This window comes from Wolffia australiana, chromosome 2 (genome assembly GCF_029677425.1).
Source record: "Wolffia australiana isolate 7733 chromosome 2, ASM2967742v1".
Classification (NCBI taxonomy): domain Eukaryota; kingdom Viridiplantae; phylum Streptophyta; class Magnoliopsida; order Alismatales; family Araceae; genus Wolffia; species Wolffia australiana.
This window is the reverse complement of record NC_135836.1, coordinates 10,372,726-10,444,814: the sequence shown is the minus strand read 5'-3', so window position 1 is coordinate 10,444,814 and position 72,089 is coordinate 10,372,726. Positions and strand designations below refer to the sequence as shown.

Here is a 72,089-nt window from a genome sequence, read left to right as displayed (position 1 = left end):
GGATGAATTCCTTCCCTCTTCTTCTCTTTCCTTCCCCTTTCCTTCCCTCCCTTCTCTTTCTTCCTCCCTCTTCCTCTACCTCTTCTTCTCGTTCAAGTCTTATCCTTCGTTCTTTCTCTCACGGTGAGACCAGCGGGAAAACAACAAATTCCTTAACAAAGTAAACAGTGGTCTTACTCTTCGTAAGGCGCCATCTCTTCCCTTATAAAGGGGAAGTCAAATGGTCCCTAGGGAAGGTCCACAAGGGTGGGGGGGGGGGGGGGGGGGGGCCATTAAGGGGGGGCCCTTATATAATGGCCCCCCATTAAATCAAATAAAACAAAATAAAACTTAAAGGGGTAGGGGAGGGGCCCAAAATAACTAAGGACCCCTTACAAAGTAAAATTAAAAACACACACATAAATGACGGATGAAATGGACACATCACGACGCGACGAAAGGCGACTAGATGAGACGGAAAACATAAACATGACTAAACAAAGAAGGCGAAAGAAACCAAACGTGATAAAAGATACAAGTGTAGTTGGCGCCTTGGCGTGCCGGTCGGACAGAACGCTAACCGGCAGGCCCTCGATGACAAGGATGACAGTGTTGAAGACGTCTCCGAGGGAGCAAGCTGGCATGCTCCATCAGGTGCTGTCAGATCATCCGGTTTGCGCAGACACACCTGCGCCCGCCATACCTCCTCACAATCACTAGGTGCCTCATCCCCTAGTGACAACGACGAGAAAGCGATGACAAGTCATCACCCACACCCCTAGATGAGCCCGCACCCCGAGCTCCCTTCGCACGTGGTCGAGGAGCAGGACGCGGTGGAGGGAGATCTCACCAGCACCATTGACCTCGGGAGGACTTGTCTGAAGAGAGAGAAGCGTATCTCCGCACCTTGACCATTGTCGCCAAATGCGTGGAGCAGTTGCTTGCATGCCTCACGGTGTCTTTGGTACCCATCGTTGCTCCCGTGCCCGTAGCTCCAAACTGAGCCCGCGGCCGGCCTTCGGTTGCGCAACACCTAGAGTGTCTGAGGAGCCCATTTGACGATGATGAGTACCTGGACGATGACAGATGGCAGGACGAGGAGCATAGGGATCGACGTCTCGACTGATACCCTGCACGCAACCCATAAGACATCCATGTCCTGGATAGACGATACCAGGACTACGACCGTGGGTTCGAGGCCGACGTACCAGCCCGCCAAGACAACTATGTCCGGCCCTATGACCGCCAGTATGACAACCCGAGAAGGTTCCTCGATGCCCGCCGCACATGATACCCGATATTCGTGGCCCCTACGATGGTCGACCCCGACGATGAAATGACCATGATCGCTAGATGGGCCCACCCCAACGACCTGCCAGACCGCGATATGGAGGATACCCGGTGCCCGAGCAGTGCCTGGACTACTACAAGCGCCGACGAAAGGAGCATCGCACTTGGATCCATAAAAGCGTACGAGTCTACATCACCATCTTCGAAGGGTCGAGGAAGCCGAAGGAATTCATGAACTGGGAGTCGAGCATGAACTCCTATTTCTGATGGTATCTCATGGGCGACGATTTGTGCGTCGAATATGCAGAGACAAGACTTGGCAGAAAAAGCCAAGATTTTCTGGGAGAACGAGCGAGTCGCAGCAGAGTGAAGAGGACGACCCATCGCACCATGGACAGAAATAGCCCAAAGTGTCCTTCAATTTATTTTCATGAATGTTTTATAAATATTAGATTTGAGATTTTCAAATTTAAATGTTAATCATTATACTTTGCCAAAATTTCTTAATGGTTATCGAAATGAAACCCTATTCAATATAAGTATCCACATAACAATATCGGTAATGGTTATTGTTATCCACTTACCAATGTTCGATAGTGTAATCTGATTAGAGAAAAACTACTGTTATCCACTTACCAATACCCGACAGTGAGAACAAATTTAATTTAATTTCATATTTCGTCCCTAAACTACAGTTAGAGACCAACTACCATTTTCCGTTGTAGATTTTTGTTATAGGTGTCAGATACATTTTTGGTTTTTCTAGATATTGGACAACGTTCTTTTCGGACATGGATAACAGAATTAGCACCCGGGTGACCTTCCAAGATTGAAGAGTGCATCAAAGAGAAATCCACCAGTAGGCGTAGTGAGCTTGAATGTGCGTAAATTAGAAAGAAAATGTGTATATAGCAAGAAGATGAGATAAAACCAAGGTTAGAGAGATAAACGTTAAGAAGACAAGCAATCAAACATTCAGAACAATATGACTGCAAAAACTCAGACATGTTCTTCTGCATTCATATTCCTGCATTGTTTTCAATCTGATGAAACTTTTCGATGTGACATAGTGGAAACCATAATCAAACACTCATCAGATCCTCGGGACAGGAGACGTGTTGAGATTGCTCGAGCTTTGTAAACGAGAAGAGAAAGAAGAAAGGAGAGAATGAAAGATTGCAAGAAGACAAGAAGCTAGTCTGTTAAGGTCGTTGTATTCTGCAAATTAAATCTATACATGTATGTTTGTATTTATAATATTAGATGTGATAACAATATAATTAAGTTTTTTTGTTTTAATCCTGGCCGTTATAACAATGTATAACGGCTTCATTGGATTAGATCCTAACCGCCTATCTTTACCTATCTATGTTTAATTCTATCCATCTATCTTTTCCAATATTTAATCCTAGCCACTAGATATCTCTAATAGAGTATAGGGTATTGTTCACTTATTACTACGCCTGGTGACTCCTGGCGAGTAAAACTCCTCCAACAACGTGGACTCTAAAAAGATGTCAAAAAAGAAAAAAACGAACGAATGAAGGATATGAAAAACGAATGAAGGAAAAGAAGAAAGTGTCAAAGCCACATCGGCATATCCACGATAAAGTTCTTCACTAGAGTATTGAAAATTTCATATCTTTAAATGGACCCACCATTCCTAAGAAACTGTTTGATTGACGTGACCCAATAAACCCGTGGAGCTTTCTCCTCGCCTGAAATTTGCACGAGCTATCTTATCTATCTTTCTATCTATCTATCTATCTATCTATCTCTCTATCTCTCTATCTATCTATCTATCTATCTATCTATCTATCTATCTATCTATCTATCTCCTATTCTATCTTTCTATCCATCCATCCATCTGTCCATCGAACTCTACATTAATACATTTATCCATCAGTCTCAAAATGTTGACGTCGGCAACCTGCCCAAGGAAAGGTCATATCTACTGTTTCTCTTGAAGAAAGAGACAAGAATGAAACGCCAACAAATTTCCCGGCGGCATCTTGAAGAATGGATAGATAACTTTTCGTCATACACAACACAGATATTCATAACAAAAGTTCAGAATTTTACGAGAATGAAAGTGGAGAACGATGGATATCCTCTCAATGTTCATCCACCAGAATGGGGAGTCTGCACCGCTACTGAGGAAGACGGCGGCCCTTTACATTTTTGCCGCTGTCGCGTTCAATCATGGCGAGCAAGATAGCCCGCGGCGCTTGCCTTCTCCGGTGATTTCAGCCTTTCAGACACCGGCACCGCCGTCCAAAACAGGAAGCAAATTCCCCGCTTACAACTATCGCAGTAACGGAGAACTCGCCGGAGCTCAATTCTGGAAAATTGAAAGAGACAGCTTGCTCGTTGTCCGATCCAATCAAATAAATGTCTAACACGCCATCTCATACCCATGTATGAGATACCTCTGTGAATCTCTGATGAGCCAATTCTTCCCAAAATATAAGCAAATTCGGTAGTTTCATTTCATTATACCAGTCATGCTGGATAATCTAATGTCTCGGAGCCCGACTCTCGCAACGACCCGGCGGGTCGACGAGGAAAAAACGGGCCTTTTCAGCGTGTAATAATAGATAGTCCGACGCCGGTGCCACTTGTGACTGCAGTCTTTTGAGCTCACAAAACGAACAGGCCTTCTCCGGTGTAACATAGGCAGATTTTGCCCTCTGTTACCCCCCTGTGTCTCCCTGGCTAGAGTACGACGCGAATCTGGCAGGCAAACCTTGCGAAAAGAGAAGAAAACTTCTGGGTTTTTAAGCGCGACTGACGGACGACAGATAGTGCAGAGGGAGGAAAATGAGAGGAAGAAGAAGCTGGAGAGAGAAAGAGAGAGAAAGAGGGATATTCATTCTGCAACCGGCGATAGCCGATTGTGTTTTTGGGTCACCGGTTGATGACCGGAAAGCAGCGACCAATATGTCTCGGTCAATACCTGCCCTCCCCCTCGGCCACATTTAAGGTTTCATGCTTTTAACTGTTCGTCGCGTGGGCGTCGCCGTCGGGGAACAGTTGCTGGGCCTGGCCAAACGAGGTAGAAGAGCCAAACCAATCAAGGGAGACCACTGTTGAGCAGAAACTCGAGCTATGGAGCAAAAAGAAGGCGCCGAAGGAGTGCAGGCGCTGACCCTCGTCGAGAAATCGCCGTTTCGGAGCGTCTGCGTGTTCTGCGGCAGCAGCACGGGGAGGAAGAAGAGCTACCAAGATGCCGCCCTCGCACTCGGCGCTGAGCTGGTAATTATATCATTATCTTTTTTTTGTGCGCCGTGCCCGGCAATTCTATCTTCTTCTTCATCATCATCTACCTTCTTTCATTATCTTCATCATCATCATCATCATCTTTCACCTCCTCATCATCATCGACGTCATCATCATCATCAACATCATCTTCTTCAACATCTTGTTGTCCTTCTAATTCTACATCAAGCCCTTCATCTATTTTCTACCATTAGCTCTTCTTCTATCTTTTTCTGTATCTCTATCTCCATCTCCATCTCCATCACCATCTCCATCTCCATCTCCATCTCCATCTCCATCTCCATCTCCATCTCCATCTCCATCTCCATCTCCATCTCCATCTCCATCTCCATCTCCATCTCCATCTCCATCTCCATCTCCATCTCCATCTCCATCTCCATCTCTATCTCCATCCCTATCTCTGTCTTGATCTATATCTCTATCTCTATCTTTATCTTAATCTATATCTCTATATCTATCTATATCTCTACCTCTATATCTATCTATATCTCTATCTCAATCTCTATCTCAATCTCTATATCTATCTATATATCTATCTCTATCTCTATCTCTATCTCTATCTCTATCTCTACCTCTACCTCTACCTCTACCTCTACCTCTACCTCTACCTCTACCTCTACCTCTACCTCTACCTCTACCTCTACCTCTACCTCTACCTCTACCTCTACCTCTACCTCTACCTCTACCTCTACCTCTACCTCTACCTCTACCTCTACCTCTACCTCTACCTCTACCTCTACCTCTATTTCTATCTCTATCTCTATCTCTATCTCTATCTCTATCTCTATCCGTAACTCTATCCCTATCTAACCCTATCCCTATCTCCATCTTTATTTCTAACTCTCCATCCCCATCTCTATCTCCATCTTTATTTCTAACTCTCCATCCCCATCTCTATCTTTATATTTATATCTATCCCTATCTCTATTTTTATTTCTATATCTCCGTCTCGCTCTCCAGTTCCAGCTCCATCTTTCTTCAATCTCCATTTATCATTATCTCGATCTTATTATGATTCTTTTTCTTCCACTTCCTCTTCTTATTCTTCTTTCTTACAAATTCGTTCGCATAGGTGACGAGGAAGATCAATTTGGTGTACGGAGGGGGAAGTGTGGGGCTGATGGGTCTCGTCTCTCAGGCCGTCCACAGCGGAGGTGGTCATGTTCTTGGGTGAGACTCTGGTTCCTTCTTCCTCTCTAACATCTCTTCTACGACGCTGCTCATCTGTGTTTCTCTCTGGCTCGTAGGATTATTCCCCGGACACTAATGCGCAAAGAGGTGCCCCCCTTTCCTTCATCGCTTTCTTCGCCTTCTGGTATTTTCTCTTTAGTATAATCTCTTTGTTTCGTCTCAGGTCACCGGAGAAACTGTGGGAGAGGTGAAGGTGGTCGAAGGGATGCACCAGAGGAAAGCAGAGATGTCTCGGCACTCTGACGCGTTTATAGCCCTTCCGGGTTCTCTCTCTCTCTCTCTCTCTCTCTCTCTCTCTCCCTCTCTCTCTCCCTCTCTATACCTCTCTACCTCTCGATCAATCGATCGATCGATCTCGATCTTGACATATCGTTCTATCCGTCTATCAACCCATCTATCTATCAATGTACCCGTTTTATATCTACCTATCAGTCTACCAATTCATCTGATACTGAATGAATCTACCTAGGAGTCTACGAATTTATCGACATACCAATCTATTTATATATCTATCTATCCATCCGTCCATCCATTTGTCATTTTATCTTTGTATGAATCTGTCTTATCAATTTATCGATATACATGTCTATCAACCCATCTATCTACCTATATATCTAGCCATCCATCTATCAATTTATAACCGACTCTAATCTATCTCTAGGCGGCTATGGAACTCTGGAGGAGCTTCTGGAGGTCATCTCCTGGGCACAGCTGGGCATCCACCGAAAACCGGTAAGTCAAAGCCGCAAGCTCTTCCCATTGTGAGAGGCGTCTCAGACAAAAGTTTAACTTTCAATAGGTGGGGCTGCTCAACGTCGACGGCTACTACGACGCGCTTCTGGCGCTAATAGATTGCGCGGTGGGCGAGGGCTTCATCGACCCATCCCAGCGACACATCTTCATCTCCGCCCCCACGGCTAAGGAGCTCCTCCGCAAGCTCGAGGTCCGGTTCGTCGCTTGAACCGATCTTCTCGCTTGCTTTCTAATACTCGCCGTATACGCAGGAGTACACGCCGACGGTGTACGGGGCGGTGGCGCTGCTGCGGTGGGAGATGGAGCAGGTGAGCTACCCTTCCATGGTCGCGGAGATAGCACGGTAGCTGCGAAGTCGGCCGGCGAAAGATCGTACTTTGACTTGTATTTCTTTCTTCTATGATTGCATTTTCTCTTTTTCTTTCTGGGTTTCGCGCGTTGCGCATGTACATGCAGCCCGGCCGTCGTGGCCTAGGATTTAGGTTTTCCAAGCAGCTGCTGAAAACAACGCGCCGTTCTCTTTGTCTGTTACTTTAGAGTTGGAGAAAGGGGGACAACAGGACGAGAACAGAGAAAGGGAGAGACAGTGGGGGAGAGAGAAAGAGGGAGGGGGACAGAGAGAGAGAGGGGGCGAAAACAGGACGAGAAGGGAGAGACAGAGGGCGAAAACAGGACGAGAAGAGAAAGGCAAAGGGCGAAAACAGGACGAGACGGGAGAGACAGAGGGCGAAAACAGGACGAGAAGAGAGACAGAGGGCGAAAACAAGACGAGACGGGAGAGACAGAGGGCGAAAACAGGACGAGACGGGAGAGACAGAGGGCGAAAACAGGACGAGACGGGAGAGACAGAGGGCGAAAACAGGACGAGAAGAGAGAAGAGGGCGAAAACAAGACGAGAAGAGAGAGAGACAGAGGGCGAAAACAGGACGAGAAGACAGAGAGACAGAGGGCGAAAACAGGACGAGAAGACAGAGAGACAGAGGGCGAAAACAGGACGAGAATAGAGAGAGAGAAAGGGCGAAAACATGACGAGAAGAAAGAGAGAGAAAGGGCGATAACAGGACGAGGAGAGAGAAAGAGAGAGACAAGAATAGGACGAGAAGAGAGAGGGACAGAGAGAGAGGGAGATAGAGGGAGAGAGGGCAAGACCAGGACGAGAAGAGAGAGGGACAGAGAGAGAGGGAGATAGAGGGAGAGAGGGCAAGACCAGGACGAGAAGAGAGAGGGACAGAGAGAGGGACAGAGAGAGAGGGAGATAGAGGGAGAGAGGGCAAGACCAGGACGAGAAGAGAGAGGGACAGAGAGAGAGGGAGATAGAGGGAGAGAGGGCAAGACCAGGACGAGAAGAGAGAGGGAGAGAGAGATAGAGAGGGAGAGACAGCGAGGGAGAGAGAGAGGGGAGAGATATAGAGACAGAGAGGGGGAGAGAGAGAGAGAGAGAGAGAGAGAGAGAGAGAGAGAGAGAGAGAGAGAGAGAGAGATACAGAAAGAGAAGAGACAGAGGGGAGAGAGAGAGAGAGGGAGAGAGAGAGGGGGAGAGAGATAGAGAGGGAGAGAAAGAGAAGGAGAGAGAGAAAGAGAGGGAGAGACAGAGGGGAGAGAGATACAGAGGGAGAGACAGAGGGGAGAGAGATAGAGAGGGACAGACAGAGAGGGAGAGATAGAGAGGGAGCGAGAGATAGGGAGAGACAGAGAGGGAGAGAGAGATAGAGAGGGAGAGACAGAGAGGGAGAGAGAGGGAGGGGAGAGAGGAGGGGAAAGACAGAGAGAGAGAGAGAGGGGAGAGAGAGAGAGAGGGAGAGAGAGGGGGAGAGAGCTAGAGAGGGAGAGACAGAGAGGGAGCGAGAGATAGGGGGGGAGAGACAGAGGGAGAGGGAGAGAGAGGGGGAGGGAGAGGGAGAGAGAGGGAGAGCGAGAGGGGAGAGGGGGGGAGAGAGAGGGGGGGGGAGAGGAGAGACAGAGAGTGAGAGGCAGAGAGGGAGAGCGAGAGAGGAGAGACAGAGAGGGAGAGGCAGAGAGGGAGAGAGAGGGAGAGGGAGAGGAGAGACAGAGAGTGAGAGGCAGAGAGGGAGATAGAGGGAGAGGGAGAGGAGAGACAGAGAGTGAGAGGCAGAGAGGGAGAGCGAGAGAGGAGAGAGAGAGAGGGAGAGGCAGAGAGGGAGAGCGAGAGAGGAGAGAGAGAGGGAGAGCGAGAGAGGAGAGAGAGAGAGGGAGAGCGAGCGAAGAGATAGAGGGAGATAGAGGGGAGAGAGAAAGGAGAGAGAGGGAGATAGAGGGAGAGAGAGGGAGATAGGGGGAGAGCGAGAGAGCAGAAAAAGGGAGAAGGAGAGGTAGAGAGAGACAGTATGTCGTGTCCTCTTTGCGAGGTCTATTGGTCTCTTGCAGTTACGCGGACTTCTAAGTGTGGGTCGCTCAACCTCCTCAGCCGCCTCTTCCTCTGCCCGTGGACGGCGTGATGAACAGAAGGATCCCCTCGAAAGGTGACATTTTTAACGTCGGCCTTTCGTTGTCACCGACCCTGTGCCTTCCGACTTTGCCACTATTTGGATGTACCTGTCAATACGTACAAAATTAAATCAACAACGAAGAATTGTTCCAGCTTTGTGAAATAGCTTGAAAACAGTGCAACATTTGAGAACTTAAAGTTACCATTGATCCTCGTCCCTTATCTCAGTCCTCTTCGCGTATACCATTGACCCTCTATGGCATGTCTTATCTAGCGTGACACTTCATCATCATGAGCATGGGGATCCTATCATGAGCGTCTCTTGAAGGAAAACAGACGCTCAAAGGTCGCTCTTGTCACACAAATGCAGTGGTTTTCAAGCATCAGTGTGGTGTTCATTATCCCCTTTCTTAGTGTCTTATTTATCCCTTATGTAGTTAGATAAGGTCTTGTTATATGATTCAAGAAACAACTGTGTTGCTAACCCAAGGATTGGAAGGGTGTAGGGGAAGCTCGTAGTGCTCGAATGGGGATCATTGTTGGAGAGGAGGGAAGAAGAGATGAAGGATGGGAAAGAGTGAAAAGAAAAGGACTGCAGCTAAAGATCTTGGAGAGGAAGAATGGAAGAAGGAAGAATCAAGATCAATTAAGGAGAGAAGAGAAGAAGAGAAAAAGATTCATTTTTCATGTTTTACCAAAAGCGTTCTCACGTACAATAAATAGGGTTTTCCCCCCCTTAGTGGGACCCACATTTGACTCTGAATTAACAACAAGGATGTTTCTGTCAAAGATACAAAACTGGGCGCAGGTATCGATGTCGGTGTACGGAAAAAAAATTGGACCTTATCCATTACGGGTCCATTATCCATCTCTGTTCAGCAAAATTATAGTTTCTCATGTTTCGTTATCCGATATTGCATACGGATATCGGATAACGGGAAAGATATTCGTAATGGGGCTGCGATTTCGTGCATCCATACAAGGGCTTCGATTTTGACTCAGAGTCTCAGATGGCCACGAATTCGATATTGCGTACGGATTCGATTTTGAGGGCCACGAATTTGCTTTGGGAGCTGGAGGTGGCTAAGGAGCTGAAGGTGGCTAAGGATTTAGCTTGCAATTTTGCTTCGATTAAGTGTACTTATTTTCACAGATTTTGCGTCCGGTTCATAAAACCTCTCTTTGCAAATTCTGTCATCCATCTCCTTCGAGCTGCCAAACCTAGAGCAAGCAAGGAAGAAGGTAGCTCCCAACGCTCAATCCCAGCTCTTAATCCCCCACCATCTCTCTCGTTCTTTAATTTTCTCGTTAAATCTTCATTTTTGATTTTGCATATGAATCAATCTGCATATATGATTTTTTTTCATTATTCATGAGTTGCATTGCATGCCACCACACATGCATCGATCTATTTCATTGTTTATATGCCGAGCAAGTGACACAGGTTTCTTTAGCCATTTTTTCATCGATCTATTGCATCGATCCATTGCATCAATCTATTTCATTGTTTATATGCATGTCGAGCAGGTGACACAGGTTTATTTAGCCATTTTTTCATCGATCTATTTCATTGTTTATATGCCGAGCAGGTGACGCAGGTATCTTTAGCTATTGTTTCATCTATCTATTACATCAATCCATTCCATCGATCTATTTGATTGTTTATATGCCGAGCAGGTGACACAGGTTTCTTTAGCCATTGTTTCATTGATCTATTGCATTGATCTATTTCATCAATCTATCGCATCGATCTATTTCATCAATCTATTGCATCGATCTATTTCATTGTTTATATGCCGTCACCAGCTCCATACAGAGTAATTTCAAGATCATCTTGAAATTACTCTTTATTTCATCCATTCACAAACTTGTTTATGCCGATATTTTAGTTTTCAAGTACAATTCAGGGTCATTTTTTAACATCCATACATTACAGTGTTACACACACACCTTACACTTCACCCAAGAAGCTGCCATGTTAATGGCAGAGATTGCTTTACCTCAAATAGATGAGGAGTCGGTATTTGAGGAATTACCAGCAGAGCATACTGCTGATGTGTCGGAGTCCCGTGGACGAGCAAAATGATCACACATTCTGAAGTACTTCACGGTTGTTGGGGATTCGGCATACGAGTGTGAAATTTGTCGCACAAAGAATGTGACAAAGGCGGTCCATCTTGAGCGCCCAATAGACGATAGTACAAGCATCTTTTGGCGTCATTTCAAATTTGTTCATCTGAAAAAACATGATGAGCTGAAGGGCAACACTAGTAAGCAACGATGTATAGATGACTTAGCATATGACGGGACATCAGGTCTTGACGTAGGACGACTACGGGTAGGCGAGGAAGGGCGGGACGACAGGACTAAGGGTAGGATGGGTGTGAGGGATAAAACAATCCACACAAATTCACGGTCGGCTTCGGACTTTAAAACCGATGAAAAATCTGGTGGTGCAGCTCCGACCCTTATCGAGGGCGGGAGTACTGTCTTCCCCCACCACGACGATGCCTAAGCACCGAAATCAATAAGTCGGATTCGCGTCGCAAGGAAACACTCGAGAGGGAGGTAGAAGAAGCAGAGAATCCAAACCAATTCAGATTCCGACGGCAGTGAAACTTCCCGAGAAAACACTGGACGGAGAACACTTCGACACCAAACAGTTCAAGCGTATCTTGGCACCGTAGTGCGTGAAGAGGTTGCGGGCAATTCTGATCGTGACGAAGTTGGGTGAATCCGGGCGTTGAACGGCCCACTGGACGAGGATGTGGCTGGACGTTCCGGGCGTTGAACGGCCCTGGCTGAGTGCGGTTGTCGTGGGCGAAGCGTCAAGCATGGGCGAACACCCGTGCGCGCGAAGCGCGCGAAGGGTGCGCGGAGCGCACAGAGTGCGCGGAGCAGCGCGCGCGGGCGCTGAGCACGCGAATCGCGCAGAGCGCCGGCGTGCGCGCGGAGTGCGGCGGAGCACACCCGAGCGCGCGTAGCGCGCGCGGCTCGAAGCGCGGACGGCGCTCGGATGGCTCGAAGCGCGGATGGCGGACAGGAGGCGCACGGATGGTGCACAGGCAGCGTGCGGCGCGCGGCGCGCGGTGGCGCGCGCTAGGCGGCGCGGCGCGCGTCTGAAGCGGCGCACGAGGCAGGCAGGCGGTGCTCGGATGCTTAGGCGGCGCATGGGGCACGCGTGCGCAGCGCGGCGGCGCCGCGTGCGCGCCGGCTGGCCTGCGTGGGCAGTGCGTGGGTGGCGCGTGGCGCGCGGCGGCGCACGGGCGGCGCACGGGCGTGCGCGGGCGGCGCGCGGGCGGCCTGAGTGTCTCCTTGGCGGGGCGACCCTTGCAGCCTTGGGCGAGAGAGGGAGAGGGTGAGAGAAAGAGAGAGAAAAGGGGAGGCTGACGTCGCAAGGCCGCGGCGGTGACGGCAGCGGCGGCGGCGACGGCGGCTGGGGTTTGAAGGTGGAAGAGAGGGGAGGTTGGGCAATCCTCCAAGAAGAGTTAAAAAAAACTCGATCCTTGAATTATGACTGCCTAAGAGTTTCTTGAAAACAATGGCCTTTATATAGGCCTTGGAGGAAAGAGAAAATGACGAGAAAATAAAGACGTGCGCCGTGTCACGCCAAAGGGCAATTGTGGATCTGCCTTTGGCATCGTGTCATGACGCGCGTGGGGACGTGTACGGGTGGAGACGTGGTGGTCGACGGTTGCGGCGTGTTGACTCTTGTGTTGACTCCCGTTGGCCGTGGTGGGTTGACTTCCGTTGACCGCGGTGACGTGTTTGACGCTGAAGTGTTGGCGTCCTCGCCATCAGGTCTCTTTGGTGGAAGGCGACCATTGAGGGGTCGAACATCGGAAAAGACCAAGGACGTCATTAGTCAGCTAGTTTGTCGCACAGACTTGCCATGGCGTTGGGTTGATACAGATGCTTGGAAGGAGACATGGTGGTTTGCGACAAAGAGTGAGGTACCCTCACCTAGTGCTTGAGTCATTAAGGCATGGACGATGAAGTTGTTTAAGAGGATGAAGGCGAAGATCATTCGAACATTAGTAGATGTCGAACGTGTGGCAGTGACAGCTGATGGTTGGATGCCAGAAAATGGTTGTGGACTTTTGGGCATAACAGTTCATTGGATAGACGATTGTTGGATGTATCGTGAACTTTTCCTTGCCATTCGCGAGCTTTGTGGGAATCATGACGGGGAGTCTATGGCAGAAATTCTTGCCAAGGTGCTTGAAGAGTATGGACTTGACTCAAAGGTGAGTAATGTTAGGACTATTGTATTTGATACTTTTCAATGCACGCTCTAATGTTTAATGTGTTTTCCATTGCAGTTATGTGCCATTACCATTGATAACGCATCAAGCAACAAGAGAATAATGGCCATATTAGGAAGAAGACTGCGTGGAAGGAGCATAGGGTTCAGTGCTAGGGGACATGTTCGATGCGTCGCACACATAGTGAACATTGTTGTTCAAGCTATATTGAAGAGCTTTTCTATACCCACTACGGCACCCATAGTCGAAGAGGAGAGTGACATCGGCATGACTGCCGATATATATGACAGTAAATCAGACGTGGAGGAGGGCGAAGAGGACATCTCATTGCAGTGGCGTAGTAGTTTGCTTGGGGACATCGTGACTAAAGTGAGAACAGTAGTTCGAGCTGTACATCGATCAACAAAGCAATGGATATATTATGTTGATTTATGCAGGACACATATATTAAAGCCAAAATTGCCCTCACTTGACTGCTTGACACGATGGAGTAGCACACACGAGATACTAGAAGAAGCTATTGCCAAAAGGGATGTGATTGATGCAGGGGCTGCATTCTTCACGACAAGGGGTAGCCAGACGAAGATCTCGCATGATGAATGGGAATTGCTTAAGGAGTTTGCCTTCTTATTGGACCTTTCGCGTACACAACTGATCATGTTAGCAGATCGAAGGAGTCTGTCATTGGGGATGTCCTCCTCCTCGTGCGAGCATTAGCACGACACATGGACGACATCATGAAACGGATTGCTGAGTCCACATTGTTCACAGGCAAGAGATTGCCACAAGATGAACGCGCGTCATTGTTGCATACAGTTGCTGCCATGCGAACATGCAAACTGGACAAATATGAAAATTTATTATGGAACAATGATGCCATCCTCATTGCCTCATTGCTTGACCCATTTCGCAAGGGGTCAATGTTTCGGAAGATGTCAATGTTTGACGAGGCATCATATTTGAAGGTCGTACCCTTTGTCCGTGGAATTCTCCCCACAACACCGGCATCTTCCCATGATCGACGCGACACAACCATGCCCCCACATCAACAACCATCAAAGGCTTGGGTGAATCATGCCCTTAGCTGTGAACCGTGTACAAGAACAACCTCACCAGCTTCCCCTTTGGAGGAAATGAAGACATTCTCACATACAACACACAAGGTAGGGGGAGACTTTGCACGTGCCTGGTGGGGAACTAAGGTTGTTCTTGTCTATCCAGCACTGTCAAAAATTGCACTTAAATTTGTAATAGTGCCTGCTACAAGTGCTCCATCAGAAGGGTTATTTTCCGCTGGTAGAGCAGTTGTCATTTATGAGAGATCGCATTTGGAGGGGATGAGTATTGAGGCACTTGTCTGTAAATGGTACGATGCTTGCCTTGACTGCGACATTGATGTTGACCCAGATACATCACGTATGATTCTAATTTATCTTTAGTTATATTATACATATGGATGTTAAATTGAGATTACTTTTTATTTCAGGTGTCGTGGTAGCTTCCGAGTGGGAGATCTTATGTGATGCTGCATTACATGGGATTTACGATGCAGTCAGCGGTTTGAAGATGAATCTCACCTTTTCCCAACACATGGAGAAACATTTTTTTTCAGAACTCTTCTCTTAGTACAAGTGCATTTTCTATAGCTTGTTTGACATACGATACTTTTTACTTTATATTTGAGCATTACAGCCAATATTACCTAAGCCATATAGACCATGATAGGTGCCATGACGTCAGATGATGAACCAGTAACAGAACATCGACACCTACCACATCGGAGTATGCGTCTACTCGTTCAACGCCTAGTGAAGAAACAACATGACTCAACTGTGCATGTCATCAGCTCGGACTCTAAAGATGACAGGGATAGTAATGGACGGTCTGGCAAAAATATCAAACACTACACTATCAAACACCGGAGAAAATAGAGTTGATTGATGCCTGTAAGATATGAATCCTTGGAAGCCTTCACTTGAACCCAACTAAGCCCATACGAGAGCCGCACATCCCAGTGAGTCGTGATCCGTTTTCTGAGCCATGGGCAAACCACACCTATTGGACCGACTACAATTTCACCCAACTAATGATTAACTTTGTCGAGTTTCAAGTCACCCATACTATCTACAGAAGGCAACATCCGTCACCGAAAGCGACGGCGGGGGAACCAGATGGCTTGTGGACTTAGAACCTATGATGTTTGTTATGTTTAGTTGTTTAAGGACCATCTTCACTTTTATAATGTATGTTTGGTTGACCTCCCCATCTTTACATTAATATGGAACATTAAGTTACCATTAATCTTTTATAATGCGCGTCAGTTGTTGTCCGTTGTGTAATCCATTACCCGCAACAAGTAGTCTACGACTTTCCAAAAATCGTCTCAAACTCGACAATGGCATCCATACTTCAACATTTAGTATGATTTTTCCTACACAGCTTTGTATAATTAATATGATTTTTTCCTAAACAGGTGAACCATCTTTGTAATCATTTATCTGTTCCGATATTGTAGTCGATATCGACACTAACAATATCGACATCAGATATTTTTATCACACTAACAATGTCCGAAACCGTTATCCGTTTAGTAAGCCATACCAATATCTGTTATCGATATCTAATACCGATGTCGTCCGTGTTCGACATTATTTTGCGTACGGATAACGCGTTATCTGATTACAGATAATGCATACGGATATCGTTAGCCGCACCCTATTTCTGTGGCTGGATACCTCTCTTGGTTCATTAGTATTAAGCTATTGTACTAGTTTCTATCATACATCTGAGGGCGATGCCAATTAGATATTAGTAATCTTATTTATAGGGTTCAACTTTCCAGTTTTACCTTCATTATGCAAGTCATAGTTTGAATCTTTTACGTATCAATCTAACATTAACCCAAAATTACCTTCATCTCAATAGTTTCTTTAATGGCACAAGCATTCAAGCAAAATTATATAGCACACCACACTTTTCTGAAGACATTTAGTCTTCCTTCACTCTGTTCAATATGTGTAGAAGTAGATACAGACTTCCTTCATCTTGTCTCAAAATATGGTCAACTTTTGATACTAAATGCTTCACATTTAAAAAAACCTTTGTGGTATCATTTATCCTTGTACTTTTTGCATGAGAGAATGAAATAGTGAGCCAAGAAAGCTTACAAGCAGTGGTGGTATATGAAATTCCTCCGAAATTTATTTTAAAATACCATCCCACAGCTGTGTTTCACTTAATGCTGAGGCCCTTGATTCCTTCTTGGACAGTAAGGTTACAAACATAAGCAATTTTAGATAGAACCTTTGAGAGCCGACGTTTCAATTTTAGATTAAGTGCCTCAATTTTTTTACCATTGTGATGTAATTTTAGGTCTATGAATGGTGATCACAGTAAACTATGATAGAATAAAGGGTGATCAGATTATGATAATAATAAGTAATGTGAATGTAAGGAAACAATATGTCATGAAAGTTTACCTTCTCTCCCAAGATGAAGTCCTTCAAAATATTTAACACAATAACTTCCACGCTGTTGCTATGGTGGGGCTCATTGCTTTCTTCTAGATTTCAACACACTCGAGTAATTATAAATCATTGTCGAATCCAATTTACCGCCATCCCTAGTTGTGGATTGTTATGGGTTGAGGTTTATACATGAATAGTCATGTGATTCTTCACACAGATGGGGGCATTCTACTCAGTTTTATCTTTCCCTTGTCAAACATCTAAAAGACATGCTCTCAAGTCATCAGTGATGATAACACCGTGATATCATACTGAATAAAATATGATATTGATATCTTCAAATTCGCTCAATCAATGATACTAAATGGTATATCTTTTCTTGTAATAAAGCAAATCATCCCATAGCTTGTGTCTTCAACTTTTACTCCAACATAACTCAATCTGTTTTCAAATAGTTTGGGGAGCATTATGACCATCATGTGCTGCATATATGTCTAGGGAAAGAACATCATGTGCTAATTAATGGAACTTCTTGACATGGGTCCATCAATTGGTTGTGCAACCATTTTGTTCTTTTGCCATTATTATTCCTCCCAGACATATTGAGAACGGTTGGACATTAAGGACTGAGGACCGATCGGATCAGACCAAATCGGGGCCCAAATCCTCCATTTTAGGGCGGACCAGTTGGTCTGGTAGGTTTAGGTGTAAGAGTCAAACCATACTGGAACGTGAAGTAAATAAGTAAAAAATGATTAAATAGTTTTTGTAAAGTTCTTAAAAAAATTAAATCCAACTTGCTAGAGAGGTTTCTATTGACCTCAACATAGCCGTATCAGACTTGGCTTGACTATTCACCCACTTGATGAAGAGGAGCTCTTCTTAGATGGTGGGCTGAAAGAAACCATCATAACCTTTTCTAGTATTGAATATTTCTTCCTGATATATTTACCGTGGCAGTTCTCCATCAAGAAACACAGGTGCAGAGGGAGAAAGACCAAGAGCGGGAGCTAGAGGGTGAGGGAGGAATAAGGGAAGCGAAGGGGCATCGGTTCCAGTCATTCTAAAGCTAATTATGTTGATAGTCAACATAACCATCAACATAAATTTTCTAGTTTGACTTTGATGTTGAATGGTCAACCTGACCAGACCGAGAGCGGATGGGGACCGAACAGGAATGGACCAGAACAAGATCAAACTTTAGGTAAGGTTTAGGTCTTTGTTAATAATTTGGACAAAGACCAGGATGGCAAATCCTAATATCAGTAATATCTGTTGACGCTTGCTAGTCTTCCTATAGAATTTACTCATCCATGTATGTCAAACAACAACACCTCGTATTAGATGGGTTTTATGACCTGGCGTATCACTATCTCCACTCACATCACATGGATAGTTAATTAACAAATTATCACCACAAATTATCAATAACCATCTCTAGTGCTAGCAGTTCACCAATAAGATCAGTTATAACATTCCTATTTAAGTTCTAATAAAGTCAAAATAATATTTAAAAGCTGATAATTCTTTACAATGAATGAAAATAAAAGTACTACATATAAAATGAGGCAAGGCATCAAACGCTGAGGATAGGTCACTAAGTAAAACAGAGGATGAATAAACTTTCATGATCACGTTGAATATGGTTAGTGTTGGGTTTGCATCCATAACTTTAGGAACCTCAAGGAGCTCATCTCGGAACTAACTTTTTTGTGGTTTGTTCGCCTTTTAGCATTAGAAAATAGATGCTTTGCTTCAGAAATAGCCAATATACTAACTTGGAATTCTTTTGAAGCATTATATCTCAATTTCTGTTCTGCGTCAGCTATAGATATTTGAGGCCATGATTAAAGGGATCAAGAGACAGTTCTAGTTTTTGCGAATGTGCGAATTCGTGCGAATGTGCGAATTTTGTTCGTTTTTGAAAAAAAATAACAGAACAAAGAACAAGGCCCTGTGTGGCTCTTTTGTGCGAATTTTTTGTTTGTTTTAAATGAACAGAACAGAACAACCATGTCTAATAGAAAGAAATTGATGATTGAAACACCTTTTCTCTAACTGAATTTGTGATTTTTTAGTTCCTCAACCAATAATTGTTGAAACTTTCAGTTGGCTGGTCTTTTGATATATCTATACAATCCTATGCATTTTTAATATCGTCATCTTAATCACAACAAGTCTTGTTATTCATCCACCAACATCATCTCACTGTTTTAATCACATCAACTGAGTAGTGTGCCCAAGGAGACAAGGGATAACAAGGATGTGCATCTGAAAATTATTTCACTCATGAATTTTTTTTTCAAGGCTTCATCACATTTATATTCAACAAAACTTTTTTACAAACCTCCCTATATTTTAAGTGCATCTTGCAATGTCTAGTAGACCATTTTTAAGTATAATACGTGCACTCTCCCCTAACAACATTATTTGATGATTCTCTAGAATAGGGATGCCTTCAACTCTTCCCTTCAAGTTTTATCCACTCGCACATTTAACTTTTCCTTCCTTTCTTAGGATGTTAAAAGGTCCTTAAAGAACCCACATCTCCAATCCTTCTTTGATACTTCTCGAGGTTGGTTCTCACGACCTTAGTTATTCATCTTAGGAATAATCCCTAGAAACAGTTCAGTATTATTTTCTCATGAAGATTTAAACTTTGCCAATGTATAGAAAGTTCATTATCAGTAAAAAGTTAAGAAATAATTCTGAAAATTGAAATTCATAAAAAATAATATCTAAGATAATTACAAAGTATGTATATCTTTAATAGAGAATCTTAAGTAATATTAGTAAAAAGTTTTATTTCAGATTAGTCAAAATTTGATGTATAATTTCAGTTTTAGTAATTTAAAAATACCATATATAACTCTATCATTTAATACGATTAAAATTTTTGAAAGAAGACACACCATTGTCTATTAACAGAAGTTGCAGAAAACTCAAAGTTGACAATAACAAATATTTCAAAAAGAGAGGGAGAATTCCAAATTTTAACACAGAGAAATGAATATAAATATATTTAGTATTGTAGAAATTTAGTATTCCAAATTTTAGTATAATTTAGTATTGTAGAAATTTTCAGAAAGAGATGCAATTGTATATTGATGCAGAACGACGTGTCAAGATCGCCTACCATTCCAGTGTCGATTGATGGGGTAGTGCAAGGGGATGTCAATTCTAATGCATCAAGAGAATTAGAATTACAATGAGAAAATCAATGAGAATTATAATCAGGTCGTCCAAGGTCATCGATGACCACTAAATCACAGCACGAGAGGCTTGGGAATGTGACTAGGTTCCTAATGGCCCGGATGTTGGGTTGACGGTTGGTGTGAGCATGGTTGCTGCCACTAGTGCTTACATCGCAAATTAATCCAACCAAGGATGTACCGACAGAAATTGATGGCGTAGCCCTCAAGTTATCTAGTTATTTTTTTGTTTTTCTAAGTCTAGGTTAAAATTTCCTGTTTTCGCTTAGGGTTTTTCCTTTGTAACCCAAGAGGCCTATATATAGGACCCCCAGGGTAGGAGCAAGAAGAAGTCCATTTTGAATTTTTGGAAAAGAAAGAAATCCCGTCCCGTTTCCGTGAGAGAAGAAGAGAGAAAAGAGCGCGAGAGAGTGTAGGGCGGAACGGAACGGGGCCGACTTGGCCGCCCGTCCCGTTCCGCCCCCCCCTCCTGTTCCGTCGGCCTAACCCGACGGAACCCTAGGCGGCCGCCGCCAGCGCCGCCGCCGCCGGGATCCCGGTCGCAGGCCTGTTGCCTGCCCACGGGGCCGCCCCCACCTCGCGGAGCCACCGCCCGCCGCGCGGGAGAGCCGCCGCGCGGGCAGCAGCCCGCCGCGGCGCGCCGCCGACGGGCAGCCGCGCCGCCGGGAAACCGCCCTCGACGGGCAGCCCGCCCGACGGGGCAGCCGCCCGTCGCCGGGCGAGACGCCGCCGGGACAGCCCGCCTTGCGGGCGATCGCCCGCCGTGGGCGGCAGCCGCCCGCCGACGGGGCCGCCGCCACAGGGCCGTCGCCTCGCCGCCTCGCCGCGCTGCCGCGCCCCGCGCCGCGCCCCTCGGCTGCCATAAGCCGCTGTATCGTTCGCCGCTGTATTCGTCATCCGGCCGGCTGAACCTAACCGCCCACCGGTCGTCAAGCCCACCAATGCCTCTACGACGACCACGTGGGTGTTGACCGAGTGGAGAAAGGTCACCCTCGGCTTCTACGAATTGAGGCCCCGCGCAGGACCTTTCCGGGACACCCATCGACAAGCGGGACGTGCAGTCCAAGATGATCATCCCTGAGCCGGACGAACGGACCCACGCTCCCGCCGCAGGACGTCGACCACGTCCTTCCTGCATCAGAAATGCTATCCCAGAGAGCGTTATTCCTTTCTATCACTTACCTAACACCCCTAGTAAGAATGTATTTTGGAGGCACTAAAATAAATAAGATGAAGCTAAAATGATAGTTGTGAGTACACAAGTGGGGCCTGGAGCTCGGTTGGTCGTGATGGTAGCGAGGGAGACTCGGCATGTGTTTCGTCATCATTACACAGTAAGCGCGGTCCCTGTGGGTGGGCAGTAGTGGGTTACGAAGGCTGGCTGTGGGGGAGGGTGGCCATAGACAGCATTGGCTGGCCACGGGCAGACGACTGACGACGTCAGATGGCTTTGGCTGGCCGCAACAGTGCGGGCTGGTGACCACGCCAGGCGGCTGTGGGTGGCAGGCTGGCGGCCGGGGGCGAGATGGTTGCCCTAGGCTGGGTGGGATGGCTGGCCATGTTTAGGGTGGGTGATGTTGCAGCTAGTGCAAGGCAGTAGCAATGGTGGGCATCGACAGTGGCATCAGCAATGCCAGCCTTGGTAGCGGCAGCGACAACAATCAAATTAGGTTTGCTGAACTCAAATTCAGAGCGGAAAAACTGTAAATAATTGGAAAACTAAAAATTTCTATAAAAGTAAAAGAAAAGAATCTTTTTCTATTCTTTTTTTTGTTCCTAGTGAGGGGTACCTGCCCCCCCTATATAGAGGTGCTAATGGGCCTCTCGAAGGCCCATACTTGGGATCCACCTTCCCAAGTCTTGACACAAGTTATGGGCCCGAACATGAGGGCGGCATTACGGAAATACAAGCTAAAATGTAAACTCGAATAACATCAACGTACGGGGCTCATCGACTAGGCAGAAAACTTGAAGGCTAGGTATTTCTTCTTCACACTGGCTCCTCGCGCTGGTTGAGATCGGGTCTTCAATGCTAGACGGTCCCCATCATATATACTATCGGAAGTAGATAACTCAACTTTTACCACAAAAAATGTTTTATAGGAAGAGAGAGATAATTTTTTGCAAAAGTAATACTTGGATCCCAAATTTTAATTTGATACTGTAGAAAATAAAAAAGAGTAAAAAATTCAAAATAGCAAAAAAATTTCATTTTGAAGTAGAAAGTTTTATACAAAAGGGTTAAGACTTTCAACATAGTGAAGTTTTGCGAGGTGAACTCTGGTTTTCCATGTAGACAGCTTCATAGACAAGAACTTCAACTTTTAGTGTGATTAAATCTCACTTCAAATTATTCAATATACATGTGGAATTTTTAGTGATCAAAGTTTCACAATATCAGCATCACCGCAATTAAGATCCAATACAAGTTTGAAGATTTGATATTCAAAAGTATCGATGTATAGATTTGAACAGTGGTAAACATTTGTGTGCTAAATAAAACCCACTACATGGAAAATATAGATAATAAAAAGATCCAAATAATCAAACAAGAATAACATAAATTATAGGTAAATTGTTTAATGTTTCAATATTAAATTCATTCAATTTTCATTAGCAAATAAATTTAGTGAACAGGAAATAGGATCTTGAATATAAAATTGAAGTATTGTTGAATTAATTAAAAATTCATTCATACTATTCTCTGATAGTTAGCCATTTCTTAAGGATCATGAATGATACATAGAAATCTTCTTATGATAAATGTAGTTTCGGGAAAATTATTGTGTTGTAGCGATAAGACTGATCATATCACAATTATATAAAAAAATCAACTGATGGAAGAACCACTATTATGAAAAATGGAGAATAAGATTGGAAATATGTTTTCCACAACTTCATTAATGATTTTCAACAAATCGAAGCGAGATATACTGGAAAAATCAAGACAAACAAGATGATATCATACACCCATCCTAACTTATCATTGAAAGAAAGCTTCAGAGTCAAGATTGTACATTGATCCCCTTTTCGCATATCAAAAAAAGAGGAAGAAATTGTTGCTGTTTGCTTGAGTCATTTTTGATAAAAAAGAGAGGGTGAGTATGTCACAAAAAACTGGAACGTGGTTCACCCTCATTTTTGGATGGCTTAGGGTATAGTCAGTTATCACCCTAATCCAATATTAATATATTCAGAAATCATTGGTGAATTCTTCTTTAATATTCCACTACCTTAGCCTTGGACTTCATCTTATAAGAAGAGTGGCCGATACTCTTTCAACCACTCGATCACATTCCATAACATCTTGGATGTCATTGGTAAAACACCAACATATATTTGCAAGTGGTAGTTGGCATCCCAGGTCAAAAGACCAATTACGCTACCATAATCCGAATGAATGATACTGAAAAAAGGTATAATAACATTCAGGGACTCATACGAATCAATTTAATGATCTCTTTCCCTAACTAGCCCACTTTTGTCCTTGGTGTCTCCAAACTAATGGCTATGAGATCAGTGAAAGTCATCATATGAGCGAGACTAAACAATGCTGTTTGTTTTGGATATTTTGAGTTTCCTTCTCATGTATCATTTGAATAAGAATATTTGGAATACATATTTAAATACTAGTGATCTGTGTATTAAGATCTTATCATAAATAACTTTGGCAGATCATGTACTGCAATACCTGATTATAAGCATCATTTATTTGCATTATTTGAATATATTTTACAAATGAATATCGAAGAAGATGTGGAATTTGAGATTAACTTTCCGGTCACATATCACTATATGCTCTTCTCATCACTATATACTTCCAACATCATCACTATAGGCTCTTCTCCCTCTCTCTATATTTCTCTTTGATGCTCTTTCTCAATCTCTCTCTCTCTCTCTCTCTCTCTTTTCACTACCATGATGATACCTTCTGCTCTTATCTCTCCTTAAATCTCTCTTTGTCTCTCTCTCTCTCTATCTCTCTATTTTTCACTTCCATACCAATACCTTCTGCTCCCATCAATCTCTCTACATCTTTCTTCATCTCTCTCTCTCTCATACCATTTTCTCTGTTTTTCACTCTCCCTCTCTACTGTCTGAATTTTCTTGGCGAGTAGCCCAGTAAAAGAAGCCCAGGAAGATACCCTCGACCCAAGTTGGCCCTCTCAGAAGATCGAAGGGTTCAACTTCTCTCCCCAAAAAACTTACAAAACGCAGGAAACGGCGCCGTGAAGCTAGTCTGCCAGAGTCCTCTTCTCCCCTTTCCGGCAACCAACCTCTGAACTATTCTCCAAGATGGGCAAGATCCCTCTCCGCGTGAAACCCTCCAAGCTCCTCCCCCAAGTCTCTCCCCTTCCTCTCCAACCCAATCCCAAGGCCAAAAACCCAACATCCCCTCTCTCCCTCTTCCAATCCCACCTCCTCTCCGACGCCCAGAAGGCCTTCGACTCCCTCCTCTCCCACCACCCCTCCTCGCTAGACTTCAACTCTCTTCTCCAGGCCTTCTGCAACGCCGGAGCGCACCCCGACGACGCCATCGCCTTCCTCCAACACATGTCCCGGCGCGCCCCCTTCTCCCCCAACCGACCCACCTTCCACATTCTCCTCGTTCAGGCCTGCCTTCACCCTCTTCGCGGCGGCTCTTCTCCTCTCTCCGCTGTCAGCTTCATGGCCGAGAACAACTTCCCCCCCACCGCGGCCACCGCCGACATCGCCGTCCGAGCTCTCTGCTCCGCCGGCCGCGAAGAAGACGCCTGCGAGCTTCTCCGCCTCCTCTCTGTTCAATTCTCCGCCCCGCCCGATTCCTTCACCTACAACTTCCTCGTCCGCCATCTCTGCAAAGCTCGAAGCTTAGCAGCGGCCCATGAATTCATCAACGGAATCGGCTTTGAAGCCGGGCTTAAACCCGATCTCGTCACCTTCACCATCCTCATCGACGCGGTCTGCGCGCAGAGGAATCTTCGGGAGGCGACAAGGCTGCTGAAGGCCATGGGAGAAGCCGGGTTTAAGCCGGATTGCTACCTCTACAACACTGTCATGAAGGGGTACTGCTCGATCGGCAATGGCAGCGAGGTGATGACGGTCTACAACAGGATGAAGGACGACGGCGTGGAGCCGGATTTGGTGAGTTATAACACTCTTGTTTATGGGTTGTCGAAGGCGGGGATGACGGAGCAGGCGAAGAAGGTAATGGCGGTGATGGCGGAGAAGGGGCTGCGCCCGGATACTGTAACTTACACCGCGATTATGAACGGGCTGTTCAGAAAGGGGCGAGCTTTGGAGGCGATTAGGCTTGTGGAGGAGATGGAGGATAATGGGTGCAGCCCGAATGAGTGTACTTTTAATACTATGTTGATGGGTCTTTGCAAGGCCAAGCTTTTGGACAAAGGGATGGAAGTTTATGGTCAGATGAGGGATGCCCGGGTTAAGCTGGAGTCTGGGGCTTATTCTGCTCTGGTGAGGGTCCTTTGCAGACAGGATAGAGTCGCTGAGGCCTATTCTGTGTTTGATTATGCTCTTGAGAGCAAGAGCTTGCCTGATGTTTCTGCGTATCTCTCATTGGAGAGCTCGCTGAAGTTTCTGAGGAAGATGAAGGAACAGGGCTAGCTGATTGGTAGGCGTGACCCAGGTGAGAAGATGGGTGAGGATGATTGGATAAATTATTATTTTTTGCTTGTTACAATTGCAAAAGTCCCCTGATCATGGCAAACATCAAGGAAGAAAATCCGCTTAGCGGTCGTTGTACAGTGATTTGATGCATTCATCCCATGCCAGATCTACGTGTATTTCAGCGTGCCAATGATTGATTAGTCCTGTTTGAAGTATCAGAGTAACTTTTGATCATTTGCTTCTGGGAATCCCTACTCGACTCTTGAATTTGTCCCTCTGCACTAACTATTATTTTCTACCTTTTGAATTAACAAGTATTTTAGCATTTGAAGTTTTGTCCGACCCAGCCTCGGAATTTCATCTTTAACTTGTTACCAATCATTTATTAGTAGATATTTTGTTCTTTTACATCTTTGATAGCATTCATCTGTTAGTATTAAATAATTTTCCTTTGCTGCATTACAGTGTTCTCTAGCTCAGTATTATCAAAGCTCACTATTTTTCTCGAACTGTAACTTAGTTCATGGGAATCAATCAACGTTTTAAAACAAGTTCCGGGAAAAATCTAGGTCGGTTATGTCTTGTCAGTCAACGGTTTTGGAGATTGAATATTATTTTCGTTTGCTCCTTTTATTACCTTAATCATATGGCATGATATTGATTTTTGGACCCATCCAAAAAATTGCGAGAAACATAATTTTTTTATGCACATGGGGGTATCAATTGAGGGTAGGAAAGGACACGGTTCTGTCTTGGTTCGGTTTGACCTAAAAAATAACATTTATTAGTGGATATCCTTTTGGGTTAAATCAATTTTATATATTAGTTATTTAAACAGGTTGATGAGTAAAAATTGTTAAGTCATCAGAGGAGTCCTTAGAAATAAATGTCATTTAATTTTGGAGATTATAAATAGGAAGGGCACCATTTCTTTAGATATCCACCATTCCACTATCTTCTATTATTCTATGAAAATACTTCATTCTCGTCAAAAAATGGCGAGGCTATCCTCTTGGATTTCAACAGTGCTGGATAACGGAATGAAAAAGATATACATGTCAGAGGAGTCAATTCATATGTCTAGAAGCCTTACATTTGAATCGATTAAAGAGACGCTTCCAATCAATAAATCCATAGTGAATTCTAATGTGAGACAGGTGATATGATAATTTGATGATTTAGTTTTAACCCATTTTGATTTTGCCATTTATGCTCCACGAAACACACTGGAGCATTAACTAGCATAGAAAACCCAAAATGTACATATATGTATTAATTGGTAGACTCTTTTTGGTCGATTCAATTGCAAGGTCCATCTTTGAATTCATTGGAGTAATGCTCATTTCTACTTGAGCATCTAAAGAGACAATATATGTCCCACTTCGTAATTGCTATGAGACGAGGTGTTGATGGAGGTTGGATTCAGTTACATCATTACTCCCATTGTACATTGATACATAAAAGTTACAAAATATTGAAGAGTAATAAGTTTTTTTGACGTAGAAGTCAATCAAGATTAGTTCAAAATGGCCACATATTTGTGTAAAGTGATGTTTATATGTTATTCAAAAATTTTCAAATAATATGATTAATAACAAGATGAATTCAATATTTAGAGGCTTAAATCCGTGTAAATGCATGTAATGGTATGTGCACATGTTCTGAACGATAATATGGTCAATTATAATGGACACGTTCAACCTGATCTTTGGTTCACAACATCTTAGGTCGTCGTTATCAGACAACTTATAACACCATCTTAGATAGTCATTATCATGAATGGGATTTAATATTGCATTCATAATATTTATCTATTTAGATTTGGATAATGACCAAGACCTGCAACATGTCAACCAAAGGGGAGCAGAGTAGAGGATGGGCCCTTTGTCGTACGGGCCTGTGTTGGGGTATGGCTCCCTTGAGAGCTATAAGAAAGGCGCAGTGTCATGATTGTTTAATGATTTCAAAACATATGACGAAATATAATTGAAATATACCTTAAAACAAGGATCAAATCATCTTTCAGTGGATCACATCCCCACTTTCTTGTGTTATCAAGCAAATTATGTTGACCTGTTCAATTAGATCTTCTAGATGAATGCACATGATCCTTGGCATGCTGAAACTCCTCTTCGTGAGCCCCATTATTCATTCTCCATCATCATTTTTTCACTTAGATCAGATTGTGAGGGGAGAGCACCCAAGGAGACAGGTAACTAGAAGTCTACCATGGTGAATGTCATTTAGTCATTTATCCTATCTTATGCATAACTTTTTTAGAAACCCCAAATTTAATTATATATTGTGACGTCAAAAAGACTATCAGTAGATGTATGAAAAACATTACCAAAAACAAAAGTCTAGTTAATAAATCTGGTTACCAAACATATAATAAATCTAACTTACTATCTATGTGAACATATATTTTAATTTATCAAAAGGTTGATTGAACCTAATGGATAGATTTACTTTTAAGGTCACGTGGTGAGAAGCCACACCTCATAATTTAGAAGATACCAAGGAGTATATTAACTCTCTCATGAAACCTTTGACATCAGGAATTTTGGTGTACCCATAATTTTTCACCTGCTTCACACTCCTAAGATGACTTATGTATGGTCAACTTTAATAACATGATCATTTATCCATCCAATACCGATGTGCTGATATTAGACTTCCATGACCAAGGACTTTCTTGCATCTCATTCCTTGAGTTATCTCCTCTTATATCAAGGGTGGAGGGTCCCATCATGGTAACTCAATCATCTTTGTGGACCCTTTATTGGTATCTAGGCTTAGAAAGTTTTCATTGTAGGTCATTGTAAAAACACAAACAAATAGGTCGTTGTAAAAACACAATCGTCCATCCACATAGTGCCTTTAGCATATTAGGTCTGTAGACCACTTACACCATTGTGATGTGGAATGTGGTCTTGTAATATAATTGAAAAATTCATGCAGATCAATTTAGTCAACTGCTACCCCTTAAAAGCACCCACCACCTATCCTCAAGTGTCTATAGACTAATGTATATGAGATCTGCCACACCATACTTATCATATAAGTGGGACTTGATGATGCTCTTCTATCCAGATATATTGGCGTCTTCATCGAGTGTGCTTTTAATAGAATTATATAGAACACAATCAATGACTAGTGGTCTCCATATTATGATATCATCATAAATAAATCAGTAGCATTATAAATTCATCGCAGTCATATAAATATCTCAGATGCATCAATACCAATATCTGGTATGAATAATTATTGATTAATATATCAAACGAGTAATTAGCTTGTCTGCCTAAGGGGCACCTTAAGTTGGCAAGTCATGCACACATGTAGGATTGATTTATCGTGTGACTCAAATTGATAACCACAAGCTTCATGCTAATCAGGTTAAAACCTTTTGCAGTATTTTATGTTTTTTTTCCTGGTTCAGATAGGAAATCAGAGGTAGCACCAGCCAATGACCAGGACAAGGTCCTCCAAGGAGCTTTAGATGCAATTTAATTGCAATGGTTGTAGTCCCTACTGAGATGTAATGAAAAGGAGCAAGACCACAAAAATTATTCCTTGGATGTCATCCTCCTGGTTAAGAGAGTGCTTGGAATGTGAACAGTGCAGTCAGAGACATCTGTCCTCCCCTCCTAGACCATTAAAACATTTTAAACATTTTCTATTTGTCTCTATCCCGGGCTATATGTTAAAACCTGTTTCTTGAGTAGATTTCATTATTTTCTCAATTCACGTATCTGTCACCCTCTCCTCCCCACTCCACTCATGGCCTTTGCCATCAGTCATCATTGACACTACTGATGTACTGGCCTATGTATCTAACAAGAATTAACTAGGATTTCACATTTGATAATTCATTTGAAAGCCCCAAAGTTATTTTATAACTTTTGAATGAATTTGGATAAGTATACAAGTTATTTCCTTATTAGTTTAGAATTATTTTTAATTAATTTTTAGTAGTTTGATTTTAATAAATTAGGTTTAATTATTTAAAATATATAAAATCCAAAAACTAGAAATCAAAATAAAAAGTCACTTATTCAGTACTTTCTCCTAGTGGATTAACCCCTTGTTAAGAATATTTTTGTATAAATCAGAAGCCTTAAGTGACATAAATCACTGTAAATTATGCTTCATCATAGATTTTCTAGTTCACTTATCAAATTTCTTGAAAACCCTCGTTTGGATTTTGTGACTGGGGTCAAGTTTAAATTTTTGAGAGTACTTTATCCAGTATATAAAAAATATGCTATGCATGATACATATAGTTTCATTTAGGATAAGATACATGCATGTTTTCAATTATTTGGCACTGGTAGTAGGTTAAATAGACATAAAAATGTAAGGATGGGAAGATGATGGAGACAATTCCTCCCTAAATATCACACTAAAAACATGTTAAGTGTTATCTGATGTTTAGTAGTAAAGGTTATCTGATCTGAAGTCATTGGGTTTTGCTCCTCTTGTGAATCTCCATACTCAAGTATGGCATACATAATTCATTACACTACATTCATGATTCCCAAAAAATTGTGCACTTGTGCATAGATTTTTGTGTGTGGGACTCCAGCTATATAGGGACATTAAATTAAACGTTATTTATTAGCCTCATAAGGTGCATATTTAACTGTGAAGGTTTTCTTTAGAAAGTTTCCTGGACAGATTATATTTTATTAAAAATATATTTAAATGATATTTTAGGCAGATTAATCTTAAACTTTCCTTGGTGCCAGGTTTAATAGAGGTCTAAAAACAACTTTATTTCATCATCACATTAGCTATGATAATGAGATTGTTCATTTGTTTTGGCTAGAACAGAGTATATTTAAAATGTTTTCACACATAATTGAAGAATGTTAAATCGGTATCCTGTTTATAGCTGCACATGGCCTTTGGGTTTTAATATCTATAATTTGAAATTTTCATCCTTTGTAATATTAAAAAGTCCTTTGAAGCTTCAAAATGTATATTCCATTAAATTTTCTCATATGCGGGAATCCACTCATCTGGAAATCTCGTGATCATTAGAACCAGGAAAGCTCTAATGATACATTATTCCAAAACCATTGTTAACTGTAATGATAAAGTATCATAGAATTTATGCTTAATATACCATAAACCAGTCTTCAGATCAGATGCATCTGATCCATGATTCGGCTGAGCACTCTGAGTTTTCCATCTGCTGCAAGTTTCATTTTTACAATTTATGTTTGTGCTGATTATCCCCTGTATTGCCTACATAACCGAATCATGACTCTATAGGTGCTACAACCCCTTGGCACCACCATGTCTATGATAATATTCCACAGTCTTGTCATCTAATTGTTAGAAGATGGCATTCCCATTGCCCTACACTCACAACTGGATCAACGGACCCAATTCTCCATAAATTTCCACTTAAAAACTATTCTCTCTACATGGGGATCTTGATCCCATTGGAATATAATATAAACTAAGTTAGGATACAGGGTGCTCATTCTGCTCTACATATTACCAATATAGTCACTACTTTTTTGTCAAACCATCTCGTCCTGCCCCATTTTTCCTATCAATATACCTAAGGTTCTATCAGACGATACTCTCATCTTCGTGCAATTGGATGAGTCTGTGTGATACACAATGAATCTTTCATGCATCCTTGTTATCCATGGACAAAGGGAATTATTACTTTTCTTCATCTCTTACCCATTTCTTTTGTTTGGCTTACTTTTCTCCCTCTGAAAATTAATACTCATACGTCTCATCATCCAAAATAAAACACAAGGGGAACTAGCCCTTTACATGTTCCACATCTGAACAGACATCAGCGGTTCAACAAAATATGTAGCATTTACTCCATGTTTTAACTGATACAACATAACTTGTATGCGGTGCCCAAAGGATAGCTTAAAAACAATCACTGCTTAGTGAGACAAGGTTAAGGCATGATGATCAGAAGATCACAAAAGGTATTCTAGAAGAAAAAGAAGTTCGCGATATGTACTGAACATAATGTTCTTTTGTTTGGTCTATTTATGCAGTAAAGAAAACTAGTCACTCCTACACTTTAGCTATATGTGTCCCCTTATTTCTGTCTCTCGATGAGTAGCTCACTGTTTCATAATCTTCGCTATGCCTCTATTTCACCTCCTAAAAATTATTAGAATTTACATTCACTATCACTAGAAGTTATGACAATAAAACATTATTTAGATATATATATATATACATACATAAATATATATATATATATATATGTATGTATGTATGTATATATATATATGAAGTCAATAGATCCAGCTTCCAATATCATTCCTCTCATTCCCATGCTGAAAGAAACTATACATCAGATTTTTGTTTCTCGGTGGACGGACCCCTTACTTACACTATATAGATTATAAAGTATTCAAGTGGAAATTTTAATCAATTTGTTGGTTAAATCTGAGCAAAAACAACAGCATTACATTCAGCAAATTTGTATTTAACAACTGGCGTTGTTGTCGGGAAGGCAACACGGATCAGATTTGAGTTTTTTTATGATGGAAATGTCAACTCAATCTGCTCAACTGAAATGTAAAGTGCAGAAATGTTGATGATTGCTGGAGGGAGAAGGCGTATGAGGTGATCCCTAAGGTTTTCTCTTTAGATATCTTCTGTATTTTCCTTTTCGGTAAGTGTTTTATGCAGGGTAGGTGCGTACTATGATTAGAATGGAGTTGGGCAGAGCATTTGTAAAACCTGATAAGGCATTCGTTGAAGGGAGTAAGGAAATGGTAAACATTCCAAATGATGTTAACAGAATGACTAGATTGAGAGAATTTTATGAGCCAGTTGAGAGTAATATCTATCCTAGAGTGCATGGGACTATTTATGTAAATGTGAATCCTAAAATAGATCACCGTCTTGACCAAAATTTTCCTTCATTTATGGGAAACTGAATGATGATACTTAAGAGTACCTATATAAATTTATGGAGAAATGTGACTCGTATAATATATCAGGGGGTAACTTCTGATGCACTGAAAATGATAAAGTTTCCGCATACACTAAAAGATAAGGCAAAAGACTGGTTTAGAACCGTGGGTAAAAGTAAGATGGAGAAATGCTTTTTTGCAATAATTCTATTCTGTAGTAAGGACTAATGCTTATAGAAACCCAATTAGAGATTTTACCCAAGGAATTGAGTCCTTTTGTGAAGCATAGGAAAGTTGATGCCGGACGTCGTCGGGGATGTCATCCGGTCGACACCGAATATGATGGTTTGGTGCCAATAAGTGATGATGGTATCGAATGTCGATGGTGTCGTCATCCGACACATGAACCCTAACGGGTCGATGTAACTACGATGCAATGAATGCCCTACGTGTCGCACGTGCAGGCTCCAACTCGAGGGAGGCGCCGAGCTCCAAGCTTGGACGGGGTCGCCGAGTGATCGATTCGTAGGCCTTGCACGTAACGGACGTACTCGTCCACACTGCAAGACACTCAATTTTATCGTAGTTCTCTCAATGCCTCTCTCACCTACCTAGCCCGAGCACGGTGGAGTCAAATTGAAAATCTATTGCATGTAGTAATTAGTCGAGCGACGGGAGACGACGGCGTACCTCGTCGGTGGGCTCGATTGCAGGAGTTGTCGATGACCGGTGGTGACCAAAACGGGGGTGGGAGGCGCCGGAGAGCGGCAGCGGCTCGACGAGCAAAGGGCGGAGCTACTAATAAAGGGCGAAGGAGAGAGGGCAGCTGGGCTAACGGCAGGTCAGTCATCCCACGGGTCCGCGACCAAGTTCAATTAGGTCCAATCAAATGATCGCTACGACACGCCATCGGCCACTTGGAAGGGGTCGTCAACCCCCGACCTGAAGCGACGCGGCGGCGAGAACAAGGGAAGACCCGAGTCCCGTCGGAAGTGGGTGCTGGTGGCAGCACCAATTTCTTTGACCGTTCTCTGATCGGTTTAGGCCTCAATTCTCGTCGAATGAACGTGGGCGGCCGCACCAATTTCTTGTCCGTTCTCTGATCGGTCGAAGCCCGAGAGGAATCCGGTGGAGCAGGTCAAGTTCCCGAGCGGCCGTCCGAGAGGGGAGGGGAAAGAAAGACCCAATTCCAGTCGGAGGCGAGCGTTGGCGGCCGCACCAATTTCCTCATCGCTTCCTCTGTTCGGTCGGGGTCCTGAGCATCCCCGGGAAATAGGTCTCCCCTTTCCTTTTCTTCCACGATCGAGACACTGGGCTCTTGATTCTTCAACACCACATGGTAGGGTCGCGATTGAACAGGACGGTGCCGGAAGGAGACAAGAATCTACGATCGAACGCCGTGGACGGCGTGGATTCTGCTCGATACCTTCCTTCCACGGAGGACAACTCTTCTGGGGAATTGAGAAGAAGAAAGGGTATAGGGAAGTTCTTGAAGATCTCCCCGTGCTCCCTTCCAGCTACTTCTTCCCTGGATGCTTCACCGTTCCCCTCTCCTCCCCCTCTGTTTTCTTCCCTGATCGAGGGAGGGAGACCAAGATACAATTCAACAACGATAATCCTTCTTGCTTCCTGGTCTAAGGAATTAGGGCGTCCACCCCTTCCCTTATAATGGGGGAAAGGATGGGCCCCTAATGGGCCATAAAGGAAGTCCATTAGGGGAGCCCTTATAAATGGGCTCCCCCCATTACAAACAAAGAAGAAAGCATAAGAGAACAAAGGGGGAAATTAAGGAAATGGGAAAAGAAAGGGAGAGAGACAAGGGGAAAGGGTCAAAGGAAGGCCCCTCCCCATTGACGGCAAAATGGTGGGCGCGTGAAACATGTCGCGAACGCGACAAAACACGACGATGTGAAAGGGAAAACACAAAAACACGAGAGAGAGAGACGAAAAACAGAAATGATAGCTCGAGCTACTTCACCCTGTCTTCAACGTCGAGGGCATGCAGCGCGGGTGACGTCGTTGATGATCCTTGATGGCATACACCATCAGAAAGGTTAAAAGATCTTACAAGAAAATGCCCCCATCATGGTCTTCCTGATTGGTAGATAGTGCAAATTTTTTTTTTTATGATGGATTGAATGATCATGAGAGAGCTAGAGTGGATAGCGCTAGTGAAATTACTTTTATAAACAAAACAATTGATGAGGCCACTAGTATTATTGAGAGTTTGGCAGATAGTTGTGCATATCACCAAGGTTTGAATCACAGTGGGAGAATTTCAGCATCAAAATGTGGAGGGTTGATTGATTTTAGTGCAGTAGAGTCTGGCATGTGGAAATATAATGTGGAAAGGGATATGGGCAAGGTGGGCAATGCTGCGAAGGAGCTTACTCTGAATATGAAGAAGATGATGAAATCTTCTTTCACTTTTATCTCACCCTCTACTGTTCCACAACATCCTTCTCCTCTTTGTTCAATTTATGAGAGTTTTGACCATACTAAGGACATTTGTCCTACTCTGGAATAGGTAAATGCATATGAAGAGAATAATCTAACACAAGGAGCTTACAAGCATAGAGGAAATTATGGAAAACAATGATGGAGAGAAGAAGGAAAGAAAAATCTCCAGCCACATCCATATTATCAGGAGAACAATCAAAATCTTCAGAATTTTGCTTCACAACCTTACCCCAATTTGTTTCAAATTCTCAAGATGTACTTCCTAACCCTATGATTGATATTCTGGAACAGATGATGCTGAAGCAAGAAGAATTTATGGAGAATCAGAAATGAATGGGGAGTAGAACGGAAAAGTTAGAGAGGCAGAACTTTGGAAAAGGAGGGCAAAATTCACAAGGTAACTCCAGAGGTGACAAGAATAAAGCTAAAATGGATGACTTTACCACCACTAGCCAAAACCCAAGTTGACTTCCAACCCAACCTAGCATTAATCCTAGAAATATTTCCTTTATCGACATGCTTTTGATGGTTCAGGTCATGTTTTATCAAATGAAAATTGTAAATTTCATCAATCTTGTTATTTCTAAGTGGAATTTCAAAATTCAGGAATGGGAAGGAATTATCTGATTCCTATGATAAAAAACCATGTGAGGAAATGAATGCTGGGAGCAAAGATATACATGTTGAGGAACCTCTAGAGAATCTGACAGCATCAGAACCTAACGGAAAAATATTATGTACCACCTATTCCATTTTCCCAAACTTTAAAACCTTGCAAAGTCCCTCCTAGAAATAGCCACAATCACGATTCCTGTGGTAGATGCCATCCAGAATATTCCTTTGTACTCAAAGTTCTCGAAAAAGCTTTGCACTCCATCTAAGAAGCAAAAGAGAATTCAATTATCAGAAAGCATCAGTTCCATCCTTTTGAATCATATTCCTAGAAAAAAAGGGACCTAGGAGCTCCATTTATGAAATGGGAGATTGGGGGCATGACTACTTGATAAGGGAGCAAGTGTGAATATTATGCCAAAAGTCATTTTTGACAAGTGTAAATTTGGGAATTAGAGCCAACTCTAATAGAGTTGTAGCTGGTAGACTTATCCATTAGACAGCCATATGAGAAGTTTTAGGATGTGGTTGTCTGAGTAGAGAATTGCTGTTCTCTGTTGATTTCATTTTAGGTGATACGAAAGTTATAGATAATTTGAGCCATGTGCCTATAACTCTTGTTGGTCTTTCTTAGCTACAATGCAGGCTACCATTAATTGGGGCAAGGGGACAATTGAACTAAGAGTCGCCAAGGAGAAGGTAGAAGTTCAAATTTCTAAGAGCTTAAAATTTCTAGACAATTCTGGTGAAGATATATTTGTGTGATTTGGCTGATGAAAAAGAATTTGATTTGCAGGCATCTCATTTGAATTCAAAAACTTTTTATGAATAGGAGAGAAAAATACATGATACACATGTGGGTTTTCCACTTCCTATGTCTACCTCTGAAGTAGAACTCAAACCTCTACCATGTTCTCTCAAATATTCATTAGTAGGATGTCATAAAACATATCTATTTTTTATCTCATCTCGTCTATTTGCTGACCAAGGATTAATACTGTTAGAACTTCTATCAGTGCATAAACTGGCTTTATGATGGTCAATCAAAGATATCCAATGCATCGGTAGAGATGTCTGTAAGCATAGAATTTTCCTGGATGAAAATATTAAACCATCTAAAGAATCCTAAGGCGTTTAAATCCCCATATGCTAGAAGTAGTTGAAAGTGAAATTATCAAATGGTTGAAGACTGGTTTTATGTATGTAATTTGTGATAGCCAGTGGGTGAGCCCAGTTCATGTCGTGCCAAAAAAATATGGGATAACTGTAGAGAGAATGGAGCAGGGTGGCCAACTTCCAACCAGGCTTACAACATGATGGAGAGTTTGTATAGACTATAAAAAGTTAAATTTAGCCTTCAAATTAGACCAATATTCTCTTCCCTTTACAGACCAGATTTTAGAGAAGGTTTTAGGGAAAGAAATTATTTTTTCTTGATGGTTATTAAGGATGTAATCAAGTTCTTATTCATGAAGAGGATGAATAAAAAACTACATTCACTTGCCCGATAGTTACTTTTGCTTTCAGGAGAATGCCTTTTGGTTTGTGTAATACACCAGCTAACTTTCAGAGATGCATGAGTGTTGTGTTCTCTGAATTAGTGGGAGATTTTCTAGAGATTTTTATTGACAATTTTTCTACATTTGGGTATTCTTTTGGGCCAAAGTGGAAGTGATCATGGCCCTTCATCCTCCCAAAAACCTCAATCATCTTAGACGTTTCCTCAGCCATGCAGAGTTATAGAAGAGTGTTATAAAAGACTTTGCCAAGATGTCCAAACCCTTAACTTCTCTGCTTTCAAAATATGTCAATTTTATTTTTGATTCTAATGCCCCTACTGCCTTCTTACATATCAAAGAAGCCCTCATTCAGGCATCAATTCTCCAGGTCCCTGATTAGGATTTACCATTTGAAATTATGTGTGATGCTTCTGATTTTGTAATAGGGACAGTTCTGGGACAAAGAGTTGAGAGGAAGCCAATGGCCATTTACTATGCTAGCAAGACCCTGGGAGAGGCACATGTCAGCTATTCCATAACTGCAAAGGAATTATTAGCAGTTATTGTTTCCTTAGAAATTTTTGTTATTATCAATTGCGTAGTAAAATAGTAGTTTTTCCTGACCACTCAGCTTTCAAATTTCTACTCAGTAAAAAGGAAAATAAACCTAGACCAATGAGATGGATTCTACTGATGCAAGAGTTTGATGAAGAGATTAAAGATAGGCGTAGATGCAAGAATTTAGTGGCAGATCACCTTTTTAATTAAATTTTGATTCACCGTCTCCTATTTTTGTTCATGTTCTAAATGAGCATATTTTGGAAGTGCAAGCGACCAAGATATTCTAATATGCGCATATAATTAAATATTTGGTTTCAGGTCAACTACCAAATTATTGGGACTTAAATGCCAGGAAGAGGTTCTAAAAAGAGATAAAAGTATTATTTGTGGGAAGATCCTGAAATATTTCAGCAAGGGGTTGACCATATCCTTCAGAGATGTGTACCCTATGAAGAACAATGGAGGATTCTAGAATCTTGTCATTCTTCTCCATATGGGGGACACTATTATCCCGAAATAATAGCTGCCAAAATTTTGGAAGCTGGGTTTAGTGGCCTACACTGCAAAGAGACTGCTTTTAGTTATGCAAAGTATCTTTAAAATGCCAGGCAACAGTGAATATGCGCAAGCAAGATCACATTCCCTTGCAGCCAATCACTGAAATCGAGGTGTTTGATCTATGGGGAATTGACTTCATGGGGAATTTCCAAAATTTGAAGGGTATGAATATGTCCGAATGGGAAATGATTATGTTTCCTGATGGGTGGAAGCCAATCCCACCAGAACAAATAATCACAAGGTGGTACTTGAATTTATTATACAGCATATTATAAGTCAATTTGGGTGTCCAAGAGCAATCATCAGTGATGGTGGTAGTTACTTCATTGATTTCCAACTTCAAACATTGTTGAAATATAATGGAGACTATCATAACATGACTACAACATTCCATCCTCAAGCTAACAGACAGATAGAGGTTAGTAATTGAGAGATAAAGAAAGTCTAGATGGGAAAGATCAGGCAAGTAGACTCTATGATGCTCTATGGGCCTATATAACTGCCTATAAAGTACCCTTAGGCATGTCTCCATACATAGTAGTCTATAGAAAATCTTGCCACCTTCTAGTTGAAATTGAACATAAGGCATATTGGGATATTAAGAAACTTAATCTCTCTCTTGATGATGTAGAAAAAAATTGTGTTTTGTAGTTACATGAACTACAAGAGTTGAGGAATGAAGCCTATGAGAATTTACTCATCTACAAGATCCAAAATGAAGCACTCTCATGACAAGGTATTGAAGAGGAGAAACCAAAACGATAACCAAGGAATGTGGCTTGAGAATTTGTGTTTGAAGTTATTTCTAGGAAAATTTAAATCACACTAGGATGGACTGTACATTATTAATCAAGTATTTAATTCTCATGCAGTACTTATCACAGATCTGAAGATAGATTACTCTTTTAAAGTCGATTGTCAAAGGTTAAAGCCCTACCTTGAAGCAGATCAATTCCAAGAATCGTTGGTCATTGTTCTTGAAGATCTACCAGGTCCATCCTCAATTATTGATTCTTCCACTATCTTTTCAATCTTTTAATTTTGAACTTCTAATAGTTTATTGTTGTTGTTATTAATAATATTTCCTTTTGAGTTCTTCTAATTAAGCAAGGTGACAATCAAGGTGCACCCTATTAGTCCGGAGGCAGCCAACTCCGATGGGATGATCATAATCTACTCAAGCTCGGTTTGCATTTTCTCTGCCCTTCTGTTTTCATGGGGCAGTGTACATAGTTTTAGGGGGCGGAAAGTGCTTTAGATGTGAACTGAAAATACATCATGTCATCATGCAAGAATTGGCTGCTATCAATTGAATGCACATGTTCCATACACTCCACCTCACTTTGAGAAGTTTGTCCGAACCTTGATCCTTAAGACATGAGTGCAGAAGTTAGGCTCTCGTGGCGAATTAAAAGCATCTCTAGATGGTGTGATTTTTTTTGTATTAAGTGGCAGAAACATGATGCCGGGTACGGCTGACATCAAGGTCTACCTACAGACCAATCTAGTAGTGCTCTAGACACCACCTAGGGGGTTTTTATTTATAAAGTGGATTGTTCATAAGCGTTGATAGGCGTGGAGCAAGAGTAAAAGGTCCCACTTACACACAGACCCTGCTCACCCATGCCCAAGGATTAGTAAAAGAAAAAATAAATGATTAAAACCTAGGAAGTGCCTAGAGAAGTTCGCTCGTGCTGGTAGCGTGCTGGACCCCAGCGGTAGTGGTGGTGCATGGAGTGTGCGTAGCTCTTCCCGCCTTCATTAGGTGCCAGCATGGTACAGAAATCAAGCGAGAGGGCGAGCCCTCCTGCCTCAAGTACTCCATGTAGTACACTAGTCATGGGGCCCATCCTTCGGTAGGGAGCGACACATACAAAGAGCCAATAGACTGAGGCACTTTGTGCGGTGGCATCCCTAAGCTTCCGGATGGAGGTCCTACCAAGAGAGATAAAGAGAGGAAGGGGCATGATTGCATACATCATGGTTGGGAAGGGCATCCGTTGACTAGTTGCCCTTGCGCAGTTGGTGGCCGATCCTAGTCAAGCGGGGGTGAAACCACATGATGTCCTACCACACGCTCTGTAGACGCCACTGGGATCATGTACCTTCACGAAGCATATCGACTAACACCTGTGAGTCCAATTCTATGACAATATTGTGAGGAACACCTACCGCCATAGCCTCTGCTATTGTGTTAGTTTGTGTGCCGTAAAAAGATGAGAAAACGAAAATAATACTCTGTATATGATCTCGGAGAATATCGCCTCCTCTGGCTGGTCCTGAGTTACCTTTGGCCACACCATCCACATTCAGCTTGAGAATGCCTATTGGCGGCAGGTGTCAATAGAAAATTTGTAGCCGAGTGGTCATGGGGGTCAGAGTCATCGGAATGCCCAAGTGCGAAGAAGATCATATATAAGGCCAAAACTGTGTGAAAAGAGCGGTAGGAGAGGATGGGTGTGTTGTATCCATCACTTTACTTGTTGCATGATATCCAACGCTTGCATGCGGTCCCTACAAAATGAGAAGAATTTTGCCCTTTTCATACCTCCCACAATAAGTAAGCTATGGTGATGTGTAGGTAGGGGCTCCACTGAGAGCATGTGGGTGAGATAAACATCTTGGCAAAACACTCTTAAGGGTGAAAGGGAAGCGTAGTTGGTGAGAAGTGGGTGTCAATTATGTGTAAATTGGTGCCAACAGTCTAGAGCAATCTCACTATGGTAGAGAAGGTGTTCCATAGTCTCAACATGGGAAGAAGTGGGGTAGCAATGGCAACGCGAGCTGAGTGACCGATTCAGGTTACTCGATCATCTGTCGGGAGGCTACTGTGTATGAGACTCCAAAGGAAGAAGGAGACACGAGTGCTAATCTTTGGATGTATCGTGAAAATGGTCCCAAGAGGATCAACAAGAGAAGGGCTTGTCGAGTGTCGAAGTCCAAATGAGGCGATCACTAGAGGTTCCTATAGTAGTACGCAGAGCATGAGGTAGCGTATCGAGTGGGAGGCCATGATGTTCCCATAAGTGGCGTGCGTTGACCGTGAGGAGTTGTGGCATAGTCAACCACGATCTATGTGGTACAAAGTGGACATGGAGGGCTAGGGGCGCATCGGCTAGCCATGTATCATACCACGCGCTAATCGTGCCTTTGTCTACATGCCAACATGTGACAATGGATATCGCTAGCCTATGTCTCTACCAAGTCCATCACCTTTTATGTCCCCAAATATCCGACTCTCTATGAGCCCACTTGCTGTACTTGGCCAAGATTAAACTCCCTAACGGGGAGTTTGTGGTACGCATACGCCACATGAGCTTCTTATGAAGCATGTCTTGGATGTCGTGATGACATCTGATCCCTAGACCTCCCTTGTCCGTTGGCCAACAAAACTTCTGCCAAGAAACCCAGTGGTGCCTACGCTCTCCCTCAAGGTGACCCACCAATAGGAAATGTACACATAGTCACTCCACGGACCATAAGCGATAATGAATGCGCCACTAGGGTATGCAATGGGATGATCATGAGGACGTGTCGAATAAGTTGGATGCGCCCACCAGGGGAGAGGAAACAAAGTTTCCACCCATCCAAGGGCGACTATGCGCGCATGGTCACTGCGGGTGGCTGTTGCCGCTGTTGGTGGTTGCGGCCGCGGTGGGCTGGTGCGGCTGTGGCGGCTGTGGCTCGCAACTTGCAGACGCAGCTCGTGGCTATGGCTTCAGAGCGCGGCTACGGCTGTGGCTGTGGTTGCGGCTACGGGCAATGACCTAGCGATTGTAGCCGCAGCTGGTGGCTGCGGTCTCGACTCACAGCTACGGGTGTGACTGCGCCAGTTGCGGTCGAGGCTTGAGGCTATGGCTGCAGCTATGGCCTTGGCTGTCGGTGGCTGCAGTCACGGCTACGGTTGTCACGGCCACGACTACAGCAGTTGCGATCGCGATTATGACGCTCGTGGCCTACGGCTTGGATCCACAGCTGCCAGTTTCATCCACGCTGTTAGATCTGATGGCGTGGATGCATTCTAGGGCTGACATGGTCCCATTACGCTCGTTTGACGCGTGGATTGCATCAAAAGAGCCATTTGGGCTGCATCTTTGGGCTACGTGCCCCACAATCTTTCTCGCTCATATGTTTGATCCATCAGCCAGGATGCTTTGGGTCTGTCTAGTTTAGTGGCCTGCCTTGGGTTGTGAGCCACTCGAAAATGGAAAAAAGAAAGCTTGAAAAAATCAGATTACATCAAATTCACGCTGAAAAAAGGAAAAACATTTAGGGAGAAGGGTATCTGTCGACGCGTCTCTCCAATACGATCAGATTAAGCTCAAATTTTCCATATAACGAGTGCCTGACTCGTAATATTTGAGAAATTGAAAATCAAAACAGAAAGCTTACCTCAGAACTTTAATCGACTCGATTCGGAGCTATACTGCTCCATTTGAGGAAAATTTTGAGTTATTTTTTATAAATTCCAACCCTTCGAATCTAATGGAACAAGTGTCAGCTCAATGAAGGATGGTAGCCAAAGATATGAGCAAATCACCAATTCTCGGAGGAGAGGTGTTTGATGAGATAGGTGAACCTCCTCCCTCAACCTGATGATTATCTCAAAGCATGAATCTGGATACTCCTTGTCAGTTCCGAAGTGGTAAGGGTATCTAGTAGGGTGAGGAACAGACAGGAAAATCAAAGGGCAGTACTGTCAATGTGGAAAGGAGGGATGAGTGAATTGAGAATACCCATATATCTGAATGTTTGGTTGACTAGATCTCACTCTATTGTCAAGAATACTTATTATGTAGAATCATCATCTGGAAGCCGAAATGGTCATATCTTCAAATCCGAAGCACAGAATTATCTGCCCTGCATCCACCTAAAGTCAAAATCGGGAACCATTGGTAATACCTGCACCTCATTTATCACAGCCTATTTTTCCTATGTCCGCACTTGTTATTACCTAATGTCAATCTTTCAGTTACACTCATCTTACTCATGATATGCCCAACTCTCAAGTTTTTATCTTCTTCCTCATTTCATTCTTTGTGTGGGGAACTTATATGGGCAAAGAACGGGGAGCATTTTGGTTGATCTATGTGCTGTATGCCAAGATTTCCATCAAAATCCCCAATCTCGACCAACATTTCATTATTAGCAGTGTGCTTGGTTCATTTACCCCATTCAAAAAACAAAAAATAAATTAAAAAACAAAAAAAACAGAAGAAAAAACAATTTTTTTGCCTAAACAAAAAAATATTCTTATGGGGTTTGCTTGTTTAGTTCTTCATTCCATGTTATGATTTGTTGGTCACAGCATCATTCGCGTTTAATGTGGATACATGTCTATCTATCTAACCCAAATTGTTGAAGAGATCCTACATCCTCATTTTTGTCCACAGCTTCTTGGGTATTCTGTCCAGTCATCTATCCTTAGGAGTGGTTATCTTCAGAAATATGCATCCATCTGTCGTTTATCATTTTCCATCAATCCGAACCTCTCATTTCGATACTACCTACCATTCTCTTCTATCCTTACTTATGGGTACCCATGTTTGAATTTAGCCTCCCCAAATATTTTTATTTATTTCATATGTTCTCGATGTTCTGTGCTAAACAGGGATGAGAAGAATGACTGATTTCAAATACCAGGCGGGAGGAAGATAATGGGATTTCTAAACCTGACGCAGCCAGTTGAGTGAGAGAAAAGTATCCAGAGAGCTATGAGAGTCACCGTCCTGTGAGAAAAGTGAGATCATTTCATGGTGATAGTACCATACCCGGAGAGAAGTAAGCTTTCCTCCTCATGGCCGCTAGCTCTTTCCAACTCCTCAAGAGACTTGAGCCTTAGTGCTTTAGTATTTCATGTGTTGATTTATACTTAGAGATGTTGGTTGATACACTTGAAGTTATCGGGAGTTTATTTAAAATATCTAAATTACAATAAGAATGGCACTAATTTTGGCTGTTCAAGCTAGCCCCCTACCTTGTCTTGTTTCATTCTCAAACCTCTGTTTCAAACAACGTGACTTGATGGTGAGAAGATCCAAGAGTTCTTCAAGGAGAACTGAAGCAGGCGAAGAGTTGCGTCAGTGTGATACAGAGTCAACCTTTCACACATCCCCCTTATCCATGGACAATTATTACTTTCTTCATGTATTACTAATCCTTGCCGGGCTGACTTCTCTCTCTCAGCTTATAAATAATCATGCGTATCGTCATCCAAAACGAAACACACAAAGGGTACAAGCCCTTTCCACATTCCTCGTCTGAACAGCCGTCATAGGTTCAAAGAAATATGTATCGTTTACTGCACGTTTTAACTGATACGCCTTTGTTCGGCATACAAGGAACACTTCGGAACACCTTTTTATCGTGACATAGAAGGAACACCTTTTTATTCGGCATTTGCCTCATGAAGTAATAGAATTGCGAAAAGAAACATGACATGATCATCACAAGAGTTATTATTTTCGAAATTTTCAAAGGCAGCGGGCGGCGGGACACGACGAGAGTGTAGAACGAATAGGCTGGCAGCGGAAATCATTAGTTGACCACCCTGCAGTTCAGACGGATCTCGCCCGCGCTTCCTGTGAGGACTCCGATTCTGCCCATCTTGATCATTGCTGCTGTGAAGCTCGTGCTGAACAGGTTGTTGTTGTTCCTGTTAGCCCTCACTTGGCTCGCAGTTGCGGGGCTGGACATGAGGGCCTGATCCGACGTAAACAGGCCGCGATTTTCCAACAGGCCTTTGTAGTAGCTTATGTCAAGGGCCAACGGAGTCGGAGGATCCATGGGCACGGTCGTGCCGCTCGCTCCCGGCGGACATTTCTGCTTCAACTGTGCAGCGTACAACGGGTTCAGGCTCGGATCCGTCTGCACGGTGGAGTTGAAGTTGTACAGTCTCCTGCTGAACGAGGAGCAGTCGGCTTTCCCGATGGAATGGGCACCTATTAACATTGCATGCATATATGTATATTAGCCTTCACGAAAGGCCGTGATAAATAAAAAAAACTATTCACATCAGATATCCTCTCACCGGAGAGCGTGACCATTTCCTGCTGTGTGAGGCCTTTGCTGGCGAACATTTGGGTCAGCTGAGCCAGATTAAACGTCGGCGGAGGCAAGTTGGCGAAGGTCTCGGAGCTCAGGGAGACTCTTCCGTCCCTTCTTCCAGAGGGCACGTCGTAGAAGAGACCTTTGCTCTGCGAAAGAATCAGAGGACCATAAAATCATCCGAAAAATAAGACCGGTGGCGACGAAGCCGAGTATTGCGTTGTTATGTACTGCTTTGTATGTCACGCGTACCAGTCTGACGCTATCTCTGCAGCGAAAGCGATGATATCGGCGCAGGAGACTACGCCCTTGCAAGCGGCCTCGAGCCTGGTTTTCGCGTTATCGATGACGTCGAAGCCTTCCAGGCTGGGGTTGTTGATGGGCGAGTCCTTCTCCGCTGTGTTTCGGGGCGTAGAGTCGAGGAGAATGGAGCCATCGCAGCCCTGTACGTGTTTAATTTAACAACTAACAACTAAACCACCTGGCCGGATAAACGTTGCTTCCGCGAAACATAGTGAGTAGTAAATTGTGCATTCTTACCCTGACGAAGCAGTCGTGGAAATGCATACGGACGAAGTCTGCCGCGATACCATTGTCGCTTTGGAATGCTTTGTTGACTTCCTCCCTCACAATGAGTTCGGCCCGGGGGCAGGTGGTCCTGTAGAAGCCCACCGTGAGCTGGGCCTCTAATGGAGAAGACAAGTAGAGCGCAAGCGCAAGAGCCAAGAGTAACCCTCCTCGCTTCAGACCCATATTTTCCCACCCGGATAGCTCCAAACTCGGATCTTTGCCCGCTTATCCGATATTTGTCGGCTAATCAGGTCTTGTGCAATATACGAGGGACATTCGTCCTATTTATAGGCCACCAGGGTATCATCGCCGCCCGGGGAAGGAAAGGCCTACGCATTTTTCGAAGTTGTGGTCAAAGACACGGAAACTTCACAAGTGGCCCGACGACACATTCTCAAAAGTTCGGGAGGAGAAACTCATGAGTTAATCGTAATCTGAATGGGGTTCGAACCAATTTTTTTTTTATCGTTAGATTCCGAAATCACAGCTGATGACGGCATTGATCCGATTGACTTTCATCTCCAGTATCTCCGTCAGACAAATCGTCTCGCCCACGGAAAGCTGACTTCTTCGGATTGCAGGGTTGGTGAATTCATTTTGCGTGACTCTTAATGTTTCTGCGAAGTATGTCCAGCTAGCCATGACGCGATCCGCGTAAGGATGGTCTTTAACGCCCTCACGAAGATAGTATCGTTTTCAGCGCTACCCCCGTAAGAATGAACGTTTTTCCGAACAAGATATGGTGGCAGTTCCCATGGCCCATGTTATCGGTGTTCATCATCGCATTGTGCTTCTGTCCGGCTAACGCGCCAAGACAAAGAAATTTTTTTCATCAACCTGTCTACATATTAGCCTGTATATGGATCTACGTATTTATATAATTGAAATATTTACGAAATTTTCGTTTCCATTCACACGCTCTATACTGAGGATTCCATCCGGAAAATTAAGATGATGGGATACTGCTTGGCGCTTGAAACTTCGTAAGTTTCTCCACGGGCCGAATAGAATGGAAAGAGGAGAGAGTTACAACACAAAAGGGCGAAGGGGGAACGCCAGCGCGACCAAAGTCGCCTCCACAATAGGGTAATGATTCTTAGAACGTAATTATGTTGCAAAATATGAAGAATCACCTCCAGGTCCCGATTAAGAACGATAGACCTTTCGTGGGCGAGTAGCAAATGCCCAACTGATATCCGTCCGATATCCGATATCCGAGAAAAAATGGGACGGAGCCGGATATCGTATACTGGATATCGGTCGATATCCGTCTATAAGGGGTTAGACAGATATCGGTATCGGATATGGGGGGGTGAAGACAAACAGGGTATCGGATACCGGATATCGGTTTTCCGGTATTCGGATGTCGGAGACGGATGCCGGATGCCGGATATCGGTTTTCGATATCTAGATATCGGAACCGGTATCCGGATCGAATGGTTTTATTTTATCCCATATGGAAGAAATTAAAAATACTCGCCTGTATATAATAAATGAGATGAAGGACTAAATAGGAAGCTCTTCTGGTACTCCTGTGCCCACATTATCTATGTGAAATGTGAGATATCGATAAATAATATTATTTTTATTATAATTTGATGTGGTTATCGGTTTTCGATATCCACATCCGATATCCGGTACCGTCATCTGTCCCCTTGAGACGGAGATGGATGCCGATATCGGGACGGATACCGGTATCGGATATCGGCACTGTTGCAACCGATATCCGATACCGAAATCTGCTATCCGGATATTGATGAAAATGGATATCGAAAATTTCATTTCCGATATCCGATACAGCATCTGTCTCGATATCGGCATCGGGACGGGCAAAGCCTAGGGTGTAGCATAGATGCTCTACAGGAACTACTAGGGTTCATTACATGGGGAATTTCACGTGCAATTGCTTGCGATGGCTCTGATCTAGTCAACCCATGGTCTACCATGTACAGATCTTCCAAAAGTTTTATGAAACCATCTATCAGAGAAGGAAATAAAGTTAAGGAGTTTTCAAGAATTAGTTTGCTTAAGTTTGAGATATTCTGGACTTATTTTTAATACGGTTTTAAAAGTATATTTTTAAATATTTCATTGCACAAAATAAAGAATAGCGACATCGTTTTGTTTTTTGTTTGGACATAGAATCGAGTCCTTGTGAATGGGCAGAGCCAGGTGCTCTTATTTTGCGAAGGTAGGGACGATTGCTTCAGGATTAAAATACTAGAATGGACATTTCCAAATAGTGATTATAATTATGGATATAAAGTCAATTGTGCAGTCGTTATCTGTAAGAAACAGGCAAACTTTTGAAATATTGAATACAATGATTCATAGTACTGTGGGAGCACTTGATTGTTTAATCGACTGCCCAGAAATATTGGTAAACATATTCCTCTTCGACAAACATGTGTAAATATTTATAGGCTTTTAACTATTTATCCACTTTTATAGCTAAAATGTTTAATGGATTTACCAATAATAAATAGCATTCAGATTTTCCTGTCATCGACAAAATTTTTACTGTAATAGAACAAATATACTTTTCATAGTCCAACTGCATTGTAGGGTGATATAGTATAACTGATTTCATTTTTTAAGTAAAAGATTAATTAGATTTAAATATGTAGATAAAGAGGATATGATGACTAAAATACCCCTTGGGATGGATAAAACAAGTAAACAATAAACACAATAAATTTAGACCTTCAAATCTAAAGAAAGTAATGATGATGCACACCCTTTTGCTCATACTGCCATTGCCGTAAAACCATGGTCTAAATCCAAAATCCAAATGGTCAATGACAAGAAAGCATAAATCTTTTCCATTAACCTTTTTTTCTAAATCTCATGAAAGTGGAAAAATACAAGTCAGGAGTGGAGCTTCAGCACTAGAGCGTTAGGGATGCATGCAATGGCAGTTCAAAGGACATGAGCTTCTAGGTGACATTTGAGGCTGAACCATGGACAGAGCCACATGATGCAAGCAAGTTGTTGGGGCAAAGCCATGTTTTTTTGGCATAGCTGAAGTCATGTAACATAGGGGCGAGTCACAAATGGGATGGCATGACATAATGGTCCGTCATTGCTAAGGAGTTCAATCACAGCCATGTGGTTCTGTATCATCATGGGGCACAGGAGGGCAACTCTACGCAGGCAATAAGGTAGAAATTAGGGTCCTCATTTCATTTTAAAGTTCTGATTCATGTAAACTGGTGTATGGATCTAGGCTAAGTTCATGGAATTGTTTCCTAACATGAGAAACAGGGGAAGAATTAAAAAGAAAATGAAATATTTTGCACACTGGTTTGATCTTATGATGGGGTTTGTTTCTTCTTCTTCATCTACATCTCAATGGATTTACAACATTGCTCTCTCAAAGTGATACCCTTGAGAACGAGTGGGACCAATAAAACTAATGCACTACGGCTTCAAACAATGTATCGTCACAGAATTCAAGGGTGACATACAGTGATGGGGGAAAAATATTGAAATAAAGGCGTCCAAATGTGCTTATCCCTTGGATTTAGTTTTTGGAAAATGTGGGTCAGTTTAGTCTTAAAGTTCAGCCTTGATCTTTTATTTTATCCTCCAATAGTTAAGCAGCTTTCAAATTTGAATTTATGGATTTTTTGTAAAGAATAGTGCCTTCTTTTGACAAGTGGTAAACTCAAATTTTGTTTGCCATTAGTGGTTTGAGGTATATATGTAAAATTATAAGTATGTACATGACGAGTCATTAATCATGCATGCAAATCGACATTTCTTAAGGGTTTATGAAGTCATATAATGAAATGAACATGCATTTTTATGTAAAATTGCACTTTTAAGCAATTATTCATTCATTATGTAAAACGTCATATTTTTAAAGGGTTTTTGTATCTCTAGAAAAGGTAGCATAAATTTCGTTGATTAAGTAGAAAGAAAATAAGAAATAAAAAATATTTAAATAAAAAATATTAAAAAGATAAATAGAAGAAGTAAAAAATGGGCTTCTATGGAGCCGCAAAGGCGCAAGTAAAGGCAAGCACACAATGGGAGCAGCCCACAGCCAGGGCCACAGCCGCAGGCGGTATCCACAGCGCAGCCAAGAGAAGTCCCTCTCAAAGCGGCTGTTAAGACTTCCGCGACTCACGCCCTCGGTAAGTCTGCATTCATTCAATTCTTTATAAATATATTTGCAGAATTTATATACCACATTGGATTTCTAAAACAAGCAATATGGGACTACGAAATCCCCACATCTCAGATGCGAGCGAGCTGGGATAGAGATCCCACGAGAGTAATCGCGTTCCATCTGGCCGCGATCCAAAGAAAAATACAAGTAAATTCGATCGAGCTTCGAGCCAAATTGGCCCAAAGCCCGTATTGAGACGGGCCTGATGGAGCGCGCCCAAGCATCATTGACAACACGTCATCGGATATCGTCGTCAACATCAGCATCACCGTCGGTCTGTGTCCAGCCCCACCGGCACGCCAAAGCGTCCGTGAAGACGCCCAGGTTTAAGTACCCCGGTTAGAGCACGCGTTCACATCGACTGTTATCTATTTTTTGTTGTTTTATTCGCTGTTTTGTGTTCGTCACGACGAGTACCTCTACTTGTCATGACACGTTCGTGTCACCATGTTCTCGTATCCAGGCACGTCGTTTTCATTTTCACGTCATGTAGTGTGTTAATTTTCTTATTTATGTTGTAATGAAGGGGGGGGGGGAGATCCTTATTGGACTCCCCTTCCTGGACTCTTTGCAAGGGCCCATTATGGCCCTATATAAGGCCATGATGGGACCACGTTCAAGGTAGATCTGGATTTGTTGTTTGGCAGTTACTCCCGTTTCCAGGTCTCACCCCAAAGAAGAGAGGAAGAAGTAGGAGAAGAAGAGGGAGAAGAAGAGAAGGTAGAAGAGAAGAAGAGAAGGTGAAGGAGTCAGGGAGAAGAGTGGAGCCGACGCCCTTCATTCCAGTCCCGCCGACCGGAATTGCCGCCATCGTTGTTGACTCGCGCTACCGTGTATCGACTACGTGCATGCCGATCTCGACGATGTCACCGTGCCTGATCTACACCTCGGCCTTCTTGCGATGCCGCTGAAGTGAATCCGCCTGTGTAATGCCCTGGTCGCCGAACATCGGGACAAACACCCTCGAGAGTCCTGTTGATTGTTGCTGCTAGAAACCACCGGTCGCCCGTGACTCCGCCGCGACTGGAACCTCACACAAGAGTGACTCCCCATCCCTGGGTTAGTCAAGTGCCCAGTTGTCGCCGCTGAGCGTACAGGTTGGATCTTGAATGCCCGACAATCTCAAACGGCTGACTGTACATCCGCAGACTCGACTCACTCTGACAGGCTGCCCGTGGCCTTCCCTCCCCCCCACCCCCCCAACCAAAATCACCGCTTTTTTGTCAATCTTTGCCCTATTATCGTAAATCAATATAAACATAAAATTCATAACCAAACATCATGAAATTTTGACTTAATTCATTCGGGTCACTTTCCCTCTCCACATTTTTGTTCCCTCTCATAAAGACTATTAATGCCTGATTTCGAATTCCAATCATAATCAACAAACATCTTAAAACCAAATCTCACAAAAATATATGCATGCAGGCTCACTTTCTCTCTCTAGATTTTTGTTCCCTTTAGTAAAGACTCTTAATGCCAGATTTAAAACTCAACTCAAAACAAAAATTAATCATAATTTTAGGCACCTATTAAATGCTAATCGTGGGTGTGTGGAGACTCGCAATTACTCAAAGCTCTGTGTTGTCACGCATGGGCGTGATTTCGATTTGCTGACGCCTGCTGCGGATTGCCATCAGGCATGATCTCAGTGTGCGTCGACGCTCCCTTGAGAAGAAAGTCGCCGCTGGATCGTCCTGCCGACGTGCTCTATTGTCTGACTTCCTCCCTCAACTCTGATCCTCCTACACGCTCTCGTACCTCCACAACGCCGCTGGCCAAGCCAAGCCATTTCTATCAACGGCCCGACACCATCATTCTGCCGTCTCGACGTGTGCACCGGCAACTTCTTCGACGATGATCGCCGCCACCGACGAGGTACGCTGTCCCTTGCTCGTCTGTTACATTATCTTTTTCAATACATCTTCGATTGTACTCCACCGCGCTCGCGTTAGTTTAGGTGAGAGAGAGATATTTATCGAGAAGATTACGAAGTTGAGCGTCTCCTAGACATGGGCCGAGCCCGTCCGTTACGTGTGAGCCCTACGGACTTGTTCCGTTTGGCGTCATAGTCGCCATCATCGTTCCGATGAGGGTCAGAAGGTCACCGTCATCGTCATCGGCGACCGCCTCGGAGCTCGGAGCTCGGTGAATTCCCACTCGTCAGCCCTGCACATACATTTCACTTAATACATTTCGCATCACGTAGTTACATTCACCTAGTGATTTTATCCGTCGGACGACGCCATCGACGACGTCTGACATCAGGGCCTTACTTAAAAGCAATGTTTTAATCTTGACCGTCGATCTTATTTCTTTTTCTATTTCAGGCGACAACTCATCCTGAAAGCCATCGTGGATGAACTAGAGGCAGACACGCGGTCAGCGGAAGCTAACTCGGCGAGAGCTGACGGGGTAGGGGTCCACAGAAATAAAAGGAGTTCATGGCTACGATTTAATCGTAGCCGTTCAACCCCTGTATTGTTAGATCTGACGGCCGAGAAAGACTCGACCAAAACAAGTTCTCTCGCCGCCGTCTCCGTTGCCGACGACGTCAATCCGGAGACGAGAAGCAGATTTCCGCCGATTCGTCACCGGAGACTTCACCGGAGTTGTCCCATAGCGGTTAGGAAGGTCTCAGGACCATTCCTGACCTATAAAATTGCTGTAACTTGCTGAATACTTATCTTTGGGCAACGGAATTCTGAATCAATGTTTTGAACTCAAATCACTGAAGGAGAAGGTTCTCCGTCTTCGCCTCTTGTTTGCTGGATCTCTCAGTCAACAGCTGTGACAGAGCCGCGACCTGAAGGGAGATTATTGAGGGAGCGGATTCGAAGAAGGAGAAGAAATACTTACCAGAAGGATGTTGCGGCCGGTGAAGGGTCTGGAGCCATCGGCGACTCCGATCTGGCGCATAAATCAGGTAAGTACTTTGATTTTACACTTATTTCAATCGATAATCCATTTAGTATAAAAAAAGGATTGAGGAATTATCCTCAATCTATTTCAGGAATTCGAAGAAATTTGATTTCGAGCAAAAAAATCAAAAAAACCGAATAATCTATTAAGCATTTCCTCATACATTTAGTGCGCCTCTTTTCTAAACGATCTTTAAACAACCACTTTGAACGTTTTTAAACTGATAAAAAATCTCTTAAAAATATGATAAAATTTAGGAAGATATACTTCATAATCTACATTCATATTCTGATAAAATACCTTAAAAATTCTATTTTTCTCCTTACAAAAAATCATAAAAATCTCAAATCCTCTTTTAGACATTTTTACAAACACGTTTACTTCAATATTTGACCCTACTTTTGCTCCTATAATTCGACTCTAAAAATTCTAAATTGTTTTTATAAAATCACTAATCTATTTCCTTTACCTATCTATAAAATCTGAGGTGGAAATAAAATCGGTACGGATATTTTTTATTATAAATCATCATTAAATACTTCCTTATTATCTCTTAGAGATTACAACAAACACCTATTGGTGTTTGTTGACTCTCCTACTCATTAGCCGAATTTGACTCTAAGAGCCAATCCCTGTGGAGATGACCTTACTCAACAATATACATATCTGAGTAAGATTACAAATAAAAAAAATTATTTGATCGAAGCGAAAATAACAACGAGGACAAAATTAACACCCCATTTTTGCTTCGTGAGTAATCAAATAAATAAGCGTAGCTAGTGATGAGTACAGATGGCCTCAACTGGGTACATTAAATCAAAGACTGAATAATTATTGGCAAGATAAGTGAGATGTGTATAAAATGTGGATAAATAAAAAATGAAAATTAGAGGTCATGACATGATAAGATTAAGAAGACTATTGGACATAGGATATTTTAATAAAATCAAGATTATAAGAATGAGTGGGAGAGAGAAGTGATTGAGAATAATGAGATAACATATATTTAGAAATGTAGAGGTTTGATTCAAGTATTCTGCATAAATATGTTCCCAAAATATTCCTGTTTCAAGGATATTTGAGAAGGATATCCACAAATCTAAATATCATAGTGGTATGTGGCCCCACTCATATATGATAAGTATGGCCGAACCCCTAGCCATTAGTGTGCAGAAATTTGAGGAGTATGCTCGTTGGGGAAAGATTCTATTGACTTGATCATACAGGTTGATTCATGAATGGTATTATATCTTGGATCATAAAAGTTGATTCATGGCATGACTCTGTAAGTAGGACTTAGACCTGAGGCACCAAAAATACCTTGCAGGTGGACGGATGTGTTTTCTTGTAACAGATGAGTCTCTAACCAAGAGATTCCAAACCATATCTTGAACGCAAAAAATAAATGAAGGTGATTATGTGGTCGAGACAGATTTTTTTGCCCTCAGTGTTAGAGGATATTGGCTCAAAGAAGATGTAGTTAAATCCCGAATCAATTTATTTGAAATATTGAAGAAGATGACTGTGATAATTTTTCCATGCATCAATATTATTTAGAATTACCGGTTAGGGTATAAGGTGCAGCATGATTCCCTACGGGTGTGAAACTTAACCAGTTGATCATTTGAAACTGGTCCTTGATAAAGTACTCCATGCATGATATAATTATCCAACAAGCTTAGCCAATAAAGGTTATTGGACCATAAAAGTTATTTTCTAGACTATTTCATGGGCCCAGATGATCACACATAAGATTTTCAGATGTTGAGTGTATACTCAAATTTCAGGGACTTGTATTAATTATCCCTGAGAATGAGGATTTTGTGAAAATTTCATTGGGACTATACTATACTAAGATAGAAAATTTTTAATGTTTGTCTCAAACATTTGGTTTCGTTATATGAGAAAGGAAGTTAAAGTGTTATCAAACTTTCGTAATTGCAGGGAGTCGTTTTGAGATATGCTTATCAATTTACCAGCTCAGTTGGTTTGGCAACAATCAATGCCCCACTGGACTATCAGTTCATGCGTTCAATCTTTCAAAATGTTCATGCCTGTTACAGATGATAACGGTATGCTTTAGTTTACAAGCATAATTGCAACCGCTACTAAAAAATGTGCCTTATAGTTTTGGTACATGACAAAAGAACAAATCAAGTCATTCCTCTTTATTTTTTGGCATTAAAATATTTACAGAGACAAGTTTAAAACCATACTAAAAAATAATTCCATGATATCTCAAACTTCAGCAAACATTTTCTTGAAAGCTTCTGCACAAAATAGAGGGAATTTCTAAAATTATTTCTTATATAAAAACTAATGAATTCAATACAAACAGATTCACAAAAACGAACATGGATCCGATCATTTTCCTAATACATTGATGTGAGGTATACTAATTCCATGTCCTACAATCACGTATCCGAATATCTTTTGCTATTGGCCACAGTGACACGACTAAACATTTAGTCATCAGCATGGAGATACTTGTGTAGTAAGATATGAACCAGTTTCATTTGTTTATCAGATAGATAGTGTCCTAAATCTTTTGGGACATCTGTACTAGCTTTGACCTAGATCATACAAGACTAGCCTAGGTATTCGGTTATGAGCCATCGGTTGTCCGAGCAGAGCATCTCCGATACGTTCTACTCCTACCCCCGGCAGAGCATCTCCCGTATCGTGCTTAACGGGGACCTTGAGGTGCTCGTTTATGTTTTGCAACATGATTACCTTCTAAAAATCATTACCCCAGCTATTGGGGAGACGAGTTTCGTCGGCACGGCGTTTCCCCTTCCACCTGTTGTCTTTCATCTCTTTCATGTTTCCGTTCTAATAGGAACGTTGAGAAAATTATGAAGTTTCGAGTACCAAGGAGTATCCCATCATTTTAATTTCCCTCAAGGAATCCTAAACAGAGCCTGCAAATGGAAACGAATATTTGGTAGTTATTTAAATTATATTATTAAACAGATATATATACATGTCAGTAGCTAGATAGATTAATGAATATGTCGTTTGGTCTTCGCCCGCTGGCCGGACAGAAGCACAATGCGATGATGAACACCGATAACATGGGCCATGGGAACTGCCACCATATCTTGTTCGGAAAAACGTTCATTCTTACGGGGGTAGCGCTGAAAACGATACTATCTTCGTGAGGGCGTTAAAGACCATCCTTACGCGGATCGCGTCATGGCTAGCTGGACATACTTCGCAGAAACATTAAGAGTCACGCAAAATGAATTCACCAACCCTGCAATCCGAAGAAGTCAGCTTTCCGTGGGCGAGACGATTTGTCTGACGGAGATACTGGAGATGAAAGTCAATCGGATCAATGCCGTCATCAGCTGTGATTTCGGAATCTAACGATAAAAAAAAAATTGGTTCGAACCCCATTCAGATTACGATTAACTCATGAGTTTCTCCTCCCGAACTTTTGAGAATGTGTCGTCGGGCCACTTGTGAAGTTTCCGTGTCTTTGACCACAACTTCGAAAAATGCGTAGGCCTTTCCTTCCCCGGGCGGCGATGATACCCTGGTGGCCTATAAATAGGACGAATGTCCCTCGTATATTGCACAAGACCTGATTAGCCGACAAATATCGGATAAGCGGGCAAAGATCCGAGTTTGGAGCTATCCGGGTGGGAAAATATGGGTCTGAAGCGAGGAGGGTTACTCTTGGCTCTTGCGCTTGCGCTCTACTTGTCTTCTCCATTAGAGGCCCAGCTCACGGTGGGCTTCTACAGGACCACCTGCCCCCGGGCCGAACTCATTGTGAGGGAGGAAGTCAACAAAGCATTCCAAAGCGACAATGGTATCGCGGCAGACTTCGTCCGTATGCATTTCCACGACTGCTTCGTCAGGGTAAGAATGCACAATTTACTACTCACTATGTTTCGCGGAAGCAACGTTTATCCGGCCAGGTGGTTTAGTTGTTAGTTGTTAAATTAAACACGTACAGGGCTGCGATGGCTCCATTCTCCTCGACTCTACGCCCCGAAACACAGCGGAGAAGGACTCGCCCATCAACAACCCCAGCCTGGAAGGCTTCGACGTCATCGATAACGCGAAAACCAGGCTCGAGGCCGCTTGCAAGGGCGTAGTCTCCTGCGCCGATATCATCGCTTTCGCTGCAAGAGATAGCGTCAGACTGGTACGCGTGACATACAAAGCAGTACATAACAACGCAATACTCGGCTTCGTCGCCACCGGTCTTATTTTTCGGATGATTTTATGGTCCTCTGATTCTTTCGCAGAGCAAAGGTCTCTTCTACGACGTGCCCTCTGGAAGAAGGGACGGAAGAGTCTCCCTGAGCTCCGAGACCTTCGCCAACTTGCCTCCGCCGACGTTTAATCTGGCTCAGCTGACCCAAATGTTCGCCAGCAAAGGCCTCACACAGCAGGAAATGGTCACGCTCTCCGGTGAGAGGATATCTGATGTGAATAGTTTTTTTTATTTATCACGGCCTTTCGTGAAGGCTAATATACATATATGCATGCAATGTTAATAGGTGCCCATTCCATCGGGAAAGCCGACTGCTCCTCGTTCAGCAGGAGACTGTACAACTTCAACTCCACCGTGCAGACGGATCCGAGCCTGAACCCGTTGTACGCTGCACAGTTGAAGCAGAAATGTCCGCCGGGAGCGAGCGGCACGACCGTGCCCATGGATCCTCCGACTCCGTTGGCCCTTGACATAAGCTACTACAAAGGCCTGTTGGAAAATCGCGGCCTGTTTACGTCGGATCAGGCCCTCATGTCCAGCCCCGCAACTGCGAGCCAAGTGAGGGCTAACAGGAACAACAACAACCTGTTCAGCACGAGCTTCACAGCAGCAATGATCAAGATGGGCAGAATCGGAGTCCTCACAGGAAGCGCGGGCGAGATCCGTCTGAACTGCAGGGTGGTCAACTAATGATTTCCGCTGCCAGCCTATTCGTTCTACACTCTCGTCGTGTCCCGCCGCCCGCTGCCTTTGAAAATTTCGAAAATAATAACTCTTGTGATGATCATGTCATGTTTCTTTTCGCAATTCTATTACTTCATGAGGCAAATGCCGAATAAGGTGTTCCTTCTATGTCACGGGTTGAAAGAAATTGCCCTCTACTTTCCATTTTACTGTTTGGCTGACAACGATACAAGAAATTACATTAGAGCATTATTTCTTTTTACCACATCGCTTATGATAAGGGAAATAAATCATCAAATCGCGCTAGTATGTCTCACCAAGCGATGATTGTTTTAGGTAATCCTCTGGGCACCACCGAGTAGTTATGCGTATCAGTTAAAACATGCTATAAAGCCTACATATTTCTTTGAAACTCGGACGTCTGTTTAGACGAAGAAGGTGGAACGGGTTAGTCTCCTTCTGTGCATACCCACCTGTTTTATTTAACCTGTATTTTATATTAAAAAATTTCAATCTATGTTTTTGTGATTCTATGATTTGGTTGACTTTGCAATAATTGAAAAAATTGTTTTGTACCATATTTGCTATAGACTTGTATCAATGCGTTATTTTTTTAATCGTGTATACTCAAATTTATACCTTAAAGGAAGCTTAGCACACGTGGCTATATGATCAATTGATATGCAGACGCATGTTTAGATCTCACGGTATCGCTTTAATGATTTGATCTCAAAATGACAATTCACGATGTATCATCCATCCCAATTGAAACCAACCGCTGGAAAAGACAACATGCCAAATTATACGAGGCTCACAATGTCGGGTAATCAGGAAAATAACTCTAAGTTATGTACAACCGTGTGTCTGAAATGTGATGGATAATACAACCGTATGTCTTTTGAATTATTTATTCAACTACTAATCTAGATAAAATCAATAAGCTATTAAGAGAAATTCTTCCTTACTTAAATATGTAGTATTTGATCGGAAAAAGAGGGTAAGAAGATATGTTTTGACATTGTAGAGTGACTTTATGTGCAAAATAATGTATTTAGCTTAGTAGCCACCCCCAATCCAAAACTCTCCTGTATTAGATCTGACGGGATCAAAGTACCTAGTAGGATAATAGTTTTTGTGGTTGAAGTTTAGGGAGAAATTGTCCCCCAAACCAGTATTGGGTTATATTGCTTTGATTAAATGCGTGAAATTGACTTTCATATAGTTGAAGTTGGACTCCAATTCACCATCAATTAATGAATTTTATAAGATCTAACTATCTTTAGTGGCACTTTTTCTACCCTTAATTTTCTCCCTTAATGAGTTTTTCGAACAATTTATGCCTATCAATGCAATTATCATATCAATGGATCTTCTCTTCTCCTGCTTCAATGATCCTTAAAGAACTCTTTGATATTATCACCATAAAGTCACATTAATAGGAGTGGCTTCAAAATGAAAGAAGACAAAGTAAGGGGCCAGCCTGAACAGCTACAATTAGTGCCCTTCTTATTTTAATTTAGAGATTTTTCAAAAAACTCCCAATAACTTTAAGTAATCAACCAATGTCAATAAATTGTATACTGTGACCCTCTAGATCCATGTACAAGTATAGTTAACAACTTTAATGGACAAATAATCTTTATTATCTGACATTTTTATTCCACTATTCAAAATATGTGATAACAAATCAAGGATTTTCCCATTCCAAAGTATATGGTTAAGTTTCCGTCCTGTGGAATCCCAAGCTATATCTCCCCTGGAAGCTATATAGAGTAATAATTAAACTATCTTATTGATTCTTTTATGTCACCGGTTAACATTTATGTATAATTATTTGTCTACACTCTTGGGGATGTGGTTAAGGATCAACCACTAAGCCATCATTCCAGTTAATGCTGATGCAGAACAGGATCGTGAGAGATTGTCTTATCCAGTCTCTCCACTACACCACACGGGGATTTTATGTATCTTCTTTCTTGTGTTAGTCTCCTCATGTAGCAAGGGTAGACAGTCCCATCGTGACGTCTAAATCACTTTCGTGTACTTCTTGCACTTTCTGACCCAATACTGATATGAGCATTGTTATTAGAGACTTGTAGGTATTAGTTGAAACATAGTCGTACATGTATGAGACGTTTTTGGTGTCTGAGGTCAACATACAACTAATGACTTTTCCAAATGAGGGGGTTCCAGTTAAAAGTTAAACTATCCATTATCAAAAAATATCAAAAGTCAATATGAATTAGTGCTCAAAAGGCCAAAGCATAGTCTCCCAAATCTGTAAAAATGACCTTGAGTTGTAGCATCAATAACATTAAACTATCCTGAATTATGTCTTATTTTATACTTGTTAATGTAATGAATTTCTGAAAATGTCTATTATAATATTATATTAAGCACATACTTAACGTCAAGTTTCATGTTCTTTAATGTTTTAATAGTTTTTAAAGTTCTGAGTATACGAATAATTTTGGGGTACTACGAAAATAATTGTTGTGTTTTTGTGATTATATTATATTAGGTATAATATTTAAGTATTTAATATTTTTTATTTTGTAAAATAATTTAATAGAGAATAGCCTTGAAAGTGTTCAAAACTTTTCAAGGGTTTTTTGATCAAAAGGCCATTCAATAGAGATGAAAACCCATAGGCTTGTCTAAATCTACAAAGATGATACATATTTAAATTCATTAAATTATTTGTGCCATCTTTTGAGAATCACGATATCCTACAGGATAAAAACTTTGAATCTTGTTATCATGGCTAATGTGCTGATGCACATAAGTGTCTTTGTTAGACCTCCCGAAAACATGATACAAGGAGAAAATCTGAGAATTATATGTTGTATCTAGGCCACTAAATTTACCTTTCTTTTATAGAATCACTATAATATGACTTTCAAATATTTTGAATAATTATAAGTTTTCTAGGGAATTTGGTTTACTCAAAAGATTCAGAGGTAAAGATTGTTAACATTGTTTTAAGTATTCTTTCACTGGATTATTTTAGAGTTTTGAAAACTCCAAGAAAAGGAAGTATTCTTGTATTTACCAACATTATTATCTGATGGGGGACCATCCAGCCTTACAGGCGTATCTTCAGTGTTTTTTTTTTTCGCACGCCAGGCGTGTATTTGTTGTTTTTCCCTAACTAGGCCTTCCCTCTTAAAGTTTTGGGCCTTCTTCCCTTTTTACTAAGGGGGAAGGCCCATATTCCTCCTATAAGAGGGGACGGGTGTCCATCGTAGGGAAAAAAGAGAGCCAATGAAAAATGAATTGCAAAAATTTAATGCTTTGTATTTTTTTGTTTTATTTTAGGTGTCTTTATTAGGTTTGAAGTACGAGTTATTTACGAGTTTGCCCCTGCGAGAGAGAGAAGCGTTAGGGCACCCATTGTTACTTACCCAAAGTGCCATCACCGCCTTGCCGGCGCAACTGTTGCCGCCACCGCTCCACCCCGAGTGTATCCGCCGTCGCCAGACCAGGCCGCAGCCCCGCGGCTGCAGCCGCAAGTCAAGGCCGCCGCTGCTCGGAGGCAGTCGCTGCCACCCGGAGGTGGCCGCAGGCGCCCGTAGTGGCGCCGCCATGAGCAGCGGCTGTCGCCGCGAGTAGCGGGCACCGCCATGATCCACGAGTAATGGGCACCACCGCAAGCAACAGGTGTCACCGCGAGCAGCGGACGCCGCACGAATGGGCCGCAGCCGCTCGCAGCGGCTGCAATCGCTCGCAGCAGCTGCAACCGCTCGCAGCAGCCGTGCCCGCTCATAGTGGCTGTAGCCGTCATAGCAACCGCAACTACCCGAAGCAGCCACAACTGCCAGGACGACTGCACCCGCCGGAGTAGGTCGTGGCCGCCAGGGCGACCGTAGCCGCTGGAGCAGGCCACAGTCGCCGGAGCGACCATAGCCGCCCGCAGCAGCTGCAGCCATCGAAGTAGCCGCAGACGCCGGCAGCGGCTGCAGCCGTCGGAGCAGCCGCAGCTGCCCACAACGGCCGTAGCCGCTCGCGTCGGCTGTAGCTGCCAGAGCCGTTGCAATCGCCGTATCTGCACTCAGCAGCTGCACTTGCCGGAACGGTCGCAGCCACCTGAGCTGCCTTGGGCCACCATGGCCACCTTGGCCGCCTCTGGCCACCTCGGCCAACCGTGACCACCCTTAGTCACCATCGTCACCTCAGCCAAACGCGTCCGCACTTCAGCCGCCCTCGGCCGCCCAGACGCCAACAGCCCTCAGTCGTCCACGACCTCCCTTGACCGCCTCGGTCACTTCAGGCCTCCTCGTCCACCCTTGTCAGCCACCTCGGGCCACCACGGCCGCCTCGACTGCATTTGGCGGCCTCGGACGCCTTTGGCCGCCTCAGGTCACCTCGTCCGTTCTCATCAGCCGCCTCGACCGCCTCGAGCCGCCATGGCTGCCTTAGCCGCCTTCGGCCACCTCAGGCGACCGTGACCACCCTCGACCGCCCTCGTCAGCTCGGCCAAACTCGGCCGCACTTTAGGCACCCTCGTATGCCCCAGACGCCCGCAGCCCTCAACCGCCCACAGTCTCCCTCGACCGCCCTTGGCCGCCGCCTTGGGTGCCCTTTTGCCATCCTCGGCTGCCCCTTATCTGCCCTCGGCCACCCGCCTTGGGTGCCCTTGTGCCATCACCGATCATGGCACCACGCTTGCCTCTAAGCCCATCGCCGTGCCAAGCTACACCATCACTGTCCTTGACTCTACACTTGCCTCCGAGATTGTCACTGCGCTTAGTTGAGCCATCGTCCTTGATACAGTGCTCGCCTCCGAGCCCATCACCGCCCCTAGTTGTGCTGTCACCGTCCTCGCCACCGCGCTCGCCTCCGAGCTCGCTGCCGTAGTTACACGTGATCACGCGTGTCTAGTGATGCCTAGGGTAGTTTTGCGGAGAACAATCGCCGGATGACCCACCACCGCCGCAGGATGAGTTACCGCCGCCGTCACCGCGAATGCCTACTTTCATTCGCCGATAGATAGAATTAGTTTGTCACAACCAACGACATCGTAGAGACGCCTAGCATTGTTGTCATTGAGGTTCGATGTTCACCAATCACCGTTACCTACCCGGAAGCCCTTTGCTGCCATGCTACTGATCAGCCCTCTTCACCTTAGGGTGTAACACGAGCCATTCGATCCCCTTGTGGTGTAACATCATTATTCATTTAATTTTAAAAAGAAATATATTTTAAAGATTTCATAAAGGGTTTATGAATCATAAAATAGATATTTTGAAATTGGGTATAACAAGAAAACTACATGCACCACCTCACTTGTGCATGTAGTGAGGTGGAAAGGTTTAAATTCTTCATGTTTTGTAGGAACTCCCATGTGCGACTTAGATATCATGCAACAACTCAAGCAATGGAGACGGTGTACACATCACATTTTACCACCTCGTGCCCTCAATTCAGCCCTAGCTTGTGACCTCCTTCGATCTTGGTGTATCTCGGTGACCCTCGCCCCCATCCGCATTCGGCTACAGATTGTTCTTTGGCACCCACCGCAAATCGAAATCTTGAAGCTAAATGTGGATAATGCGGCCAAAGGGAACCCAGGGCCAGCAGGGGGAGGTGGTATCCTACGTGATCATACAGGAAGTGTTCTTTTTGCTTTCTCATCTGTTTACGACATAAAAACTAATACAGTAGCCAAGGCCATCACGATACGTGCTGGTTTACTCCTATGAGGAACAAAACCTTCACCATAAAGTTGTAGAATTGGACTCACAAGTATTAGTGGACATGCTTCGTGCAGGCAAATGCTCCTAGTGGCAACTTCAACGTGTATTGCAGTACATCATGCGGTGCAGCCCCCACACTAGTATCCGTCACCAGCTGCACGAGTGAAATCAGACAACATATGCCCTTGCCAACCACGAGGTACACACAGAAACCCCCTCCTCCATTTTCCTTTCTTGGCAGGCACTCCCTCCGATAGCTCGTGGATGTTATTACGTTGAACGCCTCGGCTTGCCGGCCTTTTGTATGCATTGCACACTGTCGAAGGAAGGGGGTTCAAGTGGCAGATGGCATGAATAGCTTGAGATGGGAAAGCTCACCCTCTCTCTTGATAATTCATCAAGTCGTGCACCTCCATGATGACATGTGTGAACAGTGGGGTGAACTACACACTCCACACTTTTGCATCGCAATGAGGGCTCCCCCAACTCCTGCAGGCACGAGCGACCATCTCTTGGCCATCACTAGGTAACACCTATGTACCTTTCCCTTCCTACAACATTGGCGTGGGCGAGTAGGGTCCCTGTATAATTGGGACATGTACACTCACTCCACGCCCCAAAACGATGAAAAACACTACATTTCTTCAATAAACTTTTCTTGGGTGGTGTCTACGGCACGGGTGGATCGGTCTACGGCACAACTGTAGCGTTGGACATACCCGGCACCATGATTTTGCCATTTACTAAAACAAATGCACCACCTCACTTAAAATGCAGGCACTTACATCATTATTCTAATTGATGTAACCACTGGGACAAATCATGACCTTTAAGTATACTTTTGATTATGCCCCATTTAATTTTAATCTTAACACCATAATATGAAGAATAATTTTCTATTCAGATAAAAAATAAGTCATAACAAAATATAAATTTGGACTCTGACTTCTAACATTACTTGTTTCTAAATATATATAGATCCCATCCTAAAAATGATAGCTGTAAATTGATACTTTCCTAAATATGTAATGATATTTTCCTAAAATCGATAATGGAAAGTGGATTGTTTCCCCAAAATTGACATTCTCACTTAAAACATAAAACATTTATTTGAAATCAGAAAATTAATATCTTTAAAAATATGATGTCAGATAATCCATAGAAATACAAACGAAATAAAAAGCAGTAATTTAATGCAAAATATATTTTAGCATTTTAAGCTTCAAAGCATACATATATAATTATACCAATGCATCAAATTATGTATATTGGATAGAAGTAGTCATATAGTCCATGACATAGCTTTGCAGTATATTAAAGTTTTGAAGGGTCTATGCTCAGTAATATAAAATAAAAACGTTATCAGTTATCCAAATATAATACTTAGATTATGAAGAATCGTCTAGAAAATAATGGGCAGTTAGGATCCCCCTGAATGAAGTGGAGTTGTTCTAAAAGTACATGTTTAAATATCCTGAACATATGTTGAAGACACCTTTAATGCTTTTGAGCATGTTGATAATGGTTCTTCATATGTAGGGTCTCAAGAATTTCATATAACTTGATAATTATTAAGAATGATTTTTACCATCTTTGGGAAAAGATTCATTTGAAACATTTTTTCCATCAACATTTAACCATGTACTTTTATAATAACAAATAAAGTTCTGGTTATTTCTTCATACTCATCTATGAATTAGGAGTAAAACTTATCACCAAAGCTTAAAGCTATAAATCTGCCATTCCGTCGTCTATTTTTGATTTCGGAGGAACTGATATATCCATGGGCGATTGTATAATTTTTAGCAAGGAAACCAATAAACCCAAAGTTGGATGCTGGAGAAAGTTGAACCCTATCATTTAGAGGGTAGATACAATAAAATGGATACAAGCTAGATTTGTTTACTCAATTTTTAGTAATTATTGAGTAATCCATGTGCTTTTGATTCTGATGAAAATGGGAAACAATGTGACGAGAAATATGTATGATGAAGAGATTAAAGCTAGATTACCAGATATTTTGGAAATATGTATTGGTTTAAGAATCTGAATGCAGTCACTAATTCAGATCATTATTGATCATCCTTCGTTGGTAGGATTTTGGAGAAATTAGTATATTACAATTATTTGTAATTCCCAAATGGATATTAAAGACATAATAAAAAAAGATTCACATTGGAGATCGAGAAAATAATACTGTTTCTTGAATTTTTCAAACTGCTGCACTTATGAAAATGTCATTTGGATTATGTAATGCTCTAGCTATCTTTGAAAGATGCATGACTGCATTTTTCACAGCTACTAGGAAATTTTTTACACACTTTGATGGCTGAGATTTCTTATTTTTGGAAAAAACTTTGATACATGTTTGGATATTTTAGAAAATGCTCTAGAGATGCAATTGGAGAAATGACTGGTACTTAGTAAGAAAAAGCCCCAATTTATGGTCAGAGAAAGAATAATTGTGTGGTGCCTAGTCAATAGTCGCAGAAAAGAAGTGGACAAGACCAAACAGGATGTGATCTATAACATTTGGATTCCTTGGCCATGTATGGTTATGTACGGGATTCATGAATGATCTTGGAGAATTATCAAAACTGTTCATTACGATATTTGCTAAATTAGTGGACTTTGAGATCAATAATGCATGGAAGTCTTCTTTTATGCAGACAACGGAGGCTTTGCTGAAATTACCAATTCAATAAGCTCTAGGATATAATCTCCCACTTAAATTCATATGCAATGCTTGAAACTTTGCAGTAGGAACAAACCTTGGTGAATGGATTGTATGATTCTATATATTTTTATCTATAATCTATATATTATAGGTGACCTTTTTCATCATTTTATGGGCATGAGTATGTCCTGATGGCTATCTAGTATCTGTCTAAGTAGGATAAGACAATCCATTATTGAAAAAATGATCACACACTAGTACAGGAAACTTTGAACCAGCACATATTTTTGATAATTGGATGCCCACCAGTGATAATTTAGTGAAAATTATTCATTCAGTTTTTTATTAAAAAAGTATGGGTTAGTTTCCTAACTAAAATAAGCAACTGAGAGATCAGGAGTAATGTAAAATACATAATCTGGTTGGGGGGTAATTATTGCAGTGAAGGGTCGCATAATGCTTTGAAGATCCATTGAAATGTGTACGAATGATACATAAAAATGTCCCATTACTGGCTGATATTTCGAAAATAATGTCATATTAGAAATACGGTTGAACATGGGGCCGACTACAAAAAAATAAGTTGAATGCCATATTGGAAGATGTTGGAAAAAATAAAACATATAAAACTATATAATTAGTAAAACTAAAAGCAACGCTTTTCTTGACATCAACTTAAATAAAAAAAATTGAATGAAAATCAGGAAATTTTGTTTTATAATTAATGTTTGAATGTTTTCCTACATAAGCATAGTAGTAGATGGAATGACCCAGTTATCATCATTAACTGTTAGGTTATGGTGCTGTGCTAATTTCATAACCAAAGACAGGTCTCCATTCAAAGTAAATGGACATATATTAAATTCTGTGTCAGACTTGAGCCTTAACCAATGGAAGCTACTGTTAACCATCGTGATGAACCACAAAATTCATCTTTCATTCTTAATTCATTTGAAATGTGAAATGTCGTGATAGACATTTCTGTTATAATTTATTTTTAATTACTTCTATCTGTTTTCCTTCTTTTCAAATAAATAAATAAATGTCTAATATAAAAGGCTTTATGATCTCATCATAATTATTTCTAGGTAGTTTGTTATGTTTAGGATAATTATAATTAGGATAAAACAACATTAATGAGACATATTTTTCAGCCAAGAGCTGAAACATGATGATCCCCAAATTATAGCTAAATATGTTATTGAAGGCTATTGATTTAACGAACAATAGTCATATATTTCCTCCTGAGCACAGAATGATTAATGGTTGAATTGAACAAAAGCAAGAAATGGATAACTGGATTTTCAATTTCATTTATACTTTTTGGCTTTATCTAATATTTATTAAAATTGTATCAAGAATACTAAACTGGTGAAAACTAACTCACAATAATTAGAAAGTGATTTTCCTAACTCATTAATTATATTAGAATCTGTAAAATCATTTTGAGAGTTTTAATAGAATTATATTGTAGAAAAATACCCTGAATCCTTAGCTTCAGTGGTGCTTTGACATGGGCGGGTGATGATAGATGGTGGTGGATGCAAGTGGAGTAGAGCAGCTGTAAGAAATCCAACTATTCATTGGGACAGATATGTTAGTAGATTCATTGCTACAGATATGTTAGTAGACGGGGGGCAGCGCATGGTTGACCAATGACAAAATTCATGCTAATCTCGTTGTCATATCTTCAATCAGCTGAGTGGTGCTCTCTTCAGATGTCTTGAAATGAATGTCACTCCTTGAATCCTTCACTCATGGAGTGTGATAATGGGCCCAACCAAGATTTTCAAGGAGAAAATCACTCCACTCCTCATAGCTAGGAACAAAATCCAAGGGACCTTCTCTATAAGGATGGAAGAATCTGTTTTGTCAATTCTAATGATGGATTTATAAAATATAGAAAGACGTATTTATCCCCAAAAGTTTTAGCAGCAAAATCCATCTGGATTACAAAATTTCATCATTAATATTCAGAGAAGTCTCTCTTTAATTTTTTGTCTCTCCCAATCTATGTCATGGATTGTTAGGGTGGCATCCATTTCTATGATCATAAAAAGCAACCTATATTTTCTGAACTTGTAAACTAAAATGAATATCTTCATCATAAAATTTTCTTGTTTTCATCAGAATCAGAAGTCCCTGAATTTTTAGGAATTGAGTAAATAAAATCCAGGTTCTATCTATTTTTAATATATCTTTATAACTACCCCCTGATTGATCAGGTTCAATTTTGTCTAGCATTATCTTGTAGGTCTATCATTTTAATCACTAAAAACTCTATAACTACTCATGGATGCAATAATTCCCTTGATATAAGAAATATAAAACACAATGGCATATTCATAGTTTATGCATTGATAGTAATTTTTTATCCTCATGGAAGTTAAAGATGAAGAAATGATGATCAAAATTGTATTAATTATCCTTTAAAGGCATATTTAATTTTTTATGGAAAAGGGGTTTAAAAAGGAAGATGATAAACACGATTCTTAATAAATCACAAGTTACGATGAAAGGCACTCCTTAGAAAGAACAGTTACCAACATGGTTAAGAGAAGAAAAAAATGAATTTAGACGTCTTAATTTAAAATTTTTTGTTCACGGATTTGAAGTGCCATTATTACTATTTTTGAGTATGTGTTTGCCCTATAATATAACGAGTTCAGAAATAAAAATATTTTTTTAACTACAATGCCTTCTAATAAGAGTGCTTAGTACAACTCTAGGCTAACTGTAGTTCTATAAAAATAGGTTCTATATATCTGTTCTTGAATTTAATTTTCAAATCTTCCAGGAAAAATTGACACGAGCTTCTGAATGAAGTATGGACTTAAAATCTTTCCTTCTATGTTACACTTGATTCTAGTGCCTCGAGATCCCTACAAGTTTTAAAAGGATTTCTGTCACCTAGGTAATAATTTGGGAGACAGATTACATTCTTTTTTTTATTACTGGCCATAGACCCTTCAAAACTTCAGCATACCCCATAGATGAGTCACAGATTAGAGAAACACTTGTATGAAGTTTACGTATTTTGATGTGCTAATATAATTATGTATGCACCCTATGAAGCTAAAATGCCAAAATATTTATTGGAGTGGATGACTAGTTTGTTTTGCATATATTTTTACAGATTTTATGATTTTGAATATAATCGTTTTGCTTTTTCTGTATTATGCTCAGAAAAATATCAATTTTATAATCCAGAATCCAGATTTATACATTTTTATTGCTTGGGTTTAATCTAAATAGAATATTTTTAACATTTTTGGTGTTGAGATTGCACACTGGAATATGTTTCCACTTAGATTGAATGAGGACCAATAGCAATGGCAGGTAATGATTAGGAGAGTTAATGTATTTGAAATGTGCAAATGCAATGATAAATCATTGGATTTAGCTTTTTAACTTTTTTAAATCTGTAGATAACCTGGATAAATGAAAAAAGATAGTATTTAAATCATAATAAGTGTACTGGTAATGAATTAGAAAACAACTATTTATTGACCTTTTAATCGATATTGAAAACTCAAGAAAGGAAGCTCACTTATGTGGCTCGACATATTTGGCAGAAAATGAAGAAAACAAATTGGTGTGGCACGACAATCTGTGTCACCACATCAGAATACAAATATTGCATTCATTTTCTTTATGGCAAGAATGATGTGTGTGAGCATTGCATTACACAAAAGCCAAAAAAAAAATCACAACTCTATACAATGATTATTATGGCCTTTTTCCTTATTTTTGTATTTTTCATCCATGCATGGACAAGAGACGCTCTCAAAGTTGGCTTTCATCGAAGACAAGGAGTTCCCATCATACATAAAAAATGGATGTTTATGATTTGGACAGCCATCAGAAAATGAGGAAACAACAGCGCCACTAATGTGAGCTATGGATTTAAGTAAAATTATCCTTAATATTTTTACAATAATTGTAGGCTGGTTGAAAGATACTAAGTTATTGATATCGGTCACAATTTTTCTGTGTGTCTTGAGTGTGTGCAAAGAGGCAACAGAGACGATGGGAGCTTACCTGCAATCGACAGCACTGTTATTCCTGGTGGAACCTAAGGATATGCGGGAAGCATTGTCACCTTGTATTAATTGATCTTAACATAATTGTTACCCTGGATCCATTTGTATTAGTTATCCCTTTGATCCCTTTGCTAAGGTAATGTTAGAGGCCTGGCTCTTGCTAAGGCAAAACAAGAGTATTAGTTATCCCTTTGATCCCTTTGGGTCCCTTTGAATGATATCTTATCCCTTTCACATCACTATATCTCTGTCATCTCACTCATCATTTCCCTTGAACAAGTGACGCATCACTCTGGTCTATTTGCTTTCAAATATTGTTTTTTCTACTCCATTCTCGACCTAAATCAGTTTTATAACATCCTCATTATAACTGTATACTATAATTATCTTAATTTAACACCCTTTCGCCATGTATTTTTCTCATTTCTTGACCCCATCGTTTACTTGTATCTCATCTCATTAATCAACATTTTTCAAAAAATGTTAATTACCATTCCATGTGTGGACGATCCATACTCATCACTTGTTAGATTTATTTGACAAGAACAGGTGAATACTAAAAACCACCTAGGGCATATCAAATAGTTAACTTTGAGTTTCTTCTAGGGAATATATTTTATTGCGTCAATAAGTGCAATTGTAATCGGTCCGCATAATTGATACGTATTATATCTCATATCCTCAAATTTCCGCTAATTCTCAAGGACGTGCTCATTCTATGCATTCAACATTACATTACAATTTTTTCGAAGAATCATGGCTGAAACAGATGGAACATAATATTTAGGATTAGGTTCCACCTTCTTAGGTTCACCTAAGTTTTCCACATACAAGCCTATTTCGTCATATTTTTCAACTTTATATGTTCAGATGAGACTATTTTATTATTTAAAAAATCCATGTATGGTTTCATGATGACTTTGTGGACAACATATGGCTCCATTTTCTTCCTAAATCTAAGGAGCATTCTGGTTACTTAGCTTGCATTTTCACCAGTTTATCATATTTTTATTGCACATTCCACAAAATCCACCGTATAAAGGATTATTAGCTTTCTTAAATTATTCTGAGTGGTTGTGAAAAGAGACTTCATTGCTCTTGAGGATGTAACCAATAAAGTTTTCGATATGAATTTCTTGGCATAAAATTTCTCTTGCATCCGTTATCTAGAATTTGAACAACTTCATCCCATAGGTCTGTTAATCTAGTACATATTGATGATGATAGTCTATTCATCAACTGGGCTGGCCACTTGCACATGATAAGGACTAGAACAATCTCCAGACAGGAAAACATTTATTTAAGAAAGATGAGCTGAATTTAGTCATTTTTAACAGATGTTACATGTTGTCGAATCAGAAGCTATTGAGAATTTTTTTGTATTTGTAAATCAGATTCAATTTCACTAACTTTGATGATCCCACCTCTCATGTAATTTAAATTTCTTTCATTAATATCAAAAACAACACAATAATCATAATTTTTTCTTTAGTTTCTAGAATTAATTTTAATTCACCAAGCTTTAGAGTTTAATAAACTCACCAAGCATTACCTTTAATTATGAATCTATGTTGAAAGTGTACATGGCAGATAATTAAAATACAATCAATTATACTTCAGAAGTGCTATCTAAAAATACCTCTCATTACTTAATTAAAGTCCATTTCAAAGTTAAATATCTTAATCCAATAAATGCAGTCTATATAAATTGTTTTTTTTATTGATTATATTTTAATTAAACTCTTATATGTTTATGATTAGATTAGTAATCACTCACTGATAAGCTCTTATATGTTTATGATCCATTGCAATCCTGTTATAATCACTCACTGATAAGCTCAAAATTAGGGTAAAGTTATGTCATTGTAAAATTGGGTTTAATAAACTTGTAGTCATAAATAATTTAGTTATCTAGTGACGAGTAAGGGTCTTCTTCACAAGGAAAAAATATTAGG

The 72,089-nt window shown here is 41.8% G+C and overlaps 4 protein-coding genes, 1 long non-coding RNA gene and 1 pseudogene across 9 annotated transcripts in view; 3 read left to right on the top strand and 3 right to left on the bottom strand.

Moving 5' to 3' along the window:
• Nucleotides 1–223, bottom strand: part of LOC144716794 (uncharacterized) — a 6,259-nt gene extending 6,036 nt beyond the window's left edge. For 3 of the 4 annotated variants that reach the window (XR_013585000.1, XR_013584998.1, XR_013584999.1), the window contains exon 1: nucleotides 1–223. This exon is cut by the window's left edge and continues 864 nt beyond it. The gene's annotated coding sequence lies outside the window, so the exon portion shown is untranslated. The other variant, XM_078592036.1, reaches the window with a different exon arrangement.
• A 3,888-nt stretch (nucleotides 224–4,111) lies between these two features.
• Nucleotides 4,112–7,000, top strand: LOC144715212 (putative cytokinin riboside 5'-monophosphate phosphoribohydrolase LOG6). The gene is made up of 7 exons (XM_078590140.1): nucleotides 4,112–4,524; nucleotides 5,621–5,718; nucleotides 5,796–5,826; nucleotides 5,903–6,002; nucleotides 6,401–6,471; nucleotides 6,539–6,682; nucleotides 6,744–7,000. The coding sequence occupies exons 1-7, from the start codon at nucleotides 4,378–4,380 to the stop codon at nucleotides 6,837–6,839; spliced, it is 687 nt and encodes a 228-aa protein (XP_078446266.1). The 5' UTR covers nucleotides 4,112–4,377; the 3' UTR covers nucleotides 6,840–7,000.
• A 17,097-nt stretch (nucleotides 7,001–24,097) lies between these two features.
• LOC144716793 (Tetratricopeptide repeat (TPR)-like superfamily protein) lies at nucleotides 24,098–25,710 on the top strand. The gene has a single exon (XM_078592034.1). The coding sequence runs from the start codon at nucleotides 24,179–24,181 to the stop codon at nucleotides 25,487–25,489; it is 1,311 nt and encodes a 436-aa protein (XP_078448160.1). The 5' UTR covers nucleotides 24,098–24,178; the 3' UTR covers nucleotides 25,490–25,710.
• A 6,764-nt stretch (nucleotides 25,711–32,474) lies between these two features.
• On the bottom strand, nucleotides 32,475–34,033 carry LOC144716792 (uncharacterized). Its single transcript, XR_013584997.1, has 2 exons — nucleotides 33,094–34,033; nucleotides 32,475–33,014 (listed from the first exon to the last, which is right to left on the bottom strand). It is a non-coding gene; the product is annotated as an uncharacterized LOC144716792 (long non-coding RNA).
• A 10,418-nt stretch (nucleotides 34,034–44,451) lies between these two features.
• LOC144716791 (peroxidase 5-like) lies at nucleotides 44,452–45,976 on the bottom strand (annotated as a pseudogene). The gene is made up of 4 exons (XR_013584996.1): nucleotides 45,681–45,976; nucleotides 45,393–45,583; nucleotides 45,124–45,289; nucleotides 44,452–45,034 (listed from the first exon to the last, which is right to left on the bottom strand). The product of XR_013584996.1 is annotated as a peroxidase 5-like (transcript).
• A 10,401-nt stretch (nucleotides 45,977–56,377) lies between these two features.
• LOC144716789 (peroxidase 5-like) lies at nucleotides 56,378–57,841 on the top strand. The gene is made up of 4 exons (XM_078592033.1): nucleotides 56,378–56,673; nucleotides 56,771–56,962; nucleotides 57,066–57,231; nucleotides 57,321–57,841. Exons 1-4 carry the CDS (start codon nucleotides 56,461–56,463, stop codon nucleotides 57,722–57,724), a joined length of 975 nt encoding a protein of 324 aa, XP_078448159.1. The 5' UTR covers nucleotides 56,378–56,460; the 3' UTR covers nucleotides 57,725–57,841.
• Nucleotides 57,842–72,089: the final 14,248 nt, after the last annotated feature.

Bases quoted from the DNA above. Each gene is read 5' to 3' on its own strand.
- LOC144715212 (XM_078590140.1), top strand. From the start codon at position 4,378: ATGGAGCAAAAAGAAGGCGCCGAAGGAGTGCAGGCGCTGACCCTCGTC. The intron at 5,827-5,902 runs GTGCCCCCCTTT...GTTTCGTCTCAG, and splicing joins GGACACTAATGCGCAAAGAG to GTCACCGGAGAAACTGTGGG. The intron at 6,683-6,743 runs GTCCGGTTCGTC...CCGTATACGCAG, and splicing joins AGCTCCTCCGCAAGCTCGAG to GAGTACACGCCGACGGTGTA.
- LOC144716793 (XM_078592034.1), top strand. From the start codon at position 24,179: ATGGGCAAGATCCCTCTCCGCGTGAAACCCTCCAAGCTCCTCCCCCAA.
- LOC144716789 (XM_078592033.1), top strand. From the start codon at position 56,461: ATGGGTCTGAAGCGAGGAGGGTTACTCTTGGCTCTTGCGCTTGCGCTC. The intron at 56,674-56,770 runs GTAAGAATGCAC...AAACACGTACAG, and splicing joins TCCACGACTGCTTCGTCAGG to GGCTGCGATGGCTCCATTCT. The intron at 57,232-57,320 runs GTGAGAGGATAT...CAATGTTAATAG, and splicing joins GGAAATGGTCACGCTCTCCG to GTGCCCATTCCATCGGGAAA.